Source organism: Ahaetulla prasina, chromosome 3 (assembly GCF_028640845.1).
Source record: "Ahaetulla prasina isolate Xishuangbanna chromosome 3, ASM2864084v1, whole genome shotgun sequence".
In the NCBI taxonomy this organism is placed as follows: domain Eukaryota; kingdom Metazoa; phylum Chordata; class Lepidosauria; order Squamata; family Colubridae; genus Ahaetulla; species Ahaetulla prasina.
Genome location: NC_080541.1, coordinates 79,626,762 through 79,689,617, shown reverse-complemented (window position 1 = coordinate 79,689,617; position 62,856 = coordinate 79,626,762). Strand labels below are relative to the sequence as shown.

Here is a 62,856-nt window from a genome sequence, read left to right as displayed (position 1 = left end):
TTAGTGTTGTGTAGCAATGGTCTAGAGTATTCTTGCCTCTGGTGGGACAATTGACATGCTGAAAGTATTTTGGTAGCTCTTTCCTTAAGTTTGCCTTGTTTAGATCTCCCAAAACAATGGCCAGTGAATCAGGGTGTTTGGTTTCAGCCTCCATGATTTGGTCAGCTAGAGTTCGTAATGCCTTGTTTACACAGGCTTGTGGTGGGACATAAACAGCAATTAGAAGAAATGAGGTAAATTCACGAGGCGAATAGTATGGTTTGCAGTTGATAATTAAAGTCTCTAAATTGTCACAGAATTTGTAAATTATTTTAAAATCTTGACACCAGTTGCTGTTAATATATAGGCATAAGCCGCCTCCTTTGTTTTTACCAAATGTTTCTGGAATCCTGTCTGATCGTTCAATCTGAAACCCTGGAATGTTCAGGCTGCTATCTTCAATTGATTCATTTAACCAGGTTTCAGAGAAGCATAGGACTGCTGAATTGCAAAAATCAGAATAGTATTTGTTTAAGAGGAGTATTTCATCCATCTTATTTGCAAGTTAGTGTATATTTGTTAGGAAAATTGAAGGCAGAGGAGTTTTAATGCGATTTCTTAATCTGTTTAAGATCCCAGATCGCTTACCTCTCTTCCTTCGTTTCCGTCGTTTGGTTTTTTTAGTAATCCATGGCTCCGTGGGAATTGCCTCCTCCTGTGTTAGAATCTCCTCCGTGTTTATAAAGACAGGCGGGGGTGAGATCAAAGAAAGCTGCTTAATTTTTAGCAGATGGTCTCGTGAGTAGGAAATCCATAGTGAATCACAGAGAACAATTAGAAATAAAGAAACCATTAGAGAGCATTTCACCGAGGCAGCCTTCGTCGGCGCCATCTTGCAGAGAGGGGTATCATGCAGAGAGGGGTATCAGGGGTGAAATCTACTTACCATCCTTTCTGGCTCAGAAGTCCACATGCCGCGCGCAGACCTTCTGCGCATGCGCAAAACCTCCTGCACATGCGCAGAAGGTAAAAAACACATTACTTCCTAGTTAAAACATATTACATCCTGACACCCAGGCAGTGGCTGTCACCAGTCGTTCGGCAATCGCTACCGGATCACTGAACCACAGGCCACAATCGCTACCGGATCGTGTGATCCGGTCAGAGCCGGGAGCATTTCACCCCTGCTCTGTGTGCTCTATAGGTAACATCATTGACTGATGACAACTATGAAAACAGAATGAACAGAGTACACTAGTAGCAATATTAACATTAGGTATTTTGGATAAATGCCAAGAACAATACATTTCTGCAGGGTATTTTCCCCCCCTACTGCTATTGCTAAACGCTCAAGATACAAGTGGAACTGTCGCCCCTGCCTACGTGTCCCCATTAGTCATTCTGCCAAACCTGAGATATTACATCACTTTCTGTGTTTGAAAGAACAGGTGTAAGCCTGGAACATCAGTCTGAATAGTAGCAACAGGACAACCATTGTAAAGATGCCACAGATTGGATGTGAGGTGCCTATTTGTAGTACAGTCCAAAAGGCTTGCTTTCCTTTCATGTAACTTTGACTATTTGCTCGGTAATGAGGGTTGTTTTTTTTTAGAAAAAGGAAATGACAGCAGAATTCTGTAGTTTCACCTTTTGTGGGAACATCTGGCATCTACCGTACATAAATAGATAGATCCCTTTCCAGAGGTTTGACTTTTTCCCACTTTACTTCTTGCTGTTGGCCAAGGCTGGTTGTCACTTTTGAGAGTTGAAATTCAACAATATCTAGACAGTGAAGGATGCTCATCCCTGAGAAGGAACAGCTTATGATCTCCTTTCTCCTGGGTTAAGAAAGCTATCTAGCTCTGATTCCACACCGCTCATGCTATTTGATCACTTTTCTGCTTCACTTTATTAATGCATGGGAGATCATGTGATTTAAGTCCTGATCCTTTTTCAGGTGCATTGTTTGATTCCCTTTATCCAGTACTTTCATACCAGCTCCCAACTTCTGGCTGTACTTAAAACCCCACATGCATGCAGTGCCCATTCAAAAGGAGAAGGGCATCAATTCCTTGGATGAGGATTGCTCCCAGCCCTCTGCAGATGCCCCTGATCTTAGCTTAAGTAACTAAAGGAATTCTGACCAAGAACAGGATGGTATACAGAAGAGTGTTTATTTCACATATCTGTGTAATTATAGAATGTCTAGAGCCGTGATGATGAACCTATGGCACACATGCCCAAAGTGGCATGTGGAGCCATGTCACCTGGCATGTGTGGCATCGCCCGTTCTTCTTCTGGGTTTCTGGTGTGCATGCACATGCGATGATCAGCTGACCTTCTCGTATGCGGCAGTGCTGGAAACTAGAAGAACTAGTCTTCTGTCTTCCTGCATGAGCATGCGCCCCGACCAGCTGATCATCGCATGTGCATGCACACCAGAAACCTGGAAGAGTAGTTGGTTGAAACCAGAAGTTCAGTAGCTGAAACCAGAAGTTCATTTTTGATTTCATGCATGCGCCATGGGCAGCTCCTCTTCCGGGTTGCGGGTTAGATGCAAACGGGCGAGCTCCCTTTTTAGCACTCACTGGCCTAGAGCAATGTTTTTCAACCTTGGCAACTTTAAGATGGATGGCCATGACTGGGGAATTCTGGGAGCTGAAGTCCACCTATCTTAAAGTTGCCAAGATTGAGGGAGAGAGCTCAAAAGGTTGCATTTTCAGCTACAATTAGTTTTTGAAACAACAAATGCAAGGGAAATAATATACTGTAATGGGCATCATACAATATAACATAACCTAGCTAGTTGTGAATAAAAGCATTAGGTCAGAAACCAGAAGACCCTGAGTTCTAGCCCTGCCTTAAGAATGGAAGCTAGTTAGATGACTTTGGGCCAATCACTCTGTCTCAACTCAAGGCAAGGGCAAACACTTCTGAAAAAAATTGTTACCAAGAAAACTGTAGGAGCATGCCAAGAGTGACTCAAAGGAACAAAGGATTTTTGTCCAAATAGATTTTGTCTATGGAGAGGCTTATGGTCATGGTTGTCCCAAAAGATGTTTTTTCAAAAGGCAGTTGGACTTCATTTTTCATTGAAGATGTTTCGCTTCTCATCCAAGAAACTTCTTCAAGAATTGGGACGCCAAAGGATTTTAACTTGAGCAGGTGAGATACAACCATATGGTTCTCTTAGCGACAACCCCAAAGTGATTTCCTGCTGCCTTCCTGGGTGATATTTTTCCCACTCCTCAATCTAATCGACAGCAAGAAATCTTCTATCTAGCCCTCTGCCCACTCACACCTGAAGGGCGATTTCTACCGAAGTCTTTCCAATCTGCCCTGGTTGGTTAAGTGCTGCCACCTACGGTACCTCAATTCATATTACACACTTATGGCATATGTGATTGTGATGATGCAAACCTTTTCAGCAGATTAGCATAGAATAGAATAGAATAGAATAGAATAGAATAGAATAGAATAGAATAGAATAGAATAGAATAGAATAGAATAGAATAGAATAGAATTGAATTTTTTATTGGCCAAGTGTGATTGGACACACAAGGAATTTGTCTTGGTGCATATGCTCTCAGTGTACATAAAAGAAAAGAAAAGATACATTTATCAAGAATTCTAAGGTACAACACTTAATGACAGTTATAGGATACAAATAAGCAATCAGGAAACAATATCAAGCAACAAAGTTACAGTCATACAGTCATAAGTGGAAGGAGATGGGTGGTGGGAACAATGAGAAGATTAATAGTAGTAGTAGGGAATTATTTGTTTAGCAGAGTGATGGCATTCAGGAAGAAACCGTTCTTGTGTCTAGTTGTTCTGTTGTGCAGTGCTCTATAGCGTCGTTTTGAGGGTAGGAGTTGAAACAGTTTATGTCCTGGATGTGAGGGATCTGTAAATATTTTCACGGCCCTCTTGTTGATTCGTGCAGTATACAGGTCCTCAGTGGAAGGCAGGATGGTAGCAATTATTTTTTCTGCAGTTCTAATTATCCTCTGAAGTCTGCGTTTTTCTTGTTGTGTATATATTTGTAATGCAATTATGTAACTTTTTCCAACCCAACAAGGCTGAAGCGGGGGAACCGAAAAGCTTGAGGGAAGCTCCGCTCCCAGCTCCGTTTGCCGTTTTTGACTCGGGGTTGGGAAATGTCGGGGGCGTTGCTGCTCGCCCTGCTCTGAGCCCGCCTCGACGCGACCTACCGCGAGAGGAGCCTGTGGGCGGGCATTGGGACGTCGGTTCTTTCGCTCCGCTTTTCGTTCCTGCACGCGCGACCTTTGCGGAAGGTTAGTCCGGACTCCCCTCCCTTCTCTCTTGCTTCAAATTGCTTTTTTAGCGGGAGGGAGACTGGAAATAAACGAGCTTGGTTTGGCGAACGAATTTGGGGGTGGCGACATCGACCCAGATTTGCTTGTTAAGGAGAAGCGGGGGGAGAATTTCAGGAGCAAAATCGGAAGTGTGTGTCTGTTTAGTTGCACAGGTAGCACGGGGACTTTCCGATGTGCACACTTTAAACACGCATCTAGCAAGTGCACGGATCTGGCAAAAAACGGTCAGGCGCAGAAATCATGCCCCTGGCAAAATTGGTCAGGCATAAAAAAGTGGTAGGGATTTTCTTCTTCTTCTCCAACTTGGAACACGCCTCCCACCGTTATCTGTGGACTTTCTGCCTTTCCCTGGCCTGATGGGAGGTTCCGCAAAACCCGTGTTTCTGCCTTCGGTGCTTCCTCCCCACCACCACCTCCCGCAGGTCTGAAATTCGAGTTTAAAATGTCGCGATGAAGCATGGTGTCTAGAGATGGGGTTTGTACAACCCATTCGGCTAAAACGTGTGTCCGATGCTCCGCGACCACAAGCCATGATTAATTTGCAAGATCAGTGGTCGAGACACGCGAACTAGGCTGGCATGCAGCTTGCCCAGACGACTAAAAAGAGCGTAGAAAGCTTTCTTGAGTCCCAACACATCTGGACTTGGGTCAGCTGCTTTTGAAGAACCGCGTGTCTTCCTTCTGGCTTGCTAAAGTTTTGTGGGAATTTACCTTTGTCCCGAGATTTGGTATCTTTTTTTTCCTCAACGGAAAGTGAACACCGTTTTTTCAGCATAGGTAAACATTGCTCCATCTTTTTTTAAAAAAATCTGTGATATGAAATATTTACAAGCGGTTCACCCGAAAAGATAATCTGAATTTTCATATTTATGTTATAGCATGAGTGTGGATTGGATTGGGTATGGTTATGCTGCGTTGGTTGCCACAGGTGGAGTAGCTGGCTATGTAAAAGCAGGTATAGTATCCCCCTTGTGTTTTCTACAGCTTTCATCTTCTGTCAGTTTGTTGGCACAATTAAAATGCAATTTTTATGTATTTGTCATGTTTATGTAGTCTATATTGGAAGTGGTGATCCTTTGAGAGCTGTATGCAATGAAATTTCATTTTAATTTACGCCGATTAGTGTACATTCAAACTGACAAGTTATTCTAAGTCTAAATGTATTTTGGAATGTCTTACTTCACTGCAGCTTAAGATGACAAAACTGATTACTAGATTTGTCATTTTGCCAAAAGCTTGGGGTGGATTTTAAAAGTATAAGTAGTGCATATATACTCCATTCTACCACAACCCAAGCCCTTCCTCAAGGTCTGGAACTTGTAAGAACAATGCAGCCCATAATTTCTATTTAAAATATCTTAATTCCCAACTGCCAGAATACTAGGATCCAGGACAAAATTCTTGGGCATGAATGAAAATAAACAAGATTACTATTCAAAGCTTGCCATCATAAAGAGAATTACACTTGTTGAAGATTTCTCCTTGCAATAGTTTTGTATGTGACGTTTTGTAAGCCCTGTGTAGCATTTCCCTTATTCCTGATGTGTCCCTCCCCCAAGACCTCTTTTCTCCAAAGGGATGGCTAACTTGTAGCTTTGATAAGGAAATTCCTTCCTTCACCGCCCTGAGTCCTTCGGGAGAAGGGCGGTATACAAATTAAAATATTATTATTATTATTATATTATTATTATTACCAGAACTTATCATGAGGCTTGCTGTAATTTGTGATGGACAAAACTCAAAGGCACTCTCTGCAGGAAGCTTTTATGACCTCTCCCATTAGAGCAGGGGTCAGCAACCTGCAGTTCTGGACTCTGTCACTCAAAATATCCATCACAACCGCCAATGTGCGACACCCACCGGCACGCTATTTATTGAGCTTTTCAACCCCCCAGTAGGCCAACCACAAATAAATCCAAGAAAAGTTTCAGAAGAACCACATATGCTAGGTTTGTGGCTGCTAAAGAAATAGTCGGGCATGGGAAGGATTTTATGGCTCCCAGTTTTCTATAGGAAATGGGTTGAAATGGCTCTTTTGAGTGTTTAAGGTTGCCGACCCCTGTACTAGAGTAAAGCTAGAAGAAACACAGCAGTTCATTGGGTTGACACATTTAATGTTTTAACCAAGTTTTGTTGTCTGCTTAAACTAGGCAGTGTCCCTTCCTTAACTGCTGGTCTCCTCTGTGGTGGGTTAGCAGGATTGGGTGCTTATCAGCAGTCAACGGATCCAAAGAATATTTGGCTTTCTCTGGGTAAGTATTTTTTTTTACAGTGCTATTCCACACACAGAGACATTTACATCAATGTATGTTTGTGTATGCACCTACACTTTATGATATTACCTTCAATACATGTATTCCTTTTGCCTTTAACCTGAGATTGTGTACTTGCAATCCAAGATTAAATTAATGGCAAAAACATAGAACCATGAAGTATTTAGCTATCTAACAATGTGTTCAAGTTTTCACCTGTGATGCGTCATCCTTCCTTATTCACCTTGTGGTTTATATGCATTTTAAGTCCATAGTTGCCCGTTTTGAATAAAATAAAATCTTTTCTGATGAAAAAAAAATAAGTTCTCACTTTATAAAGCATGCACTATTTCTACATTTATGCATATTTGCAACCAAACTTTTATATTGTATTCATACCAACTGTTTTCTTGGTATTCTTTTCCCACTTGGGTAATTTGAGGTTCAAATTACTTCTATCAAAGTAGCACAGGGAGTCCTCAACTTATAACAGTTCATTTAGTGACCGTTCAAAGTTACAATGGCACATTGTATGTGCTGTAACATACAGACTTATGACTGTTTTTCAGTTACAACTGTTGAAGCATCCCCATGATCATGTGATCAAAATTCAGATGCTTGGCAACTGGTTCATACTTATGACTGTTGCTGGGTCCCAAGGTCATGTAATCACCTTTTGCAACCTCCTGACAAGCAAAGTCAATGGGGAAGCCAGATTCACTTAACAACTGAATTACTATCTTAACTGTAGTGATTCACTTAACAACTGTGCCAAGCAAGATCGTAAAATGGGGCAAAACTCAGTTAACAAATGTTTCACTTAACAACAGAATTTTTGGGCTCAATTGTGATTGTAAGTCGAGGACTACCTGTAATTGCATAACTAAGAGACAGTAAAAATTCCAGATTCATGACTCTGAAAATAATGTATGAGGGCAGGAAGTAGCAAATTTCAGTGTGATCCATTTCCACATAAAATGGGGTTTCTTATAGTATCAACCCTTTCCTGACACCATGATTTTAATTGATGGCACAGTCTCCCTTAAATGTCATAATTAGAACACTTAATAATTTGCGTTGTCATTTTTTTCCCCCTAGCTGCATCGGGAACCCTGACTGTCCTGATGGGAATGAGATACTATAACTCTAGAAAATTTATGCCTGCAGGGTTAATTGCTGGTGCCAGGTACAATTCCTATTTTCCCATTGTTAATTGTAGGATTATTGTTTGGAAACAACAGAAAATTAAGAGAATATGGTGGGTTTTCTTTGGATAAACACAAGACATTGCCAAGAACATATTTAATGTGGAAGAATTTACTAGCAAAATTTACTGACGTGTTAATTTATTATTTAAACAGTGTATTAATGATGGATTTCTATTTTTATTTAAACAGTCTATTAATGGTAGGCAAACTTGGACTACAGATGATGGAAAAACCTCTTTAGCCATAATTGTGCAACAACAAGCAGAAAGAGGCCTACAGAGGACTGCCCTCGCAATGCCTGTTCAGAACAAAACTGAAGACACTATTAATGCTTTGTAAAATTTTACAGTTTGCAAAGTTTTTAAACTTCAAATTCTGCTCCGGTTTTGTAAAGAGTTAATCATTACAGAATTATAGTTTTCATATCTGTTTTCTCATCAATGCATTTCTTGTCACATCTCCAAACGTTTTATGATGATGAACATGAGAAATATGGTAAACAGTGCTGATGCCTTGTAGGAAATACAACTTAATTTTGTGTCATCATATTTCCAAGCTGAAACTCATCTCTCTGTATATCTGTATGTAAGGTGTTCCACTCAAAACAAAAAGTTTATAAATTTCCTTTACAATTGACTAAAAACGATTAAATGTCTAAAAGTCTTTTGAATAGTGAGACTTATTCCTAATTTTAAAGAAATGTGAATTCCAAAATTTTAAGCTGTAATCTTTTAGGGTTCAAGACTAATTAGGCTAATTTTATGTGTACCTGGAAACAAAAAGACTGATATTTTTAATCAACATTTCTCAATGAGTACCTGTTTTCAAATATATTACTAAATTAATTCTGAATGTAATGACCCATATACAACAGTCGTATCTGTACCCACAGATCTGATCATTCTTCACATTTTTGTACAATTGGAAGTGGATACAAACGTGCTTAGAGTAGTTCCATTGAAATAAAACAACCAAGTTAATCATTTTTAATAGTTTACTCCAATTATAAATAAATCAGAGTCCAACTTACTGCTTTTACAAAGCTTGAGAACATTTCACATGATAAGTCTTCATATGGCCAGATGAGTCTCTAAGAGAAATGGGCATCCCATTTGAAGTTACTGAATGCTATATATAAGGGGTGTCAAACCCTGGAAACAGCGAAGGACCGGCCAGCAGTGCCTCTGCCAATGAAAACTTGGGAGCTTGGGAGGGTTGCGTGTGACCCTCCTGGGCTTTGTTTTTGCTGGCAGAGACCTGAAGGAGGCTGTTGCAGCTGAAAACAGAGCCCGGAAGGACAATGGATTCCCCCGCCCCGCCCAGGCCATCACAGGTATCCCCAACACAAGTGACGTAGATCTAGCCACACCCAGGTAACACCCCCCCCCCCAGATCAAACACAATCCTGATGTGGCCCTCAATAAAATGGAGTTTTGACACCCCTGCGATATATGTTTAATGTTGGATTAGGCTTTCTGCACTTGGTCATTTTAATAACGTATATAAAATAAAAGCAATTATCAACAGGTCACTTCTGTTTCCCAATATTGAGAAAGTAATTGTTTGTTTTAAAAATGCAGACTCCTGCTTTTGTCATGTACCCAGGAAAAAAAAAAGAACTTTTGTACAAACCTTTCTCAGATTTTCAAGAGTAAGCACTCGAGTAATACAGGATTCATTGCTGTATGTCAGACGACATGATGATGTCCTCAGAAGTGTTTAAAATCATTTTTAAAACAGAATTCAGTATTACAGGTAGTCCTTAACTTACAACCATAATGGAGCCTGCTAATTTAGTTGTAAATTGTCATGATAAAATGGATTATTGTGTGATCAACCTGATCTTACCTTTTTTTCTTTCTTACAGCAATCATTAAGCAAATCCATTGTTAACTGTGGTGCATTTTCAAAAAATGGAAGTAAAAATCAATTTTTGACAAAATTGTAGTCACGTAACTGTGGTAAAGCTACATATAAAGCCATAAATGTGGGGCTGGTTGCCAAATACCCAAACTGCAGTCATGGGGTTGCGGGAAGGACAGCCTTCAGAACCAGGTCAGAAGTAGTTTTTGTGGGAGTCTGTTGTAACTTTGAATGGGCGCTAAGTGACCGATAAGTTGAGGACTACCTGTACTGTATTTTGATATACTGATAATTATTGGATAAGAGCAAGAGCATGGATTAACTTAAGCACAAGCAAGGCCTTCTTTCTCAGTACAGAATTCCATCTCTTATTTAAGGAAAAAAGCCTCAGTTCAGCAAAAGCGAATGTTGAGCATATTTGGAGAAAACACTCATGTTTTAATAAAATAATGCAAAAAAAAAAAAGAATAACAACAGAGTTCTTTGCCAAACTATCCTGTAGTAATTTCTTCCCTTTTACTTCACCAATTTAAACTATTTTAGGTCAATATATGCAAAGGGGTATAAGACATCAGAATTAATTAACATGCCTATAATACACCCTAGTTAGCTCTATTTTTCAAGAGTATATAAAAAGACCAGATAGTGCAGAAGGCAGAAAATTAAGCTGATCATCACGTAATGATACCAGGATTACTCTTGGGTGTACTGAAATATGCACAGCTTAATTATTTTCCAGGTGCCATTCAAAGGGCATTTTTAATTTCTTAAACCTAATATGTTTTAGACTTGATAACCTAAGAGATTACCTCTCTCTGGGCCTTAAAGATCAGCAAAGAAGACCTCATAAAATGTCTGACTAAAATCCATTCATCAGGCACCTAAGACAGGCTATTCCAGGCTTTGAAACATTGCAGATTTTACACCCCCCCCCCCCCCCCGCTTATGAGGAAAGAATCAAGATTTTCCTCTTCAATTAGCCTTTTGAGATGACTGGAGATTATTTGCATAAACATATTTTATATGAATAAATAGTTTGGGGTTTTATTTATTTAGCCTACCAATCATCTTCAAAATACCAGAAAATCAGGATGTACAAACAAATAACTATTAAGCTATAAATACATCACTTTTTTTGATGGAAGACTTCTATAATATGTTGTGTTCCTGAGAAGTTCACTTTATTATAAAACAAATGATTTTCAGTTGAAAACCAGCCCAGTTGCAAAGGCAACTTTGTGGTGATTTTTTTTAAGGTAGATTCCTTTAAGACAGCATTTCTAACACAGTGAATTATGTAAGTTTGGAGAGATTGAAATAAGTCATTTTAATATTACTGCTATTCTGTATTGGGATAAAATATTGCACACGTAACAGCAACTTTAAAAATTATTCAGTAATTGGCCTTTATATTATTAATTCAAGGTTTCATTATGTAAATACACTTAGCAGCAAATCCTTCTGAAATTGAGACAGCATATTTACGTGCATTCTACCTTAAGTCTTAATTCAAATCAAATATGTCCTCTGCAACAATAGTGTACAATTTTTAAAAATAAAATACATACAAAATAATTTTCAGTATGCAAATAACATTTTACAATTGAATAATAATATATAATATGTGCTATTTTAACAAGTCTAGATTGTCAATTTCAATATAACAAATATATTTAGCATTTGGAAAAGCATAGTTTTAAGAGTGACTTCTGTTAGAGAAAGCAAGAGTTCTTATATATTAAAGAAATCACTAAAAACATGAACTTGAAATATCACATACATTTTGGGCCATCGTGTACTTATGACATTCAAAATATGTCTTTAGGCCAGATAATGCTATCAATGCTATTCTACAGAATTAGGTTTGAAGAATAAATTCTGGCAGTTATTACCAGATTTTAAGCAATTCCTTTAGGAATTAAAAGAGAATTCTGGAGTTATTCAGCTCTGGTTACCAAGTGAAGGCACTACAGTTAAGTTGACTAATTCTGTGATCAAATTCAACTAAAAAAATTAAGAGAAAAAGCAAAGTTACAAAGTTACTCAGACCAGGAAATTATTTCTGAAATACTGCCAGAATGCCTTCTTAGAGAGTCAGAAGTAATAATTATTTAAATGCTTATTTTTGGTTAAATAATGCTATCTGGCATTCTTCCCAGGGAAGGAGCCTTCCTGAATTATCATTCACTCATTTCCCAGTTGCAAGGCCAAATCTGCATATAGTGCCCTAGAAAATTTTCACCTCAAGCAAATGGCTCCACAGATGCATTAAGTTTCTATTTTCCAAACATTTCTGCAAATAAAAGTTTCCCTCTCAACAGTAACAGTTGATATATGTATATAACTATATCTATGCAATATAGGATAGCCTGTAAACTCTTGGAATCGGGACCAATGCATAGCACAGATGATTTATCTTTCTTCCCGCCTAGAAGTTCCATAGTCATAACCAGAGACAAGTTGTTCACAGATCAAAGGAAAATGGTTTAACACCTTCATGTGTACATTCACAGGAATCATACACAAGAGTAATCCTATTCCTGCAAAATCTAAAATAGAACTGAACCTTAGGGGTACACCACTTTTTTACAATACTAGTAATAGTTGGCTCAGTGACTATGTCTTCATTCTCTGCAATTTAATAAATAAAGATATAAATCAACCAATTAAGGTATAAGTCAACCCAAATCAAAGGCAAATTAATTCAGCTTTAGTTTCTCTGATGATAGTTGGGCAATACAGTAGAAAAGTCATCTCTTACTAATTTTTTGCTTTTATTGCTCAACTCAGTGTTACAGAAGTACCATATCTTGAAAGTCACTCTTTATTTTTATAATTATTGCCCTATTTAAATTAGCCATGATTGTCCAATGGCTAATATCTTTTACATGCCTTCGTATTTTTGACAGTTTTTCAGAAGAAATGATCAAAGGGATTGCAAAGCAATTTCTGTTCATTTCAGTAAGAATACACAAATTTTTAGTTTTGGCAAGGTAACTTTACAGAGACTACCTCGTAATGTAAGCAAAACAAAAAAGGCTGCCTCAGAGGCACTATTTTTGAAGAATATTTTCTAAATAAATGTATTTATTTTCTATATTTTCCCCTTAAGAGATAATAAACTACAGGCTCTCATATGTTTCCAGAATTGTTATTCTATTAGTAGCAATATGCTTTAAAGTGTCCCGGAGGCAAAGAAATAAAGGATATCAATAGTCATGGTATGCAAATGTGAGGCAGGAAAGTACTTCTACCGATGCCCTCCATACTTGGCTACCCAGTCAGTTCTTCCATGCACAGGTTGCGCTGGTGGTGGGTGAGTTAAAATGTTCATGCCTTTTGTGGCGGGGCTGTAAGTGGGCCCTGGCAATTGGGCACGAGAAGCTTTGGTTTTCCAAGCATATTCTGAAAACAAAATCACAAAACCGATACAAGCAAATCCACTTGACTATAGATCCTGCTAATACTTATTTCCCTCTTAAACAGAATCGAGCTAAAATTCAAAGCATATACTTTTAAGTAAGGATCTTTATACAATATATAAAACTATGCTATGTTCCAAAAAGGTTAGAACATAATGATAAGAAAGGAAAAGAAATACATTAATTGTTGAAGAATGCTATTGTTTCTAGTCACAGTAAGCCTTTGTTACTATAGAGATAATAGATTATGGAGCTCAGAAAGACAGCCAAACAGAAATAGACTGACAACGGATAAAGAAAGTGTCCAAAGCAGCTCTGATTCTATATACTAAGCAGTGGCAGAAAGTTCAGAAATAACAGCATGATCAGGAATTAAATATATAATATGCTTTCAAATATAGATGTGTGACAGAAAAAGTGGTAAAAGTCATCTATTAATCACTCAGATGTCCAGGAACTACTTATATGTATGAACAAAGAGTTTGACTTGTATTCTGATTGCATTTGTGAAAACCAGCCTTAAGAATTCATTTTCTGGGAGACGACTTCCGGTATCCAGTGGCAACGGACGTCTGGAAGGCTTCTCCTGCCTCCAGCGCCCGAATCCGGCCGCCGCCGAGGCCCTCAGGGGCCAGGTGTTCCGAAAAGGACACCTGCCGCACGGACGGCTCGCCAGGGGTCTCCCAGCCGACATACAGGACTGTGGGGACCGATGCTGGCGCGTCCTAGGCTTGGCGGGGTTTGGAGGCCACAGGCCGCGGCCATTATTTTGGTCGTCGCCTGGGCCGCTGTGCCCAGTGACACCGGGGCATTGGATTTATAACTGCAGCAGCCTGGTGGTGAACAGGGCACGGAGAAGAATTGAGGAGGAGAAGGGAAGGGAATATCGGTAAATGTGAGTGGAGTGCTCCGGAGTGCGGGGGGGTTTTTTCTCCCCTGCGGTTGGAAGGAGCACGAGTCATTCTGGAGAGAGGAGAACTTAAAATAAGAAGATTACCGGTTTTGTGGAGCTCTGGAGAGAAGAGGTGATGGAGAAATTTAGGAGGGAAGGTTTGAGGCCCCCCCTCCTTCTGGGGAACAGTGGTGGCGTCCAGCTTCCGCCTTCACTATGAGAATTTTGATGACATCACTTCCCTTCGGCTTCCTGGTTGACTAACTGTACTCTGGACTCGTTGCTCCTGTGAGTGCCCCCTGGTGGATCCGGAGGAAATTACAAGGATACTGTGCCTGCCTGAGGATTTTGTATTTTTTTTTTCCTTAATGGCAAAAGGTCAGAGACCAACTGCTGGAGAGATGGAGAGAATTTTGGAAAAGTTATCTAATATGGACAAGAAATTGGATGAAATAAGAGCAGAAATTGTGACTATCCAAAAGGATTTAAAGGATACTCAACAAGTTCCAGCAGAAAACAAGCAGAAAGTGGAAGGTTTGGAGGGCGAGATGCGGGCAGTGCAGAAAAGAGAGGAGACGACAGGCAATGCTGTGCTTGGACTACAGATGGATAAAATGTCTTATTTCCTTAGGTTTCAAAATTTGGAAGAAGTGGACCAAGAAGACTTGAGAGATGTTGTGACTAAATTGTTGGGAGAATTTCTTGGGAGAGGTGTTGATTTCATGAATTGGGATGTGGATCGAGTTTATAGAGTTAATTGCAATATGCACGCACGCATGCAGTTCCCAGAGAGGTTCATGTCAAATTTGTGAGAAGAGAGACGAGAGATGAAATTTTAGAAAACATAGGAGTGGGGCACTGATTTACAGGGGCAGGGAGATAGCCATTCTGAGGCAGATTCCCAGACAGGTACGTGAAAAAAGAAAGAAATATTATTTTTTGTCAAGCAAATTGTACCAGAAGGGAGTGGGCTTCAGATGGCTGATGCCAGAGGGATTGATGATTTTCCGGGAGGGCATTACGAAAAAATCAGTACAATTATGGAGGCTACGGCCTATGTGGAGGAACACAAAGCCTCCTGGAATCAGATGACCCAGGAATTGAAGAAGGGAGGTTATAGATCATGGGAGGAAGCGGCTGCCGCTGTTGCGGCCCTGGAGTTGGGTCAGGCTGAACCCAGAGTTCTGAGATCCAAAACTAGGAAGTGATAAAGATATTTGGGATTGTGTTGGTTTTCCTTACTCTCTTTTGTACGATATTCTGTTTATTCTTGACTCTTCTTTATTACGTATTTAAAATTTGTAAACTTAGCTACTTCGTGTCACCTGCTTGCCATATGGCTGTTGTATGTGTTAAAAAATTTGAGTAAAATTCTTATTTTAGATAAGAAAAATGAAAATTTACCATACCTGAAATGTATTTGTATAAACCTTTTTTGACTAATAAAAACTTTTTGAATATAAAAAAAGAATTCATTTTCTATTTCAAAATGATGATCATTAGTACACCATGGAGATTATTGAAGTGCTGAGCCACTGTGTTTATTTTATGAATTCAACAGTAGAGAAATGGGTGTTCTTTGCATATAACATCAGTTGACTAATTCACTTGGAATGGGGGAATTAAGTTCTATTAAGTTTCCCTCAATGGGCATAGTAAACTTAATGTGTTTTTTCCAATTTACCAAAGACCAAGCAGAGTAAAAAAGTCAGGTCTTGTCATCTCATATTGCTGTTCCAAGGTTCCCTACCTCAATACTGCTCTGCCTACACCCTGGGTCCATGTTCTCTTGCTAAAAATCCACTTCCACAGCCCTTATATCCAGGTGGAGGTAACGAGCCACCTGCAACAGCGAGTCAGTAAAAGACAGGTTTTCTAACAAAATTGTCACTTTCTAAAACATGGGGTTTCAGCTTGGGTTTTGCCCTGCATCTTATTCCCTTTGACATTTAAGCTTTTTTCAAGATAAAAAATTCCAATTAAATTTATACTATCCTAAACAGAAGAACATAAAAATAGTTTAGGGATGAAATGGTGTAGGCACTACAACAAATCGGTAAGACTATAGTGAGAATTCCAGTCTTGTTCATTGACTCTAACTGCACTGCTATGTCTACCCATTAAATAAGGGTCAATTAATTGTCATGCAACTCTAAATGAAATATTGTATTATTCATGAATTATAGAGTAACAAATTACTAAAACACAACTTAATACAATGCAATGTATGCCTGCTATATTAACATTTGGAATATATTTAAGAGGGAGCATTGGAAATATTATGGAATTTGCCAGTAGCAAAAGAAATGATTACTATATTTATCTGAAAGAAAGATGAGCCCTCCCAATGAAGAGCAGTCAGGAAAAAAATCTTACAACACAGACAAAAGTTATACAATGTCCACTTTCCACATCTTGTTAATCCTAGCTAAAATCCATCCTTAATATTCTCCTTCCTGAATAAATGCATGCATGTAACATGTATGTGTTTAGCAAATTTATTGCTAAATTTGTGCATTTTTATTTCCTAAGGGGCTAAAATAAAACTGAGCTCCAAACTTAACAAAATAGGCCTGTTTATGGTGCTCATCTTTTCCCATATGGTTCCCAGCCAGCAGAAATTTGTTCACAAATGTATTTTAATTGGATGCTAAAAACAGGTCAAAATGATGGTTTTTCCCCCTATGGATTTGGAAAGAAACAAATTTTGTTCTGGAAAGGGAAGGTTAATTAAATTTTGGATGATGATGAGGACAATGATTGATAGGAGTCTCCAATTAAATCTTGTTTAATATAAATTTAATTTATATATTATATCCCGAGTATAACTTAGCAAATCTACCTACCTAGGCACCAACCCAAATCCTTTTTAAAAAGCACAACAGATGAATTAAACCTATATAACTTCATTTATTTCAGCACAATGTAAGTAAGATCATTTCATACCTGTAACTGATGGACCAAGAGGTGCCAACTGTATCCTCTGACCTGCTGAACCAACCTCTTTTTTGTGAAATGAAGGGATATATCCTCCAGGAGCATTGTAAGCAGCACCAATAAAGCCAGCATTTCCTACAGTTTGATAAACAAAATTAAAATTCAGGAGGGGGGCTAGACAGCAAAAACATCCTTACAAATATCTTGAGTAAACGAGTAAATCAATCAATCAATATTGTAGTGCTATTCATAAAGAGGAATCTTTATTGTATCTTTACTCATATATAACTAATTTTATTGTGTAAGACATGATATACACATTGTGTAATATATAATTTTCTCAAAGCTTTACAACAAGAAGGCATGTGCAGATTATTATTTTTGCATGGAGATGGTCTCCCAGTTTCTAGACTGGTGCCTAAGCACTAGACCTAACTGGCCCTCAAAACCTTAAACTATTATCAAAAAAGATGGAATATCAACCAATCAATGAAATAAGGAAAAGTCCATCATAAAACATAAGGTTCAAAATTCTTCACCTGGAGTTAAGTTTTCCTCCTACCATAGGTGGAACATAGAAAGCCAATTATAAAATAGTTTTTAAAAATTCTACCTCCATTTTGTTAGTGTTGGCTCCAGGGATGAAATCCAGAAGGTTCTGACAGGTTCTGGAGAACCAGTAGCAGAAATTTTGAATAGTTTGGAGAACTGGCAAATACCATCTCTGGCTGGCCCCAGAGTGGGGCGGAAATGGAGATTTTGCAATATCCTTCCCCCAGGAGTGGGGAGAGAATGGGGATTTTGCAGTATCTTTCCTCTGGACTGGGGTGGGAATGGAGATTTTGCAGTATCCTTCCCCTGCCACACCCACCAAGCCACGCCCACAGAACCGGTAGTAAAAAAAATTGGATTTCACCCCTGGTTGGCTCCCATTACCACATTTTACCAAACATTGTTAATCTATGAAAATAAGCTTTTGGCAGAGTCCTGCAAACAGGATTTTTGCTGTGCTAATCTAATCAAACTGATTTAATAATATACAGGTAGTCCTTGACTAGCACCATTTGTTTAGTGACCGTTTGAAATTATGACGAAACTGAAAAAAGTCCAGTCCTCACATTTATGATGGCCTTCACACTTACGACTTTTGTACCACCCCTATGGTCACATGATCACAATTCAGATGCTTGCAACCAGCTTGCATTTACAACTGATTATAGTACCTTGCGATCACAATTTGCAACCTTCCCAGCTGGCTTCCAACAAGGTAAATCAATGGGGAAAGCAAAATTTTGCCTAATGATTGTGTTAACTTAAAAACCATGGTGATTTGTTTAATGCAACAAAAAAATTATTATAACCTTGGGCATGACTCATTTAATAACCACCTCAGGTGTGGAAGTTCTGGAAGTTCCAATTGTGGTCGTAAGTCGAGCACTACGTATATTCTTAAAATGCATTCCATAAACAACAGTAACAGAATAAGATGATAGAATTAACAATTTTGGATTAGCAATCTGTGACAACAGAAACAGATATAAAGTGCAAATAAGCATTTTTTTGTATTTTGGAGGTATTCCTCAAGGGTACAAGATAGCTACTTTTTCATAAATTATACAGAACAATGGTGAAATAGATAAAGTAAAAAATCTTTATTGCTGTATATATAATACACAAATCAACAAAGTAGTTTTTATTTTTTGTTTGTAAATTTTTTCTGTATTAGGAAACTAAAGAGCTAACCATTCTAATAGTTCAAAATGACTGTTAGGAGATGCAGATTAAGACAAATATGTTATTTATATACTGATCGGATTTAAGTAGAAGTTGAACAAATAGAAGAAAGATAATGAGGTTGAGTGATTGCTCAAGCAAAAATCAATACAGGGATCTTAAAAAGACAAACTCATGTTAGGGACGATCTAAAATTGTCTGGCTGTTCTTACAGTCATTTCTGTAATTATTTTACACAAAAACAATATATGATAGAGACATCTGGAAAATTGGATACCACACATGGTATTTGCTGGTACAGGTTTCTTTACAAATAACAGCATGATAGCAAGAACTCTTATAGACACAATACATAAAAATACACGAACATTATGTGTGACACCATTTCAATAGCAATGTTTTTGGCAAACAGAATGGTGAGTATATTATTTTGCATTCATTAACTAGTATACGGAAATTTGCATAAACATACTAATCTCTTCCATCTTTGTGTGTTTACTCTTCTATTTTCTAGATTTAGAGAAGGAAGATTGTAAGAATATGGATATTACAACAATAGACTAGAAAGTATCAGGCATTATAAAGAAACAAATTATTACTATCGTTTTTCCCCAAAAATAAGACCCTGTCTTATATTTTTTTGAACCCTGAAATAAGCGCTTGGCCTTATTGCCATGTGCTCAAAAGCCCAATTGGGCTTATTATCAGGGGATGCCTTATTTTAGGGGAAACAGGAGATATCAAATGGTGTGAAATCATGTATCCATAGTTTTTGGGTAGCATACAATAAAAAAAGTAACTAAAAGGCTTCTTATGACTTGCCAGCCAATAAAGTCTATCAACTACATCCCTTGATCAAGAAATATTTCAAATACAGGTAGTCCTTGTCTTATGACCACAACTGATCCACTGCACCATTCACAAGTTCTATGCAATTCATCATTCAAAGTCACAAACGTTACTGAAATGTAGCAGCCCACGTGAAAGCAGAAATGACATTCCATTCCAAGAACTAAAATTCTCCATAATTAAAACATATTGCAGATATTCAGGAAATGAACACCTGAGTTTTTATCAAATCACAACAATAACAACTCTACCTGATGTATTGTACTTGATGCAAAACAGTACAATTAAAATATCATAATGCTTATGTAAAAGAAATCTTTTTTCACAAGGAAGATTTTCTATGTACATAAAACTGCTAAACTGAAGGAACGTTAAAAGTATTACAGATTTTATAACCTACTGAGAAGTTAATTGTAATTATGCTTAATTAAAAACAGAACAAATCTGAAAGGAAATAAATCATGTTACATGTAATTGCCATTCATTACCTTTGAGATCCTCTAATTTTTCATTCACTCTTTCTTTGCATGAGAGTTTTTCAATTGGTTTAATTAAGTTTTCTTCTTCAGAGAAGGCAATAAGGCAGGCAAAAGAAAAGGATGAAAATAAATGCTTTAGAAAAATAGAAAAACTGGATGAAATGAATGGAAGAAATAATAAGAGTAAGAAATAATAAAAGGGAACAAATCTGAAAATAAAGTGTGAACAAGCTCTGCAAGTTAGTAGTTTCCTACCTACAGACAAGATCAATTTTAAAAACAGCAAGCCTAGACCCATATTTTATTATAATTCCAAATAAGATGCATGCATTTTAGATTAGTAGAAATGGAAATTTATTATGAGAAGGTATTACTTTTAATAATCCACAAAAAGATTATTATAGAATTTTGAAATTGGTTTATGATTCAAAAAGAGTGCTTCAAGATTTTGGAGGAATGTGAACACAGAACCTGTCCACATCTCATTAAAGAAGCATTATCAAAGTCCAGGATCACGCAATGGTTGCAGAGAAGCTTCTGATACAGTTGTGTGATCCTGGAAGCGACTTGCTTAAATGACTAAGGGGCAGGTGCTCTGTTCACATTATTTGCTGCTCTGAAGCACCTTTCCTAAGTCAGATCAAAAACTGAGATGGGCAACTGTATAAATAAATAGCCCTATCACAATATATAATTTACCCCAAGAGTTCTGTATGACTCCCAAATTCTTGATATAACCAGATTTTAATGTTATGCAAAGACTATGAATTCAGTTTTTGTACTGTACAATTTTTGAATGCAGAATTCTTCCAGCCTTAGTCTTTCGTTTTAAATCATCCACAAATGGATGGCCTCATCTTAGCCCCCATGGGCATTCATAAAAAATTAAAAATATTAGGTGGTACTATCCAATATTTCATTTCGAACATTCCTGGCCTTTGGGGAATGAAGGGAAAGAAATGAGAACAGGTAAACAGGTAAACCTGTCAACACCGGTCGCAGACGGTGTTGACAGGGGGGCAGAGGTCGACCCCGAGGCGCCTCACTTGTGGGGTGCCGCAGGGGTCGATCCTCTCGCCCCTTCTGTTCAACATCTATATGAAGCTGTTGGGTGGCGAGTTATTGGCCCCAAAGGATAGGGTGCGCAACTTAGGTGTCCTCCTGGATGAACGGCTGTTGTTTGAAGATCATTTGACGGCCATCTCCAGGAGGGCCTTCCACCAACCACCAACCGCCTGGTTCGGCAGTTGCGCCCCTTCCTTGATCGGGATGCCTTGTGCACAGTCACTCATGCGCTCGTTACCTCTCGCTTGGATTATTGTAATGCTCTCTACATGGGGCTCCCCTTGAGGTGCACTCGGAGGCTTCAGTTAGTCCAGAATGCAGCTGCGCGGGTGATAGAGGGAGCTTCGCGTAGCTCCCGCGTAACACCGCTCCTGCGCAGACTGCACTGGCTACCTGTGGCCTTTCGGGTGCACTTTAAGGTTTTGGTTACGACCTTTAAAGCGCTCCATGGCTTAGGGCCTGGGTACTTACGGGACCGCCTGCTGTTACCGCATGCCTCCCACCGACCCGTACGCTCTCACAGAGAGGGTCTTCTCAGGGTGCCGTCCGCCAAGCAATGCTGGCTGGCGGCCCCCAGGGGAAGGTCCTTCTCTGTGGGGGCTCCCACACTCTGGAACGAACTGCCCCGGGTTTACGCCAAACAAAGGACCTTCGGAAGGTCCTTCGCGAACTGAAGACACATCTCTTTATTTGCGCGGGGCTGGCTTAAATTTTACTGATTTTTAGATTTTTATTATCAATTTTAAGGGTTTTTAGCTTTATATATTTTAAAGTTTTTAGGCCAATTATAAAATAAGTTTTTTAATTTGTATTTTAAATTGTATATTGTATTGTCTGTTTTTATTTTGGCTGTACACCGCCCTGAGTCCTTCGGGAGAAGGGCGGTATAAAAATCGAATTAAATAAATAAATAAATAAAAAATAAATAAAGTAGGAAATTAGATGATGTATCAAGAAGATAGGAATGTTGTTCTGTGGGAGTGATGATATATAGATTTGTTTTAATGAGATATTGATAGTCTCTGGTCAATTTTAGGCAGCAGCTAGAGGGGTCTAATCAACTAATTAAGGTCACAAAGCTGAACTTATTAACTTTCCCTTAGCACCTTTCAGGTAAGTATTGTAATGGGGAGAACAACAGTTCAGGAAGAGATGGCTTGTTTAAGCAATCTCTCTGCTTTGCCAGGAGGACGAACATGGGTCAGGCACAAGAAACGATACTACAGAACAATGGGCCAGGCAGAAGAAATGATACATTAATTGCTGAATGCAACAGCAGCAACCAGTGAACTTCACAGCATCTTCCTCTTTCTGTCACAGGGCTGGCTTAAAGACTATGTCACTTAATGAACATGTCACCAGAACCAATTGCAGTCACTAAATGAGAGCTACCTGTATGTATGTAGTGTGTTTTAATTTGGAAAATTCTACAGTCTTCTCTAACCTGGTTTCAAACCAATGAAAGAATGATGGAAGTGAATTTGTTACGTGAACACGGTGTATCAGCAATTTTCATTGGCTAGAAAAGAAAAGTCCTTCCAGGTTGTGCTCAACATTACATTTAATATATACTCTTCTTGCGTACAGTAAAATGAAATCAGTAATGTCGGGGGATAACAGTGTCACAACTACGACTTAAATCCAGTTAATCTATTTATGCCATCTAGCAAGAACGTTACACATCCTAATTATCTAAATACATAAGCACATACACACTCTCTTATTTTTATCCATTTCGAGGCATCACTTATACACCTTCAAGCAGGAGAAATAATATCTTGTGAACCTCAATATCTGTTTTTATACTGCTAAAAAGCTGAAATGTTATCAAATATAGAAACAACCTCTGGTTGCATATATATGTTATGATCATCTCTATGCAAAGCCAAACCCCTATTCAAAACTATGCATATTAAACTGGAAAAGGGCATTATGCTTGAAAATAATTGTGAAAATAATAAATTTTACAAAATACATTAAAAACAATATAGGATGTGTAATTACATTAATTACCTGCATTGACTTGATTGAAAGCAACACCTCCAATTGGTGCTATTGATTTTGAAAACAAAGGATTGTTGTAAGTACCATGGATTCTTTCTTTAATGACCGCTCCTGAGGAAACATTCTTAGGATTTACACCTTTAAGAAATTATCATGCTAAAGGTTAATATCTATCAATCGCTCAGGAAGTCACAGTATATAGCTTCATGAATACAGGAAGTATTAAAAAAATACTTCCTATTGAAACTAATTTTAGATTCAGAATTACAAAAAAGTAATCCTTAAAGAAAGTCATAAATAATTTAAGTTACAGGTAGTCCTTGCTCAATGACCCTAATTGAGGTTAGATTTCTGTCACTAAGTGAAGTGGTCATTAGGCAAAACATATGACCACACTGCTTAGCAATAGCAATTCTGGTAGTTTTAGTTGTGGTCATTAGGCAAGGACTATATCATTGTTAGATGAGGTCCTCATGCTTCTCTTATACTTTGTGAACTGCCAGCTTCATCTCACTGCCTTCTTCCCAGCCATTACTATAGCATACAAACAAACTTCCAAAACATCTTAGGTAAATCAAAAGATCTAGTAGCCCAAGAAGAAAAAACAGGAGTCATCTATAACAGCAGCCCCTAACAATTTGGGCACCAGGGACTGGTTCTATGGAGAGGTTTTTCTGCGGACTAGAGTTGACGTGGTTTGGGTGCTGCCTGCATTTCATAGATGAGGTTTTGCTTGTTTGCATGGTGCGGTTTCTGACAGCCCGGTGCTGGTCCACCAACTGGGAATTGCAGACCCTTCATCTATAATATACAGTTTAACGACTGTTAACAGCCACTATGTAAGACAGACAGGCAGAAGACTAGTAGAGCACATCCATGAACTCCAATTAGGAGTCAGAAAGCATAATAAGAATTCTTTAATATCACAACACATTGACAGCCTCAATCATAGTTTTAACTAGAAAACTATGAGCATCTTAGATCAAGCTAAATTCAAAAATGCTAGGGAAACCTGGCACTGATACACATCAGCCACCAATAGATACCTAGAGATAAACCATATTTAAAAGAGATAATAACGAAAGCTGAGAAGGCGACAAAAAGATCAAAACATATCCTCTCCAGCAGCCTACACCCAGAGAAGCAGGGATTAACATCAGACAAACACGGAGCTGCTGATTCAGTTCTACAGAGGAATTATTGAGTCTGTCATTTGCACCTCTATAACTGTCTGGTTCGGTTCTGCAACCCAACAAGAAAGACGCAGACTTCAGAGGATAATTAGAACTGCAGAAAAAATAATTGCTACCAACCTGCCTTCCATTGAGGACCTGTATACTGCACGAATCAAGAAGAGGGCCGTGAAAATATTTACAGATCCCTCACATCCAGGACATAAACTGTTTCAACTCCTACCCTCAAAACGACGCTATAGAGCACTGCACAACCGAACAACTAGACACAAGAACAGTTTTTTCCCGAAGGCCATCACTCTGCTAAACAATTAATTCCCTCAACACTGTCATACTATTTACTAAATCTGCACTACTATTAATCTTCTCATCGTTCCCATCACCAATCTCTTTCTACTTATGACTGTATGACTGTAACTTTGTTGCTGGCAATCCTTATGATTTATATTGATATATTGACCATCATTTGTGTTGTAAATATTGTACCTTGATGAACGTATCTTTTCTTTTATGTACACTGAGAGCATATGCACCAAGACAAATTCCTTGTGTGTCCAATCACACTTGGCCAATAAAAAATTCTATTCTATTCTATTCTATTCTATTCTATTCTATTCTATTCTATTCTATTCTATTCTATAACCAAGCAGAAAGCAATTCCCTAATCAGGGAACCGCCAAGGGGAAAACCAGATCCCCACCAACACTGGCAAGGCAAGCTACTGTATATAAACAGGGAAGAAACCCCACCAACAAACATCTGCAAGCAAACCACCAAGCTCAGAGAGCACCCAGCGCTCCACTTCTAACTGGAATGCAATGCATATGCATGGGGTATGGAGGCTTGGACCTCTGCTGATTCTTATGAAAAGTCTTCAAACTTTTCAGTGAAAGTTAAAAAGGAAACGGAAAACCAACTATCTCCTGAAGGGACTGATCTCAATGACTATCAGTTGAGGGACAGACAGCACCTACTATCAGTTCAGGGGCTATCTGCTTCCTCTGCCCCCACATCTCCCATAAACACAAACATACATGTTCACACAGCTCAGTTTTTAGTCCAAAAAATACAAGAGAAGATGACTTCACAAACCCCAGATTACAAATGAAATTACGAAAATCAAGGCAAGTTACTACTGGCTTAAATCATGTCCTTACCAGTGGTTGGTTTCAAAACTTTTTACTACCAGTTCTGTGGGTGTAGCTTGGTGGGCGTGGCATGGCTTAATGGGCATGGCTTGGTGGGCGTGGCAGTGGAAGGATACTGGAGAAGGATAAAATCTCCATTCCCTCTCCAATCCAGGGGAAGGTTACTGCAAAATCCTCATTTCCTCCCAATCAGCTGAGACTTAGGAGGCAGAGAATAGATGGGGGCCGGGCCAGTTCGAATTTTTACTACCGGTTCTCCGAACTACTCAAAATTTCCACTACTGCTTCTCCAGAACTGGTCAGAACCGGCTGAAACCTCTGGTCCTTACCCTGCTTCACCCAGCTTTGAAAGAGAAAATGAAAATAGCAAAGGCTAAAGGGCGCCTATTAAAGCCTACCTGAGGGAAAAACTACTCTCCTGATGGGCTCCATGACACCCGATTTTCTTGGGCTTTGTTATATTTTACCATTAATCGTCTGGTCATATCAGCTAACTGTTCTTTTATTATTTTAGTATCCAGACATTTTAAAGTGGTTTTTTTTTTCATATTCGCTATAGCAGTATATTGCACGGATTGAGATTACTGAATAAAACACTTAAGTCAAAAAAGGCAGCAAAAATGAAATAAACAAGCTTACACACACACACACACACACACACACACACACACACACACACACACACACTCTTTATTAACTGAGTCTAATAATACATTAAATAATTTCCTCTTACCAGGAACATATCTTGATTGTTTCAAATAGTACTGTTTTGCCGAAGTAGTTGACATTCCAGAGTCGTTTCTCTTCAGAGCTTTGTTTTCTCCTGACCTGCCAGAGGTAGGAGACTTAGACTCAGGAACGCTGAAAATAAAGATTATGTAACATCACAAATGAATTCCTAGTCTAGAAAAACAAAGTTTTCTTATGATCTTAGGATTCTTGTATTTTAATTCAGGAAAGAGTTGAATAGCAGTTAGCAAGAAATGACATGTGGGGATAGAAAAATGTATGAAAGCAAATCTTTTCCAAATAAATTCATCATGATTTAAAAACACAGCATTTTTACTGTGTCATATAGTACCAAACACAGATCCTTTCTAATCCTGTGAACAATTATTGTGATGTATGCGAATATCACTATAGGTAGTCCTCTACTTATATTCACAATTGGGCCTGGAATCTCAGTTGCTAAACAAGCAATCATTAAGCAAGATGCCACATGACTGCTTCATTCAACAACTATAATCCAAGCTCTCCCTGTTGCAGTCATTAAACAGAGCACTGGGGAGAAGGCTTGGACTTCTCAGTCATAATGGAACAAGAAGAAGATACGGGCTTCCCAGTATTCCTGGGAGTCCAACCCCTTTCTCTACCCCACCAGGGAGAATGATCATGAGAACAATGGCATTTGCTAGTATTTTTGCCAAATTTGAGGTCTGATCCTCCAGCAAATTTCCTCTCGTTTTAACTCTGTCCTAACTTTAAACAGTTGTCAAACAACTCGTTATAAGTCGAGGACTACCTATATTTATATGGCCTTGGACTTTCCTGCTTTTGTTTAAGGTGCTGTCTTAATAAAAAGGGTAACCATGTCACTGATCCAGTGCCAATTCCCTATTCCAGGGGTTAGCAGGGATTGCCAGCCACAACCATGCAGTTATTATGCCTTTTACAATGTTTATTTGTACTAAAAATTACAGGTCATTACACTGGTTGATACAATGTGGTTACATGAAAATATATTATGCATGAGTTGGTTCGCAGCTGCACTGCCCCGGGGAAAAAGCTGTTGGATATGCTTGTAATCAAACTATAGTTTAATTTTCTATAGTTTTCTTAAAGCCACCATTATAAATATTTTGTCTTCAAAATGTCGTAATAGCTTTTTCAGTTTCCTCTGGAAACACAAAGCATGAATTACTGAAGATCTACTTACCAATCTGTCCAGTTAACTTTGGATATGCCTAAACAATACCATCAGGGCAATGTACTTTTCCAGATACAGGTATATATAATTTAAGCATTAAGCATAATAACAAATAATGTAAAACTTCTCCAAATACAAATGCTTTCTTATTTTTGTTTGCTTTGTATGAAACAAGGGAAAGATGTTTGGCTTTCCTCTCAAAAAAGCCACTAATGCCATGCCTAGATAGATATATATATATATTAATATAAAATGCTGCAATATTTAAAGCAACCATTGACATTACAACTGATATAGAATTCCTTTTTTATTGTGGTTCTAGACTGTTCAATATTTATAGTCCTCTCAGTAATGTGCAGATAAATTAAAACACTATTTTAAAGCTGTAAAACAATATAGAAAGCAATATAGAATCAGGACTACAATCAAGAAGCATTAATAACAACAGTAAATACCTCATACAACAATCATAATAAAAGGGCTAAAATAGTGACGTTCTTAAAGCATTTATCAAAAATATTGTCCAAGGGAAAAACAAAAGATCTTCACCTGGAAATGACCATAGTGTTATGTCCTGGGTAAGCCTCTCTAGGGAGTAAAATCCACAATATGCTACCACAAAAAGGCCATTTCTCATGAAACCACCCACCTTTCCTTGGAGTCCTTAAGATTGGATAGGCAAATAAAGAAAGGAGATGCCTTTTCAAGTACCGTGGCCCAAGTTATTTAGAAATGCACATTAAAATCAGTACATTAAAATCCCAGGAATAAGCAAGCACATTATTGCTTAAAGTGATTGGATTAGCCACTTGTACTTAGCCTGGCAGCTATCCTGTTTTGAATGAAATGAAGATTCCATACTCTTTGGAAAAGATAAATTCATTTATCACTGATGAGACAAACAAAATGTTAAAAAGTTATGATATTTATGTAGTTACTTACCAAGCATATCTAAATTAACCAAAATACCTTTACAACCCCCGAGGTATGTCACAACTTTTGAGCACCCCTAATCTTTGGAAATTGAAAACTGAAAAATTTGACACGCCCTACATTTGCTAGTCCAAAAAAATCAAGTTACCAAAGTGTAAATGATTATTGCAAGTTAGTTGCAAACCAGAACATCAATTCAATTACAGCTATCTTTGAGCTGATAATTAATTATTTGCCCAGGTACCTTTGTCCCCCTCCCCACCCAAAAATGCTAGCAAATGTCTATTAACTATTTTCATATTCCAGATTAAGTCTGTTTTTTAGCCTAACAACACCCTCTTTAAGAGACTGGCATCATGTCCACATTCCAGGAGTTCACAATCAATCCTACCTATTGAGAAAATATAAGCTACATGTAAAACAGCATAAGATATCTATATCTATATCTATATATTAATCACAAATAACCAAAAAAATGTAATACCTTACCTAAAAAGCGATTCTTTTGTTTTCTTTTCATTTAACACCACAATGCTAGGCTTCTTAAAATAAGAAATTCCAAATTCTGTATCATCAAAATCATCCCAACTATCCATTGCCTTTAACATAGTTTGACCCCAACGGCGTCGATTGTTTTTCATACTCATTGTCCCATTTGAGGGTCCTATGGCTATGTGTTTCTGTTTTGATTACAAAAAATTATAAGTTATTTCTGATATATTTTAGATGTTCACATTACTATGTTGAACTGGAAAAACTGCAATATGTGTTTAGTGGGGAGTATTCGAAGGAACTCTGAGTACAGAAATAAAATAAATCTTGTCTTCTTCTCACAGTAAAAAAATACAAAATACAATACTTTTCAAATACTATAAGAGAGAATTATAATAAATGACCTGCTATAATTATTCATTCCTGTGAAAGAATACAAATGCCAGCAGCATTGCTGCTGCCAAATTAACCTAGGATTGGATCTGGAAATGCAATGTATAGAAAAAAAAGAGCACAGCTACAAAAAGAGGATTAACAATAGAAAAAAAGTATGTAACAGAGATGTAGTTAGAGGAAAAAAAGAACAGGAAAACGTGGTATCCAGAAACAGCACAAACTACAGGCGGAGAAGATTTTTTTATAAAATGGGAAAAACCAAAGAAAAACTGTAATAGTTCATGGAGGGAAATGGAGGGGGAGTGCAGAAAAACTGATTTATGAAGACAGGGTTAAAGAAATAAGAAATAGTAAGCCAAAATGTGCTTGAACATGTGATGAAATACTTTTGAATTCACGAGAATATATTGTAAAACTACCTCTCAAAGTGGTCTGAACCGAGCACTTCTGGAGAAATTATAGACTTGGTCATAAGTCGTTTCTGAGTGCAACTTACTGATATTGAGTTTTTACTGATGGCTGGAAGGAATGACTGAGGCTGTTGCTGTACTGATGGTTGCTGATTCACTGCATTCTGAGGCAGCTGGATTGACTGGAGGGGATGTTGGTTATTCTTGGATAGACACTGTAGCTTATCAGTTGCATCTAGCGAAGACTGAGATTCTGGCACAGATACAGCTTCTAATTTTGATATATGTTCAAGTTTGGGCAGAGATGGTTTTCGTTCTGTTAACTTGGGATATGGCTGTTTCTGATTGATGCGTTGTGGAGGTGGTCCTAAAACCTGGCCCACTTGAAAGTAAGGAAACTTCAATGCCTAAGGAAAAAGACAACACTAATAAGTATATGGCAGCTAAAAGTATGCAACTAAAGGTCTTGCCAAACAGAGGGTTGAAAATATATACACACACACACACACACACACACACACACACACATACATATATACACCACCTGCCCCACCACATACATAGGACAAACGAACAGAAGAATAAGTGCACGCATTGAAAAACACAAGAACTCAGTCAAAAAAGAGGAACCAACTTCTTCCCTGGTCCAACACCTTAAAGCCACAGGACATGATATTGACTTTAAAAAGACCAGAACTATCGCCAAAACTGAACACTTTAACAACAGAATAATCAGAGAAGCCATCAAGATAGAAAAACGCCCACACAGCATGAACAAACGAGATGATACCTCCCGCCTACCAGCCATTTGGAAACCCGCCCTTATTGACAAACGAGTCCCTAACACGAGGAATGACACCAGACCCACACTCACGAGGTCCACACAGGATGTCACCACCACACATCCACCCAGAAAGCAGACCCAAACCCACACTGATCATGAAGCACGACCAAGGACCAGAAGCCAGACCGCAGCTGCAACATTAGCCATTTCAAACCCCTCCAATCCATACATGCAGCAGACTGACACCCACTATGAAGATGTAGCACGACCATGAACACGAAGCCAAACAACAGCAATGCAGCTCACCAGCTCAAATCCCCCTGCAACTCAGACTAATCTGAGCACAACCAAGCCCCACCCAAACAGGACACACCCCCAGCCAATCAGAGCACAAAACCCCCCCATCCAATCAGAGCACAGCCAAGCTCCCACCCAATCAGTTCAAACCCCCACTAGCAGTTAAAAGGAAGAAACAGCTGCGATCACACATTGCCCCAGAAGCACGAAGCTGAAGCCTGAAGATGACGAATGAGACTTCGAAACGTCGCCAAGACACTTCCAATTTTACGAGGAGAAAACCCGAATAACCAAAGACCTACATATACATATACACACACACATACATATATACACCACCTGCCCCACCACATACATAGGACAAACGAACAGAAGAATAAGTGCACGCATTGAAAAACACAAGAACTCAGTCAAAAAAGAGGAACCAACTTCTTCCCTGGTCCAACACCTTAAAGCCACAGGACATGATATTGACTTTAAAAAGACCAGAACTATCGCCAAAACTGAACACTTTAACAACAGAATAATCAGAGAAGCCATCAAGATAGAAAAACGCCCACACAGCATGAACAAACGAGATGATACCTCCGCCTACCAGCCATTTGAAACCCGCCTTATTGACAAACGAGTCCCTAACACGAGGAATGACACCAGACCCACACTCACGAGGTCCACACAGGATGTCACCACCACACATCCACCCAGAAAGCAGACCCAAACCCACACTGATCATGAAGCACGACCAAGGACCAGAAGGCAGACCGCAGCTACAACATTAGCCATTTCAAACCCCTCCAATCCGTAGCAGACTGACACCCACTATGAAGATGTAGCACGACCATGAACACGAAGCCAAACAACAGCAATGCAGCTCACCAGCTCAAATCCCCCTGCAACTCAGACTAATCTGAGCACAACCAAGCCCCCACCCATACAGGACACACGCCCATCCAATCAGAGCACAAAAAAAACCCCATCCAATCAGAGCACAGCCAAGCTCCCACCCAATCAGTTCAAACCCCCACTAGCAGTTAAAAAGGAAGAAACAGCTGCAATCACACATTGCCCCCAGAAGCACGAAGCTGAAGCCTGAAGATGACGAATGAGACTTCGTCGAAACGTCGCCAAGACACTTCCAATTTTACGCAGGAGAAAACCCGAATAACCAAAGACCTACATATACATATACATATACACACACACACACACACACACACACATATATATATATATATTAAAAGGTTATACAAAATGAAACAAACCAGAGTTATTGGAGTCCAACAGGACTTTTAATTTCATGGAAAACAAGGCTACTGCAGTTTAGTGACTGAGAATGTAAACTTGGATGTTCAAATCTCTCATTAACCATAAACCACTTAAGTCATGCCTAAGCCACTTGTAATTTTCCAAAAACATTCTAATAATTTCTGTGAACCAACACTTTGCCTATGGTATTTCCCATATACCTTGTTAAATTTAATTCTTTTCTAGTTCATCATTCCTTCCCCCATTTGGCTTAAGTGTAAGTTTGCCTGCTAATCATCAGTATCATCATCATCATCATCATCATCATCATCATCATCATCATCATCATCATCATCATCATCATCATCATCAGTTTTAAAGTTCAGTATGTGGAAATGCATTTATGCATCTAAAGGGTATTGTAATATTTAAAATCTATTTTTGTTGACTTTTCTCAAATGCTCAGTGTACAGTAGCTAATAACCATGCAGAGGGCAATTTTTTTCTCTTTGTTTATCTAAAGCTTTGAGAAACAACTTGAAGTTGTTGAAGTTCAACAGGGAAAGACATACACATAACTTTTGAGAAGTATCAATAAATAAAGTCATTTCAAGCACCAAGAATGGCAGATTCCTTGTTAAGAACCTCCTGATTTCCCTAAAGCAGGGCAGAAAACATGCAGCCTTCCAGTCTTTGTTGAGTTTCAATTACAGTCATAGATATACACTCGTTTCTTAACAGAGTACATCTTCCATGTTGTTATATTTAATAAAACTTCAAATACATTGCAATATGTTTTATAGTTAATCTAATGAAATTATAGGTTTTCTTTTCTTTTAAGATACTTGGTTAAATAAAATTGCAAAAGTATTCTGTATATTGTGCAAGTGCTTCTAACAAAATCATTTTTGATTTTGACAAAGTGCTTGTAAATGACTCATGACTTTGTGAGCTTTTTTTTTTTGCAATAGCTTATACTCATTGTATAAGCAAAATTGCCATATTGTTAATACCACAGGCCTGCATACCTGACTTGCTGTAGGTCGTTTCTTTGGATCCCAGTTTAACATTTCATTCATGAGAAACAGTGCCTCACTGCTGGCATTTGGAATGAGAGTCTTTAGATTTATTGAAACACACTGAGGGAATCGAAAATTCATTGCAGCAGCAAGCTGATAACCTTCTGGCCAATCACTCTGTAAAGTAGAACAACAGGAGTAGTCTTTAAAACTAAAATAAGTCAATTTTATTATTTATTGTTGAATGTGTGCAACTATTATTTTTGGTTAATTTGTTTAACCAAAACCCAAACGTGTTCACAGGTAGTCCTCAAGTACCGATTGCAATTGTGACTGGCAATCGCTTAATTGACATGATCACAACATGTAATGATATATGAGAATGACCTTGAGGGACAAGGTGAAGATATGTTGCCTAGGAAACTATCAGGCAAAACATGGGGAACCCCCAGTGGCTTAACAGTTAGAGGAAGGAACTTAGGATCTGCCCTAATTGATCTGGTGGTTAAAAGTGAAGGCAGGAAATCTGTGCCTTCAGACTTCAAAAATTACATTAAGGTAGCCTAACAATAAAATAGAATTAGTTCACCTAGCTGTGTTTCCTTTCTGGTTTACTTGAAAGGACTGACATCAATCTTGCAAGTCTCAAAGTACACATTTCCCACTAGTGGCTTCATTCTGGCTTCCTCATTTACTCTGTTTGTTGGAAACTGGCTGTGAAGGTAACAAATGGTGATCCCAAAATTGTGGGATACTGCAACCATCATACATGCCTTCTGATTGCCAAGTGCAACCACTTAATTGCAGGAACACCATGATACCAACTTCAAAGACCAGTTGTAAATCTTTTTCAGTGATATCATTAACCCTGAATAGTCTCTGAACATGCAATGGGTGAGGATATCTGTGCTATATACTGGAAAGTTGCTTAACACATTGTAAGCCGCCCTGAGTCTTCGGAGAAGGGCAGGATATAAATTCAAATAAACAAACAAACAAACAAACAAACAAACAAACAAATAAATAAAGTTAATTATAAAGAGTGATGTCAATCCTCACAATGAAAGAATGGGTGAACAAATAACAGATTGATTGTTTTAATTAGAGAAAAGAATGTATCCAGCTTTGTTTCTCTCTGGAAATTGCTTCTGAACCTGACTTGGAGTAGCTGCTCCTGGGTGTGAGGGTGCTCAAAGGTGTGCGATTGGCAGAAGGGCATGGCATAAGCTCACAGGGACTTGGAGTGGTTGCTGTAAGGTGAGAGAAGGTACGCAAGTGGCGGGGGAGGTATGGCATGAGCAAAGTGGGGCTTGGGGTGGGCATGCATGGAGGTAGAAGACTTACCTGAGCAACTTAAACAACTTTCCCTGCTGGTTTCCCCATTGATTTGTTTGTGAGAAGCCAGCAGAGGACACTACAATTTGCAAACACAAGACCATGGAGTGTTGCAACTACTATAAGCAAAAGCCTGGCCACCAAGTGCTCAGATCACGATCACATGACCAGGGCTGCTGGAACAGCCAAAACTTTGATAATCGATCTTAGCCACCACTCATTAAGCACCATAATTTGAAATGGTTGGTGAATGAGTGGTCATTAACCAAGACTCTTAAAAAGAGTCATTTTAATTTAATTTGCACCACTTGTAATAATACGCATTCTCAAAATACTTTACCTTCTTTGGTGTTCCTAACACCTGGCAAATTTTGAAAATTTCATCAACTTCACTTGTTCCTGGAAAAAGTGGTCTGAGTGTATATAGTTCAGCCATTATGCTACCAACAGCCCAAATGTCAATAGGGGAACTATAAACAGAAGATCTCAATAAAACTTCGGGTGCGCGATACCTAAAAAGGGTAAGAGAAATAATTGATAACTGGTCAAGAGGTTTATAATATAAATCTAATTACCGTATATACTCGAATATAAGCCGATCCGAGTATAAGCCGAGGTCCCCAATTTTACCCCAAAAACTGGGGTAAACTGGGGACTCGAGTATAAGCCGAGGGTGGGAAATGAGGCACCTACCGGTTGGGGAAACCCTCCCTCCCTCAGCTGAGAAGGCTGGCGGCTCCCCCGCCCCGCCCTCTCACTGCACCGGCAGGGCTTCCGTCCGGTAAAATGTGAAAAAAAGAAAAAAAAAAACTCGAGTATAAGCCGTATATACTCGAGTATAAGCCGAGGGGCTTTAAAAAAAAACAAAACTCGAGTATAAGCCGTATAGACCCGAGTATAAGCCGAGGGGAAGGTTTTCAGCACAAAAAACGTGCTGAAAAACTCGGCTTATACTCGAGTATATACGGTAATTTAATATAAATTAAAACTCACACTTACCATCTGGTAGAAACATAATCTGTGTATGGAGGCTGAGATCTTAGTTCTCTAGCCAATCCAAAATCAGCAATTTTAACAAGTTCTGGACCCATACAAAGAAGGTTTTCAGGTTTCATATCTCGATGAAAAAATCCTGTAAATATGAATGTAGAATAAATAGATAACAATGGAGTGGATTTCAAATTCTACTAACAATAGGATTCTTTATTTTAAACTACATGGATTGCCATACAAATCTGCTTTCAAATTTTGTTTTCAAACTGTACTAAATACAAACTTCAAAAATTTATCAATCAGGTATAACTGGGAGCTAATCTATTTCACAGATCTGTTACTAACTGGATCAAACTACATTTAAGTCACTGGATCAACTACATTTGACCTGGTTATCAAAACTTTAAAAGAGGTATTTTTTGAGATATAGAATGAAATTAAGAATAGTATATGTTTAATGAACAAAAGCAAATAACTAGGTCAGATTTTTTCATGATTAAAATAAATTTGCCTAAGCATCATTCAGCCTACATTTAATGTAAATTTCTTCATACCCCTTTAAATACATCCAAAATTGTTTCTTTTAAAAGCATATCATTCACAGCAACAATAATCTTTGAAATTTGTTCTCCCTTTTTCAGAGTCAATTAAATCTTGCAATATATTACAAGTGGTATCAGAAATCAGGAATCTGATTCTCTGAAATAGTTTGCAGCAAGACCAATGCAGGAATAGGTAGATGCATAGATCTGATGGCAACAAGATCATAAAATATTACAATATAAAGAATAAAACTGAGAGAAAAAAATAAAATGTCAGGTAGGTAACATCTTAAGGTATAACAAATCAAAAGTTTGTGTTTCTCATAATAAATTTAAACTATCCCAAATCCATATCCCCTGCTACTGAAGGAGGGTCTTCTATAGGTTTATACAATGCTGCACCTAATTCTACAATTTCTGTTGGTGCAGAACACTGTAAAATGCACTGCCTGTATTCTAACAACACAAATGGATAGGAAAATTTGTACCCTCTAATAAAAATTAGGAAGTCAAACATTATGATATATAGAACCAGTGGTGGGATTCAAATAATTTAACAACCGGTTCTCTGCCCTAATGATTTCTTCCAACAACCAGTTCACCAAAGTGCTCAGAAAGTTAACAACCGGTTCTCCCAAAGTGGTGCGAACTGGCTGAATCCCACCACTGCATAGAACTATTTTATTCGACTTAATACCATCTCTTGGATACTACACAGTACACACTATGAAATATTACAGCCCATTAAATGTCAATAATCACAAATGTGAACAAAGTGAAGTAGGATTAGTGTGGTTTTTGGAATAAGTGCTGGCCATCAAAAACCTGATCAACACTTACAAAAAAGTGTCCCCTACAAGAAATCAAACGGTTAAACCTAGCTCATACTTCCATTTGAAGTGACTTTTTGTGTCCAAATAAAGCACTATTCTGGATGGAATCCTATGCCAAGAAATTGTAACCTCAACAACCATCAATCAATTAATATAGTTACTGGGATTTAGGTTCCGGAACATTTGATTCTCAAAATAATCTGATTTTTCTCTAAAATAGTTTATTTAGCGATTATTTTAAACTTTTTATCACTGGGCTATTGCTACCATATATCACATGTCTATTACGTCTCGTTTGATAAAGTGTACTTTGGTCTAATCACTCTAATAGTACACAGTAGCAGCAATATACTCTACTCACCGTGTTTATGGATAAAAGCTAACCCTTGTAATATTTGATACATAATGTTCCTGATGACAGACTCGGGAAACAATTTATTTCTGTAACGCAACAAATGAACAAGGTGAAGAAAAACAGGATTCTTTTCAGATACAAGCAAATATGCTTTACTATTTCATTTATTTATTTATCCAATGCCTTAACCACTTTTTCAAAAATAAAAATCATTGTAACAGATAAGTGACCATAAAGAATTCAAATTTCAATAAAAACAGGTGCCCTTCTATTAATAAAAAATGCTAGGAACTAGAAATAGTTCTTAGTTGAAAAAAGGAGAGAAGTGCACTATTTCCTCTTTCAAAATCCTTCATAACTTCAGCACAATGGAAAAATGTTTCAATCTTTGGATCTTATTATTCTTATCGCTTATGATGAAGTAGCAATCAAGTGTGTGGCTTATTTGGGGAGAAATAATAAAGAGGCTTACGGGTAAAAATGTGACATTTTTAAAAGAAAAAAATATATACGATTCAAAAATGCAATATTTTGCTATCAAATACCAATAACATAATCTGAGAACAGAATAGGTTCCACTTTTGGCTTACTTTATACTATGAATTAATTATGGTTTAGAAACCATTACATCTAACATGGAGAGTCAGTTTGATGTAGTAGTTAAGGTGGTCTAGAAACCAGGTAAGAAGTCCCACCTTAAGAATGAAAGGCAGGTTGGATAACTTTGGGTCAATCACTATTTCTCAGAACAATTCACTCATAGGGTTTTGTTGTGTGGCAAATACCCTGTTTCCCCCAAAATAAGACATCCCCTGATAATAAGACCAATCGGGCTTTTGATTGCATGGCAATAAGGCCAAGCGCTTATTTCAGGGTTCAAAAAAATATAAGAAAGGGCCTTATTTTTGGGGAAACACGGTAGGAAAGAAAGGAATATTATCTATGTTTGCTACCTTATTAATAAAAAAATACAGGTGGGGTTTTTAAAAAATCTAATAAATAAATATCAAAAATTATACGTCATTAAACTATCGTGTATGTTTTGTGATGCACAGAGAATTATTAAAGAATGTAAAAACAGCAGATTGGTTCTTAACATACCTGTCTTTCATTAGCTGATACAGATTTTCCTTCATATATTCAAACACAAAATACAGATGGTCATTTTCTCGAATAACTTCTTTCAGCTTTATTACATTGGCATGATTAAGTTTTTTCAGAGACTACAATTCAAGACAACAAATAGTTTTAATGAGGGAGGTTAGTTCAAACTTGAATAGAAGTTATTTACCAATTATAAAGGCATACAGACTTTATTTCTATTATGACTTAGGATGCAAACTCAACCTAATGTGTAGATCTTTAAAATTTACAAAGTATATTGCCCTAAAATCTATATGCTAGTTAAATTTCTCTGGGTGCCTTTTCTTCCTTGTTTATCTAGTCTATACAATCCAAATGAAATTATTGCTCACAAAAACCTACACTAGAAAAGTCGGAAAGGGGAAGAGGAGGTTCCATTTTAGCATAGACAAATCCATTTGCATAATCTATTCTCCATTTGTATAATGCAAATCAAACAAAACAGAACAAACACACAAACAATTAGCCTTTATTCAGCAAATAACTTCCTTCAAAGATACTTTAAGAAGCCTTCAATCTATAAAAGACTTTTATGAAAACCAATTAACCAAGATCTTAACAATTCATTTTCTTTCTTTCTAAATATTAGAGAAGAATGTTAATTAGAATAGCAAATCTGGAGTATTGCACTGAACATAATTTATCTATATTATTAAAATTATCATACTACTCTAATTACCTTAACTTCCCTCAGATTCATACATTCATCCCAAGAATAGAACTTTCTCTTCATTCTGAAATAAAAGTTAAAAGAAAACTTTAAAATGAGAATCATACTCCCCCCCCAAAATTGTATAAAACTTGTTAAAATATACTAATTTTAAAATATTATTACACAGGCTCTTACTTTAAGAGAAATCCAGAAGGAGAAACACCCCTCTGTTTTTGAGAGGTTACTTCTTTTAAAAATACAGAATTGAATAAAAAGATTCACTCGGGACCATTTTCACACAGTTACTGTTTGCAATATCCAAAATCTCTCCTAATTCACCAACATGGCCCCAAATTTGTATAGCATCTCAACAAATTCAACAGCTAGTGCAGATTTATTATCTTCTATCAGTTTCACAAACAGAAAATTCAATTTTTTTTCAAAGGGGGGGGGGCTGGAACAAAATAAAAAACACTACTTCTCCCTTATATCCATCCTGCTAGCCGAAACCTGGCAGAACAATAAATAACCTGAAATTTCCACTGTCAAAATGCTTTAAGATAACAGGTTGAAGGTGAGCAAAGGTAGCAAAGTGGGGAAAAGATATGCTAGCACAACCCTATAATTTGATCTCATGGAGATCTCACAAGCTGATATGTATAGGACTGTGCTGTTAAGTAGTAAATGGACATGAGGATGTAATGACACATACCTTTTGATGGCCACCAGCTCCCCTGATTCATTACTCTTCCCCATCAGAACACTGCCATAGGTTCCGTCCCCAAGTTGCTTCAGAGTTGTATAACGATTCATTTTGTAAAAAGTAAGGTAGCCAAATGCTCAAAAGTCTTGAGTGTTTCTTTTTTCAGAATGGTGCTGTTATACGACTAGTAAACTGTCATAGTAGTTGCTTAAGTCATCAGTCTTCTTTCAATATTATAACCACTCTATCCAGAAATAATATAGTAGCAAATGGAGAAAAGCTGCCATCCTTACATGGATCCTTGATAACAAAACATATTATATAGAAAAATGTTAAAACGTAACAAGTGATTGCGCTGGTATAAAACAAAATTCTAAATTAACATTCTTAATGTAAAATTATGCATTCAATGGAGACTGGACCCCAAACAACAGAACTTTCTTGCAAATGTGAATACAGGTAGTCCTCGACTTACAACAGTTCACTTGTCAAAGTTACAACGGCACTGAAAAAAGTGACTTATGTCCATTTTTTTACAGTTACCACCTTTGTAGCTATGATGATCTCCATGATCATGTGATCAAAATTCAGATGCTGGTTCAACTGGTTCATACTTATGACCATTGCTGTGACTCAATGTCATGTGATCACCTTTTGCAACTTTGTGACTAGCAAAGTCAATGGGGAAACCAGACTCACTTAACAACCTGCCGCCTTGAAAGAGGCGGTGGTGAGACCTCTCCTCAAGAAGCCTTCCCTGGACCCAGCTGTTTTAGGTAATTATCGTCCGGTCTCCAACCTTCGCTTTGTGGCGAAGGTTGTAGAGAGTGTGGTGGCACATCAGTTACCCCAGTACCTGGATGAAACTGTCTATCTAGACCCGTTCCAGTCCGGCTTTCGGCCCGGATACAGCACGGAGACGGCTTTGGTCGCATTGGTTGATGATCTCTGGAGGGCCAGGGATAGGGGTTGTTCCTCTGCCCTGGTCCTATTAGACCTCTCAGCGGCTTTTGATACCATCGACCATGGTATCCTGCTGCACCTGCTGCACCGGTTGGAGGGATTGGGAGTGGGAGGCACCGTTTATCGGTGGTTCTCCTCCTACCTCTCTGACCGGTCGCAGACGGTGTTGATGGGAGGGCAGAGGTCGACCCCGAAGCGCCTCACTTGTGGGGTGCCGCAGGGGTCGATTCTCTCGCCTCTCCTGTTCAACATCTATATGAAGCCGCTGGGTGTGATCATCAGTGGTTTCTGTGTGAGTTACCAACTGTACGCTGATGATACTCAGCTGTACTTTTCCACACCGGGCCACCCCAACGAAGCTGTCGAAGTACTGTCCCGGTGCCTGGAGGCCGTACGAGTCTGGATGGGGAGAAACAGGCTCAAGCTCAATCCCTCCAAGACGGAGTGGCTGTGGATGCCGGCACCCCGGTACAGTCAGCTGCAATTGCAGCTGACTGTTGGGAGCGAGTCATTGGCCCCAATGGAAAGGGTGCGCAACTTGGGTGTTCTCCTGGATGGACGGCTGTCTTTTGAAGACCATTTGACGGCTGTCTCCAGGAGAGCCTTTTACCAGGTTCGCCTGGTTCACCAGTTGCGCTCCTTCCTGGACCAGGATGCCCTATGCACGGTCACTCATGCTCTCGTGACATCTCGCCTGGATTACTGCAATGCTCTCTACATGGGGCTTCCCTTGAGGAGCACCCGGAGGCTCCAGTTAGTCCAGAATGCGGCTGCACGAGTGATAGAGGGAGCCCCTTGTGGCTCCCATGTGACACCACTCCTGCGCAGACTGCACTGGCTGCCTGTGGCCTTCCGGTTGCGCTTCAAGGTTTTGGTAACCATCTTTAAAGCGCTCCATGGCTTAGGGCCGGGCTACTTACGGGACCGTCTACTGCCACCGATTGCCTCCCACCGACCCGTGCGCTCTCACAGGGAGAGACTCCTTAGGGTGCTGTCCGCCAGGCAGTGCCGACTGGCCACACCCAGGGGAAGGGCCTTCTCTGTGTGGGCTCCCACCCTCTGGAATGAATTTCCCCCAGGACTCCGCCAACTTCCTGACCTTCGAACCTTCCGCCGCGAGCTTAAAACACATCTATTTATTTGTGCAGGACTGGACTAACATTTTACTTTCAAATTTAATTTTAATGGGGTTTATATCATTTTAATTGTAATTTTAAATTTTGGCCTATTTAAATAAGTTTTTTAATTTTGTGTTTTACCTTGTATTATATTGTATTTTTTACCAGCCTGTAAACCACCCTGAGTCCTCTGGGAGATAGGGCGGTATAAAAATTTGAATAAATAAATAAATAAAATAAATAAAACCAGGTTACTAACTTATTAACTGTGGTGATTCACTCAACAACTGTAACAAGAAACGTTATAAAATTGGGCAAAACTCCCTTAACAAACGTCTCACTTAACAACAGCAATTTTGGACTCAATTTTGGTCATAAGTCAAGGACTACCTGTATCCTTTTTTACCTCTACAGTTGCACAGGACTCTGTCTGTCTTCCAAATCTATTAATGTTGGTTAACGCACCAGGCTAGAAATTATGAGACTGTGAGTTCCAGTCCTGCCTTAGCCATGAAAGTCAGCCGGTTGACCTTGGGCCAGTCACTTTCTCTCAGCCCAACCCATCTCACAGGGTTGTTGTTGTAGGAAAAATAAAAGCCAGGAAGTGTGTTAGACATGCCTACTGCTTTGAGTTATTTATAATAATAATAATAATAAAGGTGGGATATAAATATATAAGTAAAAAAGTAAAAAAGCAAGCAAACAAGCAGACTATACTTTGTGTATGGAATATACCCAACATAATTATTATACACATTAGAATTATACATCTACACATGACGAGGCAAAGCAACATATGCTTTTTATCTATATTTGATTTGTTTTAAAGAGGGAGAAATGTAATAAAGACGTTTAGTCATATTTCTTTGACGTATTTTATTCAAAATCAATTTTTTATGTAAAGCTTTGTTTTATATATTATAATAAAATTAAAGGAAATACTGATAAAATGAAATACTGACATTGCCATTAATCTACACCTGAATCCACAAAGGAAACTCATACGCAGTAAGATTTAACTGAGTACATAAGTGAGCAAAAGTGAAACAAATATTGAAATATATACAGGGTTTTCTTTTAGAGGTTGGAACTAGAAATTTAATTTAAAATTCTGTGTAAAAAGATTAATGCATTTTTTTTATTTACATTTATATCCCGCCCTTCTCTGAAGACTCAGGGCGGCTTACATTGTGTAAGGCAGATAATGCTATTGTACCTGTTTAGTGACATAACAGAGGAAGTACAGAAGAGGGTATATAGCCTGAAAAAGGGAGCAAGTAGCAAAACATAACTATCCATTTATTATTTAATTCTATACCTGATTCTCCCTATTTTAATACTTTTAAATACTCTGCAAGTATTTCTTATTATTATTACTCTATAATGTAACCACTTTGGGACCACAGAATATTCTATACAGACCCACAGAGTATTCTATACAACCTCATCTGACTCATATGCAGAACTGGAATATTCCCAAGGCAACATCTTGGAGAAAGAGGAAAAGAACCTACTGTAAACAACAGATTGTTCCTTATTGTTGAGAACATGCTACTAATAATCTACTCAAGTAGCATTAAGAAAGGATTATAGGAGAGGACAGACAGAGGACACAACTTAGAAATTCCTAGCAGTATGAGAAAATTCAGGAACAAAAAACCATGAATTAAAGCAATGAGTTTTAATGGGTGAGCTGATATTAGTAATTATTTCCATTGATAATAATTGTAAAACTATTATTTCAAGATAACAATTTTGTACTTATAAAAGAACAATAGAAATCGCACATGCAAGAATACTGTATTTTAAAAAGATGACATATTTAATGATATAAACGACAGGTAGTCCTCCACTTACAGCAGTTCGTTTAGTGACTGTTCAGTTACGGCACTGAAAAATGTGATTTATGACTGTTTTTCATAGTTACGATCTTTGTAGCATGCCCACGATCATGTGATCAAATTTCCAATGCTTGGCAACTGGTTCATATTTATGACCGTTACTGTGTCCCAGGATTCATGTGATCCCTGACAAGACTGGGTACAAAATAATGCCATACCAAATTGAACCCAGATCTGTGCAATATTTTAGATCTGAAGGCCAATTCTGCAAATGTTAACATTTTGACTAGGGGGTGCTCAAACAACAATGTGCCTTGCCTTCCCACTTGCTTCCCAACAGGTCAGATCAACCAATCAGCCTGCAGAATGTGCATCTCCACAAAACTCATAATCGAGAGTTGGGAAGTGTGCGTGCTGGCCCATTTTCAACCATCTTCAACCTATGCTTACCCACCAACTCTTTAGCATTGTAGGTATGTGTTGACACCTAAACACAGTTGCAGACAAGTCTAAATTGAACTTAAATAGAAAAGTCTATGCAGTTTTCCTGACAACGTTCTCAGAAATGGTTTGCCATTGTCTTTTTTCTAGGGTTGAGAGTGAGTACCGTATATACTCGAATATAAGCCGATCCGAGTATAAGCCGAGGTCCCCAATTTTACCCCAAAAACTGGGGTAAACTGGGGACTCGAGTATAAGCCGAGGGTGGGAAATGAGGCACCTACCGGTTGGGGAAACCCTCCCTCCCTCAGCTGAGAAGGCTGGCGGCTCCCCCGCCCCGCCCTCTCACTGCACCGGCAGGGCTTCAGTCCGGTAAAATGTGAAAAAAAGAAAAAAAAACTCGAGTATAAGCCGTATATACTCGAGTATAAGCCGAGGGGCTTAAAAAAAAAAACTTGAGTATAAGCCGTATAGACCCGAGTATAAGCCGAGGGGACGTTTTTCAGCACAAAAAATGTGCTGAAAAACTCGGCTTATACTCGAGTATATACGGTAATTGGCCCTAAAATAATCCCATGAGGTTCCATGCCTATGGAAAGACTAGAATTTAGGCTCTTGGTGCAACACCTTAATCTCTAAATAAAACTATTAAACTGAAGGAACAAAGAGTGATGAAGTCATTTATTTCTACCTTTTCCTAATGAAAACTTTACATGTAACATTCTATAGCAACTTTGAACTGGGAGAAGTGCAAAGAAAATAATTCCACAACAAATTATTGTCAAAGACAGGGAAAGATAAATTATATCCAAAATCTGGATTGTATCACTATATGAAAAACTATGCGTTTGCTGAGCATAGGTTCCACTAAAACAGATTATTCCTAGATTCTGGCTTTCTGTTGGTATAATGCAAAGGCTGATTAATATCATTCTATATCAATACTTAATGGTGTTTGTTTTTTTTAAAAAAATGGGCTGAATGACTGTTTCTTTGCATAAAATACATTTCCTTATTTCTGTTTGACTTTGGGTGTGGCTTTTTAATATTAAAATAATAATAAAAAACAGCATGTTAACAAGTACAGTTACCATAGTCTATGAAGATCATTCTTATAAGATGCTTTAAGATATATAAAGCATTTCACATAAATCTCACGCTGGACTCCTAATGCTTAATCCTATAAATAACTGGACCAGCAATGAGTGGACTATGTATTAACTCTTAATTATGCTAGGATTATACTTGATGGGCCTTACTCACAGACACTTTATTCTTATAAGATATACCCTACGGATGCTCAATTTTACTTTTTATTAAACTTCTCATTTTTATGCTTTCTCATTGAAACAGTAAAACAAAATAACTATGTTCTAACAGAAGTTTTAATTCTCACAGACAGAAATCAAAGGCAGTCTTCACACATATTATGCAAGTAAAAGCCCAGCTATCCTCATATTGCAAAAACATATGCCTCATATTGCAAAAACATTTGCCTGTGACTTCAAGAGTATTCATAGCTACACAATGTTCATTATTATTATATTTTGTTTTTAATCTGGAAATAATTTTAAATCTTTGTTCAAATGCTAGGACAGATGGAAGGTGACCACAAATGTATATTCATAAAATATACTTTTTTAAAATATGAGACCAAAAAATTGTTCCTTCATATATAAGTATACAATAAAATGCTATGAAAAGACAGAGCTAGATGCTATCCCTTCAAAACTCTGCTATTAACAATTATAAATTGAAGGTGAAATGTATCTGAAATGAGCAGTTTCTTTCAGTCTTCTTCCTTGTTTACTTTTACAGGATAAATTGTTGGTGTTGCTAAACACTGACAAGGTGTTACCAAGGTAGTAAAACAGATATTGCTCATTCACACAGTCTTGTGAAAACTAAAGTCTTCTTTAGACTTATGAAATGACATGAATTAAACTTTCTTTTCTTGGTATCTGTACATCTGTTATCATTTTTATATTTTCCAGAAAGATTAAGAAGTTTTTAAAAACTTTTCACCATTTATTCCACAACATTTTTTTCACTTACTTAAAACTATTTTCTAATTTCAATGGAAGGTATACTTCAACCCACTGAAGAATTAAGTATACCTATCGAATACTATGTAGAGTTATGCCTACTTGTGCAAAAGGAAGTTAAAATACTGGATTTAATCCTTTTCAGTAATAAAAATACACAAAGCTTAGAGAACTTTTGAACAAAGTTCATTAACTGAATCACCAGATTACTTCATTAAATTTCTCACCAAATTGAAGGAAGAAATATTTAAGTTCGCAGTAATAAATCTGAGCAGTGCAGTCTCAGAACAAGTAGATGTTTAAATATATTAATATTTTGTTACATATAAAAGATTAGCACTATGTAACTTCATCTATGCACACTAATGCTAAGATCAAAATTGTCCAACTCCAAACTTCATAGTGCACTTACAAATAATTATTTTGCAACAATGTTAATAGTTCAAATGTGCTACCTAGGCCCTAAATAGTTCATTTATGAAAATATTTTCCTTGTAAAAAGCAAAGGCAAAATCTATGGCTTAGGACCGGGCTATCTACGGGACCGTCTACTGCCGTCTTCTATCTCCCATCGTCCGGTACGTTCCCACAGAGAGGGACTCTTCAGGGTGCCGTCAGCCAAACAGTGTCGACTGGCGGCCCCCAGGGGGAGGGCCTTCTCTGTGGGAGCTCCGACCCTGTGGAACGAACTTCCCCTCGGACTTCGACAATTACCTGACCTTAGGACCTTTCACCGCGAACTTAAAACTTATTTATTTCGTATGGCTGGACTAGCCTGATTTTTATTTTTATTGGATGGGTTTTTAAAATTTTGTGATTTTACGGGGGAGTACGTTTTTTAACATTTTGGGCATTTAAATTAGTTTTTTAAGGGATGTTTTTAATTATTGTGTGTATTTATATTTTATCTGCCTGTTCACCGCCCTGAGTCCTTCGGGAGAAGGGCGGTATACAAATTAAAATATTATTATTATCATTATCATTATTATTATTATTATTATTCTATTTCATACAGAGTCATGCACACATACCAGTATTTTATACTTACAAAATAAAATCTACTGAGTGCAGATGAACTCTAAAGGACTAGTGAGAACAATCATATTGTCAGCAGACGTGTGCCATTAGTTTATTAACTAAACCCCAGGGCACCCATATTCCAATTGTTATTCCAAGCCAGGACAGTCCTTGGGTAACTTTGTCATTATCGCAGATATTTTCCTAGTTCAAGAAGTTGTTGAGGAAATAAAATACGTAAAAAAAAAAAAAAGCCGCCTTACGCTTTTGGAAGTATAATCCCTAATGAATAAAGTATCATCTGTACTATGGATAAATAAAATTGGAACATTACTGCATATATTTAACAGTTGCCCATTGAAATGTAAGTTTTAGAAAGTTTAATTTTTGACACTCAACCCAAACAATTCCCTATCCCTCTCCTGCATAGGCTTATTCTCAACTTAATAATGGGTCCAGTGGCCAAACTGAAAATAAAACGCCTGAGTCTTTTTTTTGATCAGAGGTGCACAAAATCAAATTGTAATTCAACAGTATTTATACCTAAGAGAGAGAGAGAGAGAGAGAAAGAAGTCCGGGAATAAGTCGACCTGAAGATGATTAAATAAGTTTGTTCTTGTAGTGCAGCGAAAGACTACTATAGTTAGTCTCTACAGATGCTTTGGGACTTCAATTCCCATCAGCCCCAGCCCCTGCAGCCAATTGTGGAAAACAAAGTCCAAAATATTTGATGGGATCCGCTCGCGAACTCGAGTCCCGCAGGAAAACCCAGCCCTGTTTCGACGCGCCTCTCTCCCTCCCACCATCAACACCACCACCACCCCATCATCATTCTCTTCGCCCAGTCACTATGACTCCGTCCTCCCGGGCCGCGCACTCACTGCTGAACTCTTGGCCGCCCAGGGAGCGTCGAGGGCCTCCTCCTCCTCCACCACCGGAGCCTCCTTTCCTTGGCTGCCTCATCCCACCTCCGAACCGTCGGCAGCTCCCTCGACACTAGCGAGGCCGGGCTCCGCACCGACTTGTCGCCTTGGCAACAGCCCTTCTTAGCGAATCCCCGAGCGAATTTGCCGACGCGATGCGAAGCCACGAACGGAGTGGGCGGGACTTAAAGAGAAGCAGAAGGAGAAGAAGGCAAAGCCAGGCGTAGAGACGAGGGGAAAAAAAAAAACCTACTGGAATCAGAGTTGCCGGGGGCGGGGGGGGTGTACTCGCGCTCGCTTCGAGTTTCTGATTGGCTGACTCTGAGACGATTCCTTGACCCAGGCCCGCCGCCGGATGACGCCTGCGCAGCACGTGATTTAATCCTCGCTTCACGCTGAGGGACGGTTTGGGAAGGAAACTTGAAAAGCCGCCGGAGTCGTTGGCTGACGATGATCAAGAACTCTTATTTGCTCAAATCAAACGTAGTAGAATCAACTTTACGTACAACTTTCTAGTCCATTGTTTCTCAACTTGCAACTTGCCAACTTTGCCAACTATTGACCTCACCCCATTCCTAAGAGGACCATAAGGGGCGTGCATAAGCGCACAAACGTGCCTACCGTTCCTGTCCTATTGTTTTTCTTTTCTTCTTTCTATATATATGCTTATACCTCCTTATATTTACCCATATATGTTTATATACTATATAATCTTTTGTATGATTCCTACATATATTGTTGTGACAAAATAAATAAATAAAAAAAAATAAAAATAAACTTCCCCAACATGCTGGCTTAGGGAATTCTAAGAGCTGAAGTCCGCGCAACTCAAAAGTTGCCAAGGTTAAGCCTCACTGTTCCTAGATCATAAACCGCATTAAAGACAGTAAGGTTCTCCCAACACACTGTCCTAGGAACTATCTATGGTACTGGGTGCTCAGGGCTGGTGGTTTTTAAGAAGATTGGACATCTGAAATGGTATAGGGCTCTCCTGCTTCAGCAGGGGTTGGACTAGAACAGGGGACTCCAACCTTGGCAACTTTAAGCCTGGAGGACTTCAACTTAAAGTTGAAGTCCTTAAGTCTTAAAGAGTTGAAGTCCTCCAGGCTTAAAGTTGCTAAGGTTGGAGACCCCTGGACTAGAAGACCTCCAAGGTCCCTTCCAACTTTGGAAATAGAATAGAATAGAATTTTTTATTGGCCAAGTGAGATTGGACACACAAGGATTTGTCTTGGTGCATATTCTCTCAGTGTACATAAAAGAAAAGATACATTCGTCAAGAATCATAAGGTACAAAATTTAATGATAGTCATAGGGTACAAATAAGCAAAGGAAACAATATCAATATAAATCGTAAGGATACAAGCAACAAAGTTACAGTCATAAGTGGAAGGAGGTGGGTTATAGGAACGATGAAAAGATTAATAGTGCAAACTTAGTAAATAGTTTGACAGTATTGAGGGAATTATTTGTTTAGCAGAGTGATGGCGTTTGGAAAAAAACTTCTTGTGACTAGTTGTTCTGGTGTGCAGTGCTCTAGCGTCGTTTTGAGGGTAGGAGTTGAAACAGTTTATTCTGTTATTGTAATCATTTTTAATTTGGCATGTTGTGCAAAACTACAAAAAAATGGTTAAATACATCATCAGCCATGGTTATTTGTGGATAACCAAGTCATACATATAAACAGGACTACTGAGACTTGTAACTTAATAGTAACCAATTACAGAAGTTAAGTCACTTTGAGCTTTGTATTGCCTGGATAAAGGACTACCAATAGCCTGTTCTGGGAAATCAGAAAGCACTCTGGAATAAGGCAGTCGCAAATCATTTCTGTGCTACTCTAAAAACAAAGGGGAACAAAATCAGAACTCTATAAAGTCACCAGCAGCTCAGCTTGACTCAAGCCTTTCCTTTTCAAAAATGTACATGGAATGGTCATGTCCCTCAGTCATGTCCCTCAGAGTTGAGGACATTTGGAAGAGCCTGGCTTAGCACAATCTGCTGCCAACCTGAAGCACCACTGTTATTAGAGAATGCTGAAAGGCTCCAGAGATGCACTTTTTCCTCTCACATAGCAGATATACTTGCAGGACAATAGAGAAAAAAAATGGATTTGACAGATTGGGATCCTATATCTAAGAGAATACAGAACGTTCCTTTATATGTGGAAGAACATAGAAGCTGGATTAGAATAGCATACTAGCCAAACTAAAAGAACATGAGTAATTTATGGTTCTTTATTGTGGGAACATAGCCATTCTTTTAGCTCCTTGTATGAACTAGCCCATCAAATAAACTGTATCACAATATGGCTTATTGCGGTAGTTTAGGCATAGCATTTTGTGAAGATACAGGAGTATCTACATAGAATACCCTAAACTTCTTGACAGGGCTATTGTAAAGTGTCTGCAGAGTTGCTTATCTTCCTTACCACAGATTTCAACTTGTGTTGACAGATAAATTGATTCCAGCGCAAGTCAACTGTGTAAAAAAACAGATAACAGATTCCATTCTTTAATGTCTAAAGGATAAACTGTTGAAAACATCACATCTTCTCAGGTTAAAGTTCAAAAGAAACTTTATAACTGATGCCATAAGTTAAATTAAGTGTGGAACATTCCTGCTATTGTTTACAGAATATGCTTCTAGATTTAGCTTGATGAAGAAGGAAAAAAAAGACTAATTTGCATTTAAATAATAAAGAAGAAATACCTTGCCAGTTATATCAGGTAAGCTACTTGTAAGTGCAACATGTTTGCATAATAGGTATATGCAAAACTTTCTTCAGGGAATTTCAGAAGGTTCAATTCCCCATCCAGTCACCTGAACTTCATATGGACTGGGGCTTTTTGTTGCAATTCTGTAAATTCTGTAAATTGGAATTTCCATATTCAAAATTGAAAATGGTTCAAAGTATTCCAGACTCCAAACAGAACTGTTTCATTTGGCATGCCATGTCTAAGGTCTCTTGAATTACCACCTCCAGTTAAAGGGATTTATTTTTTGGGAAGGATTTACTTTTTGAAACCAGAGGACTTCCCCCTCAATGGCATGGTCCAGAGTGGGAAATACAACAGTCTAGAGATCTCCATATTTGTTTTGTTTTGTTTGTTTGTTTCAATTCCTGTGGTTACCCATATCAGTCAATAACTCTGGGCAGCTTACAATTCAGAAAATATATTATTTCACACCTGCATGGATACTCCCCCTACGAAGGAAGGAAGGAAGGAAGGAAGGGTGGGTGGGTGGATGGATGGATGGATGGATAGAAAGATAGATAGATATCCTAAATGAAAGTGCTTTGTGATTCAGATCCTTGGTGGTGCAGTGGTTAGAGTACAGTACTGCAGGCCACTTCTGCTGACTACCAGCTGCCTGCAATTTGGCAATTCAAATTCCACCAGGCTCAAGCTTGTCTCAACCATCTATGCTTCTGAGGTAGGTAAAACGAAGACCCAAATTGTTGGGGCAATATGCTGACTCGGTAAAAACCGCTTAGAGTGGGCTGTCCTATAAAGCGCTATAAGGTGCTATATAAGTCTAAGTGCTATTGCTATTTCTATCCTTTTATGACTCCATTTTTGTTGTTTTGCTTTATTTGTCTTGGATTATAACAGAAGGAGGTATAGTGGAAGAAGCATATAGATGTTTGACATAATACTGCAGTCAGATCTACCCCTTTTTCTGCAGGCCCGTAACATGCTGCTGAGTAGCAAAGCCAGAGGAATTAACTGGTTCCTTTGCTTATAGTTCACTGCAGATGCTAAATCAGGACAGCATCATTCAATAGTGACTTGGATCAGATGCAGCAGAAGCAGGGTGAGCATGATGCTTTAATCAACATGCTGTGGCAATATAAAACCATATACCAATAATATATTGCCATAACAATGTCTCAATGGAATTATTAACCAATAGTACAGATGGTCTTTCACCTAAAATAGTTTTATACATGTTGCTTAAAGCATTAACAAATTGAATGGTTTTAAGGTGCCACAATCTATGTCTTGTTTCCTGTTAAGTTTCACCATCTGCAGCTGGTGAAGCTGTGGATTATGAGCGTTGTAATCTAATATTTAGGTTATAATTACACGCTGTTGTTTTGGATATTTCAGAATGAGCATACCAATAAACATAATAGTATCCAGTGTGCTTTAGAATTGCAGACCAAAAAGAATATGTATTTGGGGTGATCTCATACAAATCTGCAAAAAACCTGTTGAATTTAAGTGGATTTATTTTCAAGTAAATGTGTAAAGATTTGCTATCTCAGTCTAGACAAAGATTAAGCTGTTTACTTCAGTTTAATATTCATTATTATTAATTGGATGTTAATGATGTCTGACTCCAAGAAGAATCAGGATGGCTTACAATATTTAAAATATGTAATTAAAAACACAATTAAAACATAACAAAAAAAAAAAAACAGCAGGGGTTCCATAAACACCTTAACCCCAGGCCTGGGAAAGAAGAACAAGTGTCAAGCAGAAGTTCTTCAGAAGGTTTATCCAATACAATGCTGATAAACGTAACCTTATGCACCCATGTTTACTTGTATGTGTTTTCTTTATAGATGATGTTTGTCTCCTTTCCTTGTTATCAAGTTCCTTTTCATTTTTTTCCTATTTGGTACTAGTTCTTGAGTTTCATAGATAAGAGCCAGTTTGACCTTAGAAGGAACCTCTGGTTATTTGCTGAAAAAGTGCAGTGTTTCTCAAAGCAATGGGATGAACAACATGATCCTGATCAGTTAGCACATCTTTTACCTTTATAGCCATAATAATAGCAGTGGACCTTGCTCTTGCTGTGAACCAGGAAATGAAATGAAAGATAATAGGCAAGAGCGAAAAGATCCATGAGCACCAATGCAATTTGTTAAAAAAGGAAAGAAGAAAACCCCAAATCTTCGATATCATGACAACTCAATAATTTCTTCAGTAATTCATCTGATACTTTGACACATCCACAGGTCAGCTGCAAGCTGATTCCAGTTAAATATATTGCCTTCTCTAATGCAATGACTTTCCTGTATGATTAACCCCACAATGTTTAGTGGTGTTTATTTCAAATTAAGGGTATTGACATTACCATTTTAGGCCCTCTCCATTTAATTTTTTTAAACTGGCATTATCATTTCTCTGACAACCCCACTTTTCCTTATTGGCCTTCGAATGTTGCATCTCATCTTGTCCCCCAGTTCATGACAAAAACTGTTATTAAATCTTATTTTTTTTCCTCTTAAGTGACATCTTACTGCAGCTTCAGGCTATATAAAATCTGTAATGTTTTGCCATCTATTATTTTAGGGGTAAGGTCAGTTGACCAGGGATGATCAGTAGTGTGTAAAGAAAATCTTAGGAGCTTAGGCATTCAGGCTATTGCTTGTTGCATTCTGCTTCATTTTCTCTTTCCTTTAGCGCTTTATTTCCTTAGTTCTCTTTATTATCTGTCGCCATCTTCTTTCCAGTCTTCCAACAAGTACAAATAAAGGAGAGTACATAAATATGCAAAAAAAAAAAAAAAGGCACCAGGACTCAACCTTGTGGCAGACTTTGTTTATTTATCTGTTTATATTTCACATTTCTGAACTGCCCTACTTCAAAGGGGGACTCTGGCTGGTGTACAATAAAACATCAAAATATAAAATAGTATATAAAAAATTGAAATGTTAGAGTTAACATTTTTAAAAATTATAAAAGGTTTTAAGGAGGTAAGAATAATTAACCCTGCTAAAAAAAATAGGTTGACATGGCACTAACCAACACCACCACTGCTTGTTTCTTTCGGTGCCCCATGTAAAGCAGCAATGTTTTAATCCTTTTTCAGAAGGCCAGGAGTGTGGAGGCCTGTGGGAAGGAGCTTTACTCTCAGTGTCATGGGTAGAAAATTGCAGCGTCATAAATTATATAACTGATCTTTACTTTCAATCCATTTTGCATTAATATTGTTCTCCAGACATATAAATCTTTAGCATAAAACAAATAATGACAAATATTCATCTAATAAAGCATATTCAAATACACTGTTCAATGTCTCTCTTTTACTTAAAAAATGGCATTTGAATTACTAACTAAAAAAAATTCCAACTTTATTAAGATTGCAAAATACACTTTTAAAAGTTTGATTTTGTTTTAAGATGCCATTTGGATATCTGAGTCGTTGAAAATTAATTTTCAAAGCATGATTTTATGCTGTCACACAAATAGAAAAAATATTTGTGGAACATGCTCTCACAGCATGTTTATCTAACAAGAACACAATGTTTTGCTGTACAAAAACTCATCAGAGAATGTACACTTTCATTCTGCATACATTTTAATAAAATATGTGATACCCTAATGAAAGTATGGGATTGTATAAAACAGAGTTAAGATCAATTAAAGCATCACCTTTTTCAGTCTGCTATATGTACTATATACTAGAATTTTTTCAATTCTTCTTTCCCAGTATTTTAATTTTATAATATCTTCATTTATTTATATGTTCTCTAGGCCACTATTATCAGAAGACTTTGAACAGCTTACAATTTGTTTACAGTAACTTAAAAAAATCAAAGAAACTCACAAGAGATATATTACTTTCACCACATCATAACAGATGTCCACATTCGGGAATAGTTCAACATTCCATCTCATCCTCAAATGTTCTTCAGAACAGCCAGGTTTTCAAGGGTCTTTCAGAGAAAAGGCAGTTCTTATATTTAGGGGAAACTTAACTCACAGGAGGGAAATCATCACTGAGAAAACTCAGGAATGGTGTTTCTGAAGGAGACACAAAACTCAGCCTGTTTTTGGAGACATTTCCTCAGCTGGAAAGTCTTAATGTGTGTTGTTCTCATTGGATGGTCAGATTCTATAGATTGATGGGCAGCTTTGAGACCCAAAACATGTGGTGTCAGAGAAATAGATGACCTAAGTTACAAAGGGAAATCCAGGACCTACAATTATCCTTGGAAGAATTTACAATCAATACACCTGCTGAAATAGAGGTATTATAACAGCAAGTTTGGGTGCACCCATAATAACCTTTGCTATGCTGAACCAATTACAGCTTATGAATAGACTTCAAGAGCAGCCCTGTATATTTCAACTTGTAATAATCCAGATGCAGAATGACAAAGGCATAAGTAATTATCAACCAGATGTAATTAGGTAAAAGCCTGGTGGCCTCAGCTTTTACCTGATGTTTTAGCAGCAATCAGAAATCCAAGAGGATCCCAAGTTTTGAGCCAAATGTGTCTGAAAAGAACTACACTATCCAGAGCTGAAAATAGGCTATCTTTGGAATTGATCAATTTCTGAACCTACAGGCACTCTGCTAGGATTAATCTTAAAGTTTGACTGCTCTGTAACTTGTTGGGTTATGACTTTACATTTGATTTAGAACAGGGTGTCAAACTGGTGGCATGCGAGCCAGATGCGGCATGCATGGGCCACGCCCAACTCAGCTCCATGAATGGGAAAAACATCACAAAATGTCACATGATGGTAATGTGATGTGGTGAGTTTCACACGCGTGATTTAGAATGAGTAACTTAGCCAGCTAGGTCAATATAGCCAAGTCAATTCAAAGCCACCCAATTCAATACATTCCCAGAAAAAAACAAATTAAATGACTATTGGTAAATGTTACGCTTTATGTTTACCTCTAATGATACTGCACTTTGGCTTCAGTATTTTCAAATGAGAATGTTGGTCCTTCGTAGACAGTATAATTTCTTTCAGTACCTGGACTATTCTCACAAGTATTCGCTGCTACTACATGTCCCTCTTTATTAGGAGTCATCAAATGCTCACCACTCAAAGTTGATTTGCTCATTGCCCAATCTTCTTGAATGCTGTTTTCTGAGCAAAAATTTCCTGAAATGTCTGTTACTAGGGGACAACTAATCATATCTTTTGTATCACAGAAACTGTCACCATATTTCACAGCAGGAGACTTATAGGCTTCAAGGGACATCTTTGTAGTTGCAGTTATAACAGTTTGCATAGTTGGAACATTCAGAGAGGAATGACTACTATATTTATATGCATATTCTTCACTATAATGAGGATAGTTAGCATTGGTTTGACATAGTCCATAGCTAATTCTTTCTCCATAATTATTTTCTCCTAAGGACTGTTTCATCCCCTGATGCTCAGGGACACTAAGTGAAGTTGCATGACACTGAAGTCCATTCAGCAATAGGTGATCAGTGTCCATTGGAATATCCATGACCTCTTTGTGAAATGTAGGATATAAATTGGAATTGACATAACCAGGAAATGCACAGTCATAACCACAAGTTGATTTAGATGTGTAGATTTGGGAGGTTGGATAGTTCTGGAGTGGTGATGCTGTATCCCCTTGAAAATTGGTTGCATCGTAAGTAATGTGGTATGCTTCTGAATTTGGAAATAAGTGGGACTGAGCAAGGAATGGTATGCTGGCATCTGAGAAAATGCTAAATTTTTCTGGTCCTTCTTCATATGATACAGGATGGATGTAGGGAAAGTGATTACCATTCTCATTGCATGCTGTTCCTGTCTAAAGAGAATATTAATGGGAACAATTAATGGACACACACACATACACACACCTTTTATTAAATAGAATTGTTGACTATTGTTTAAATTATTTTTCCAGTATTTTTATCAGGATGTTTAGATTATGTATCAGATTTCAAGTCAAACTGATGATGTTCATGTTCCTGGAACTTCTACAATACATTTTTTTTTAATCACAAGAATAAAAGTTGTGTAGCTCTTTATCTCTATTCAAAGGACAATGTCTAATGATGCTTTCCATTTAAAGGACTCCAACCCAAGAAAGAAATAGTTATGAGTAATTAACATTTACAAGCAGATTCAGCAAACATTTTGGTCACTTTATCAATCTCTTTCATAACAATGAGATATATTGTATTTCTATATGAATGTTCACATTAGTTATGATATTTCACATCAATATTTCTGATGACACCGCAGACCCAGTTACCTGAAACTCAAGAAACCGTTTCTTCTGGGAGGTGTGAGATGATGTTTGCTTTTTAAGAGCACTTCTTCTGATCTCAGTTTCTGATTTGCTTTCTGGTCTAGGGTGGTCATGAATTCCCTTAGCCTGAAATAATATTGACACAGGAACAGAATAGAGCATTAAAAAGCCGATATATAACAAGATAGACATTAATTATCTATATTAACAGATAGCAGCTTTCCTAGGGTTACAGCAAGAATGGTTCCTAACTTCACCTGTAAATACTGTAGACTTCAGTGCACATATGAACATTTTTCTTATGTGGAAAATGTATATAACATATGGAAAGATCCTGGAAATTTCATGCACTAGTGAAGTCTAAAGCTTGGGTATGAGTCTTAAAAAATCCAATATAAGTGATTTCAGGATCCAGTGACTTTTCAGATTTGCACCGCATTCTGCACTGCAAAATAGCCCATTGCATTCTAGCCTAGCATACTGCCAGAGCCTGGTCCATATCTTTAGTCATTCTCTTTGTTACATGAACCTAGACATGTAAGCACTAATGTCAAGTCTTTCATGGACATAACACATCTATAATCTTCTTTGGATTGCCCAGGAAGCAAGGCTTTTAAGCATAACTCCTTAATTTAAAACTCTTCATTTTTCTGTTGTTAAAAGAGGAACAAGCAGCACTCTCCTTCCTTGTGTTAAAACCTCAAAGCAATGGCTTAAAAACAAGTCTGATATGCAATATATTGAATACCCAGTTAAGTGTCTCCGTCTGCAGGCTCACAAAAGTTGTATCACTGAGTACAATACATTTATTTTATTCAGATACGAATAACTATTATCAGATAAGGAAAATACATGTCTTTCCAGTTTCCATTAAGTTATACACCATAAGATTTTTTTCTTTAATTAGAAGAAATCTACAGAGATAATCTACTTGGCATCTGTATTTTACCTGGAAAAATATTGCTTTGCCCTCATGTCTCCAAAAGTTAGTTACTGGATAGCCACTATGTCCTCGGCAAGCAATCAGTTCAAGAGTTGAGCTGCAGTTGGGACAATGCTTTTCTGCAAGATAGACAACTACATTGGAAATATATAAGATTGAAGACGTCCATATAGTGAGATAGAACTACTGTATAAAAATAATGTGCAATATATGTGCAGTATATTATCTTGCATAGTTTGGGAATTATAAACTGACACATTTTCACAGGTTTTTCTGTGGGGAAACAATGTGGTTTCATGTGTATTTTTTCCACCTGCAGTAGAATCTTCAATGACATTGATAAATTATTCCAGAAATGTCAAGAACATTGCTTTGTAAAAGCCTTTCAGGTACTGGAAGACTCATTTCTTGCAAGGAGTTTCACCTCTCCATGGTTGCAGGTGACATACAAATGCCTGTTATAAATAAGAATCTGGCATATATGTATATGCATATGTATAAATAGGTTAATGAGTAATTTGGAGATTCTATTTTTAAGCAGTAAAAGCAGAGTAAAACTATACTAAATTTTGGAATCTGAAAAGGGAGGAACTGGTTTTGTTGAACTTTTCGCTAGAAGGGAAAGTCCCCAACAGCTACAAGGATGCCTATTGCATAGCTCACTCTCTCCCCCACCCCAGATTCTCACTTTGTTGCTTTTGTCGAGCCTTATCACAAATAGCAGGCCGAAGTTGAAGTTTTGTCCCATCAGGCAGGGTGCAGTTTCTGGCACACACCACCACACCAAGGCAGGATTTCTTGAGGATCTGGCAATTGTGGTTGTTGGTGTTGCGCATGGCCCAACCACTAAGATGCCTTTGTGCGTTTTTATCTTCAATGGTATAGATATATCGCAAATACCCATCAGGCCACTCCTGGAAGGAATCAAAGTGTTTGGGCTCCTGCAGAGGAGAAAAATACATAAGAGGAAGGAGGTGGGGGGGGAAGGAACAGATGTAGAATCTATCTACATACTATTAAAACTCTTGTTTCCATAATCTTTAACTGGACAGAACAGTGTATCGTAAGGCAATAATTTTTGAACCAAGTACCTCAAATGGGCTAAAAAGCAAAATGTGTCCCAAATCTGGGACGTGTGATTTCTGTGGAATTGAAATTTAGCAAATTTTATAAGATATTTTATGACATAATGCAAAATGTCAAAAAACATTTCCTGTCATTTTACTGGGCTATAGAGTTCAATATGGGCTATTTCCAAGACAGATGCATCTCTGAATGTATCCAAACTTTTCCAGTGAAGGCAGTACATTACAAGTTCTGTCATTGTTGAAGGCATTAAGAAATCTAATGAAGAAATATCTCTGAGAGGCTGACCCAATGGGACTAGTGTATGAGGATTGAAAGTAGCCAATTCTCCCTTTAAAAAAAGGGGGGGGGAATTATGGAAACTAGCTTGTGTGTGCGCACATCAATACATGCAGTATATTGATTTACTACATAATCTGATTCCATTCGAACAAAATGCTAAAACCTAACTCTCATTAATAAATACAACTGTTATATTTAATTGATAGCATGCTACAATATGTCCAAACAAATAAACCCTGCTGTGACTCTGGTAAGACAAAGGTCAGGTACCAGTAACAAAATGACTCAATCCTATTTTTTGCTTAGTTTAATATGTTGCGGACTCCTAGTCACAATACATTCATAACAAATATAGTGGCTGGGTTCCCTGCTTTAGTGTGGTGCTGAGTGCATCCAAAAGCCTCTTCTATGCCGTTCCTCTTTAGAAACTCCTCTGATATTGAGTTGAGGCACTCGCTATCTCCTCTTAAATCAGTACAAAACAATAAGGTACAACAGCGAGATACAGAGAGTACATAACTTTGTCGTCCTTATTTCTAATCTTTGGTCTGCATTTGTTGTGTCTGTCCCAAAATACCACCAAATGTTAGGACCTGATCTGTGAGTCTGTCAATCAGTATAGGCCCTGTCAACTCCTCTGGCTTTGTGACTGTCTCTCTTCAGAAGATTAAATGTTTTCCTAATGAGAAGAACACTCTGCCTGGGCATCTCCTAGGTTAAAGAAATGCGGACTAAAGAAAATATTGGAACAGCTCAGGGAAGCAAGACTCCTTGGCTCATTAGTATACATTCATTGCCAAATATTATCCTACTTCTCCTGCCTCTGGAGAAAGTTTATTACAGTTGGGAGGCCTTCGGTATTTCACTGGGCAGAAAGGACTTTGCAATTAATTCAAAAAGCCAATCTAATGGCTCCATGCCTTTTTTACAAACCTCCCTCAGCCCTGTACCTGTGGTAGCTTGGGATCGTTGATGTCCCAGGTTAACTTCATTCCAAAGGAACAGATGTAGTTAGATTCATCGAAAGGTCCCTTTGACATTTTCATCATGAATCTAGAAGAACCTACTCATTAAAAAAAAGAAAAAGATATGAGGTACTTCTCTTGTTCCATCATTTGGAGAAAAAGTTTCATTTCAGATTTTTAAAAAAACACCTCAGTAACATTCTTTCTGGTCATAAGATTTTTCCCCAAATCATATTGTTATGACTGTTTAAAAACATAGAACAAGTTCTTTGCACTAACAAATAACGTTCTGTATAACTCATAAATCTATAGAAATGAAAACAATTACATAGTTTTCCTCAAGGGTTCGAAGCACAAGTGCACAACAGTTTATTTATTTATTATTTATTTATTTATTATTTAGATTTTTATACCGCCCTTCTCCCGAAGGACTCAGGGCGGTATACAGCCAGATTTAAAACAAAAACAATATACAGATTAAAACAACAATTAAAATAACATATTATATTAGTGGCCGAAAGATTTAAAACCATCAAATTTGACCCATGGTTAAAATACCCCAATTAAAATTATTAAAATTCAAGAAATTTAAAAATTAAGCCAGTCCCGCTTGGATAAACAATGATCATGTTGGTCATGATCATAGTTTAGTGCTGCACATTAAGTTGGTGTCCACTCATACATCCAGTTTACAATGTAAACCCATATAGAGGGTATTATACATGACAAATACACACTAGAAATTATGGTAACACATGCGCACACACATACATACACATGCACAATTTCATGCACAGTCAAACTAGGTCAGGTATAATGTGTGAAACTTTCCTACCTACCTGTAGTAAACTTAGGTCTCTTTCCGTCAGTGATAATTACCAGTCATCTAGGAAAGAATTGCTGTCATCTGCATGTATAACTAAAGGTTATACATTTACAATGAAATCTGAGAGAACAGTAGTTTTCCTAAATATAGGTAGTGAATTCATGACTAATGCGAAATTTGAACTGGCTTCCATTTTTGCACTACAGCAGTTTTTCTGAAATACAGATTAGTATGAGGACATAGGATTCAGATGGATCAGACTCAGATCTTTACTCAGTCACAACTTACAACTTCTCAGCAAAATCTATGCCAGAACTGAGGATAAAAGAGAGGGAGGAACAAGAACAGAAATGAAGGTCTGTGCAGGCAAACCACTTTCAAAACTTTAAAAAGAAGACAGGAAGAAAACATGACTAGCCAGTTTGGTCTAGTGGTTAAGGCATCAGGACAATCTGAATTCTAGTCCTGTTTTAGGCACGAAAGGCAGCTGGGTGACTTTGGGCCAGTCACTCTCTCTCAACCCCCCTCATCTCTTCTTCTTATGGGGAACATAGGGGAATGAAAGAGTAATAGATATGTTCACCACCTTAAGTTATTTATAAAAAATAATGAAAGCAGGATAAATAAAAATAAATAGCAGCAGCTCAGTTTCTGCGGTACGTGTAGAAGTGTGTTGGTACATTGTGAGAAAGGAACAGTAAAGTGTTTAGAAAAAAAAACTTTTCCAAAAGACCTCAGTTAGAATATATAAATGATTCTCGGCAAGAACTGACATAACAGAATTTCTACTGAGTAAGCATGCGTAGATTTGCACAGTATAGTACCGTATAACTTTGGGAGCTTGCCTTGAAATTCTGCAGCTTGTTGTCCTCTTACCCTTTCATGAACCCCTTGCCTCTGTCCGCTGCCAGCAGTGCTGAAATCAGCCAGAGTTTGCACTTTCCTTCCTGAGCTTGGCTCCGAATCTGTTCATACCAGCAAGGGCATCTTTTTTGTCCTCAACTTTTACCCTCCCACATACCTTTCTCTGCTGTGTTGAAAGCACGTCAGTGGCAGCTCCTCCTTGATTTATTCCACAAGTTCTCAGGCACTAAGTACTGCTGATCCACAAACCAGCCAGCTAGAGCTGTGTCATCCGAGAGGGAAGGCATGAGCCTGCTTTTCAGAAGTACATTTCTTTTTCATAGCTAATTCATGTATTTAATATGTGAGGGCCCCAAAAGGAACATAAATAAACATTTTCATTGTGAGCCACAAACAGTTTGACCCTTAATACTTGGGCTTAATTATTGGTTGTTCCAGACCTCATTTACACCTTGAAAACAGCCTGCAACTGCTTACAACTAAACAACTCAGATGTGTTGGATTATCATTATATCTAATGAGCAAAGTCATTAGAAAGCAAAGCAAGTTGAGTATACTATGGATAATATGGCTCTATAATTTAAGGGTGCTTGGCTGGGAAAAGAATAAGGAAATGGCCTGCAAGAACTCAAATACATTCCTAATTCCAGTGTATCAGTAAAAGTGAAGATCATATTGACTTCAGCGTGACAACTCACAATCCTTTACAGTAGTTTTGGGGCCTACCTATTTTTAAAAAAATAAATTCCCAATGAATATAAAATGTTTGTAGGTACTCAAATACTACATATGTATAGACACAGAATCTACTTAATGGTAAGTAGAGAGGGATTTTAAAGAACAATATAATTCCTCCAAAACTTGTTACTTCTCTCTCTCTCATACATATACATACACACCACAAATACACAGGCTATATATTAATGAATGTGTGGAGGGTTTATTTTTTTTATCAGAACCATTCAAAAAAGAAATATAAATAAAGGAAAGACCTGGATAACTTGATAAGGAGAGGTAGATTCTCTTTTTACTCTTTACTCATTACCAATTTTCCCAGGAGTGTCAAAACACTGGAAACCATAGGATGCAAAGTACTAACCTCTTAAGTAAACTTCATTGACTGTATTACATTGTTTGGTAAATCT

At 37.9% G+C, this 62,856-nt stretch overlaps 3 protein-coding genes across 7 annotated transcripts; 1 reads left to right on the top strand and 2 right to left on the bottom strand.

The window, feature by feature from the left end:
• Positions 1 to 4,197: 4,197 nt before the first annotated feature.
• On the top strand, positions 4,198 to 8,442 carry LOC131194434 (transmembrane protein 14C-like). Its single transcript, XM_058175423.1, has 5 exons — positions 4,198 to 4,277; positions 5,198 to 5,274; positions 6,470 to 6,571; positions 7,670 to 7,757; positions 7,969 to 8,442. Exons 2-5 carry the CDS (start codon positions 5,199 to 5,201, stop codon positions 8,018 to 8,020), a joined length of 318 nt encoding a protein of 105 aa, XP_058031406.1. The 5' UTR covers positions 4,198 to 4,277; position 5,198; the 3' UTR covers positions 8,021 to 8,442.
• Positions 8,443 to 11,031: 2,589 nt separating this feature from the next.
• Positions 11,032 to 47,994, bottom strand: MAK (male germ cell associated kinase). Of its 5 annotated transcripts, XM_058175420.1 has the most exons (16): positions 47,731 to 47,994; positions 39,434 to 39,724; positions 38,749 to 38,803; positions 38,028 to 38,149; positions 36,933 to 37,012; positions 35,203 to 35,335; positions 34,544 to 34,715; positions 32,878 to 33,045; positions 29,610 to 29,930; positions 28,715 to 28,905; positions 26,099 to 26,226; positions 23,034 to 23,162; positions 19,965 to 20,039; positions 16,903 to 17,028; positions 15,707 to 15,799; positions 12,911 to 13,047 (listed from the first exon to the last, which is right to left on the bottom strand). In XM_058175420.1, the coding sequence occupies exons 2-15, from the start codon at positions 39,532 to 39,534 to the stop codon at positions 15,723 to 15,725; spliced, it is 1,878 nt and encodes a 625-aa protein (XP_058031403.1). In that variant the 5' UTR covers positions 39,535 to 39,724; positions 47,731 to 47,994; the 3' UTR covers positions 12,911 to 13,047; positions 15,707 to 15,722. The 5 variants fall into 5 exon arrangements, with proteins under 5 accessions (XP_058031399.1, XP_058031401.1, XP_058031402.1 ...); XM_058175416.1 differs by lacking the exon at positions 15,707 to 15,799 and having other exon boundaries at positions 11,032 to 13,047; positions 47,731 to 47,991; XM_058175418.1 differs by lacking the exon at positions 15,707 to 15,799 and having other exon boundaries at positions 11,032 to 13,047; positions 19,965 to 20,036; positions 47,731 to 47,991.
• A 7,425-nt stretch (positions 47,995 to 55,419) lies between these two features.
• GCM2 (glial cells missing transcription factor 2) lies at positions 55,420 to 60,096 on the bottom strand. Its single transcript, XM_058176597.1, has 5 exons — positions 60,007 to 60,096; positions 58,377 to 58,629; positions 57,695 to 57,807; positions 56,749 to 56,871; positions 55,420 to 56,298 (listed from the first exon to the last, which is right to left on the bottom strand). Exons 1-5 carry the CDS (start codon positions 60,094 to 60,096, stop codon positions 55,420 to 55,422), a joined length of 1,458 nt encoding a protein of 485 aa, XP_058032580.1.
• Positions 60,097 to 62,856: the final 2,760 nt, after the last annotated feature.

What these genes read in the sequence shown, in the direction of transcription:
- MAK (XM_058175416.1), bottom strand. Translation starts at nt 39,534, where the DNA reads ATGAATCGTTATACAACTCTGAAGCAACTTGGGGACGGAACCTATGGC. An exon ending in GATTATGTTTCTACCAGATG is followed by an intron (nt 34,716 to 35,202) that starts GTAAGTGTGAGT and finishes TACCCTTTTTAG; the next exon opens with GTATCGCGCACCCGAAGTTT. An exon ending in AACGACCTACAGCAAGTCAG is followed by an intron (nt 29,931 to 32,877) that starts GTATGCAGGCCT and finishes CTTTTTCCTTAG; the next exon opens with GCATTGAAGTTTCCTTACTT.
- GCM2 (XM_058176597.1), bottom strand. Translation starts at nt 60,096, where the DNA reads ATGTCAAAGGGACCTTTCGATGAATCTAACTACATCTGTTCCTTTGGA. An exon ending in ACGATCCCAAGCTACCACAG is followed by an intron (nt 58,630 to 60,006) that starts GTACAGGGCTGA and finishes TCTCCTCTGCAG; the next exon opens with GAGCCCAAACACTTTGATTC. An exon ending in GGCTCGACAAAAGCAACAAA is followed by an intron (nt 57,808 to 58,376) that starts GTGAGAATCTGG and finishes TCTATCTTGCAG; the next exon opens with AAAAGCATTGTCCCAACTGC.
- LOC131194434 (XM_058175423.1), top strand. Translation starts at nt 5,199, where the DNA reads ATGAGTGTGGATTGGATTGGGTATGGTTATGCTGCGTTGGTTGCCACA. An exon ending in AGCTGGCTATGTAAAAGCAG is followed by an intron (nt 5,275 to 6,469) that starts GTATAGTATCCC and finishes TGCTTAAACTAG; the next exon opens with GCAGTGTCCCTTCCTTAACT. An exon ending in GAATATTTGGCTTTCTCTGG is followed by an intron (nt 6,572 to 7,669) that starts GTAAGTATTTTT and finishes TTTTCCCCCTAG; the next exon opens with CTGCATCGGGAACCCTGACT.